Here is a 72089-nt window from a genome sequence, read left to right on the forward strand (position 1 = left end):
TGTACACTCTCTAACAGCAACATGGGGGTGATGATCAACCTTGATGGACTTGCTCATTCCACTGGTGCAACAATCAGGGACAATTTTGGGCTATCTGCGATGTGGAATACCATCTGTATTCAGAGAAAGAATTGTGGAGTTTGAACAAAGACCGAAGACTGTTACCTTTAATGTAAAAAAAAAAAAGGTATCTTATTATGTAATTTTGCTATCTCCTATACTTTATGTTTCTTCCTTAAGGATATGATTTCTTTGTCATCACATTCAACTGAAATCAGTGTATACCATGGAAACAATGTAAAGACTAACAGACTGCCTTCTGTGGTGGGTGGGAAGTTGGGGAAAATTGTAAAATTGTAAAATTCAAAATAAACAACTTTTAAAAAAGTTGAAATCATTTACATGAAATGATGCAAGTGAAGTGAGTAAAATCAGGGAAACATTGTATATAGTAACAGCAATATTGTATGGTGATCAATTATGAATAACTTAGCTGTTCTCAGAAATACAATGATCTAAGACAATTCCAAAGGATTTATGATGAAAAGTGCTATTCATCCGCAATGAAAGAACTTTTGGACTCTGAATGCAGATTGAAGCATATTTTTTAATCTATGTTTTGTTATTTTTACATTTTTTTGCCCCAGCTATCCCAAAACATTGAGTTCCAAATTTTCTCCCTTCTTCCTCCCCCGACCCCCCTGCCATTGAGCAAGCCAGTTACTTGATGTAGGTAAAAATGTGTAGCCATGAAATACATTGTTACAAATAGTTATGTTATAAAAGTAATCATAATCCATCCTAACCCCCCAATAAAAAGAGAAACTTCAAGAAGAATAAAATTGGGGGGAAAAAGCGTGTGCTTCAGTCTGTATTTAGATACCATCAGCTCTTTCTTTGGAATGGATAGCTTTTTTTTTTTAGTTTTTTTTTTTTTTTTTTTTGCAGGGCAAATGGGTTAAGTGGCTTGCCCAAGGCCACAAAGCTAGGCAATTATTAAGTGTCTGTGTGCGGATTTGAACCCAGGTACTCCTGACACCAGGGCCAGTGCTTTATCCACTATGCCACCTAGCTGCCCTGAAATGGATAGCTTCTTTACCATAAGTCTATGAAAGAAATTGTGAAGCATATTTTTTTCCTTTTTGGTTTTTGCAAGGCGATGAGATTAAGTGACTTGTCCAAGGTTACACAACTAGACAATTATTAAGTGTCTGAGGTTGAATTCAAACTTAGGTCCTCCTGACTCCAGAACCAGTGCTGTAACCATTGTGCCACCTAGCTGCCCCAAAGCATACTTTAAAATTTTATTTTTCTTGTTGTTTTGGCTGTGTTTTCTTTCATAACATGCCTAATATGTTCTGCATGACGGTACCTGTGTATTCTACCTTCTTAATGAGGGTGGGGAGAGAGAGAGAGAGAGAGAGATTGAGGAGGCAGATTTGGAACTCAAAATTTAAGAAAAATGTAAAAATTGTGTTTACATGCAATTAGCAGAAAATAAATTATTAATATTAAATATTAAACTAAAAAAGAAATAACATTTCTGAAATGTGACTGCTTCCCAATGCATTGGTTATTCTTCTCAGGTTTTTTTTTGTTAAAATCTCTGTAGTTGATAAGCATTTGATCTGTATTATTAATAAGTAACTGACAAATATTGAATAAAATGTGCCTGAAAACAGATTTATGGCTTTTCTTCACTAGGGATTCTTGAAGGACCAAGTTTGTGAGACATTGGATATCGTGGTTGGAATTTTGTTTGACCCCTGAAATCTCTTTGAAGATTATTTTCTAAAACCAAGTGAGGAGAATAGGGGTGAGTTCACTTTTACAGAGCATCTGAGACTTTAGCTTGATAATCTAAACTTGATGGAGATTTGATGGAGAAACTCTTAAACAGTTGGTGTGAGTGCAAATAATGAATCTGTGAAGTATTGAGATTTGAATTTTCAAATTTATAATCATATAAAACTTAGTTATAGGCTCCAGCCAAATGGGAATATGCAGTGTAAACACGAAAATGAAGAAGTAACCCTCAGTTGTGGTGGATTACAAAATCTTGCTAATTATTAGATAACAGTGTTTGAAATGAGGAGAGACAGTTTTCAGTTTTTCCATCTCCTGACTAGTCTCCATGCATAGAATTAATTTCCTTCATACTTTCATCTCATAGTATCCCTCTCTTCCTTCATGGTTTAAAAGTAATAGCAAGTTATATGTAATAGATTTGCAGTTTTATGTGCAATCATCTCTTTTAATTCTAATATGTAGTGGAAATACTTGTTTTATTTCATAAATTAAAAATAAAATATCATTTCATAAATTTATTTCATAAATTAAAAATAAATAAAATTTAAACAGATGTTGTTAAATCTCTACTTTGAATTTTCTTGATTCCTCCCACTCCATCATTAGTGTCCTTCCTTCCTATCTTATGTTTAATTACCTTGTATCTAGTCTCTTCATAATTATTCTTATATATATATATTCATTTGATTATTTATCTCTATAACAAACACCTATCTATCTATCTATCTATCTATCATCTATCAATCCTGTTTAACCTACTTGTCTTATTATCCATCCATCCATTCAATCCATTTATCTGTCTATCTATCAATCTATCATCTATCATCTGTCTGTGTGCCTGTCTGTCTGTTTACCTGTCTGTCTGCCCTATCTATCTATCTATCTATCTATCTATCTATCTATCTATCTATCTATCTATCTATCAGTTCATCCATCTCTCTCTCTCTCTCTCTCTCTCTCTCTCTCTCTCTCTCTCTCTCTCTCTCATCTAATTAAGATTGCCTTTTTATTTAGGCCAGATTAGAAAATCACCAGCTCTTTATGGTCTCATCTCACCTTTGATTGTCATGGAAGGTTAGACAGGCTTCTCCTCCCCGACTTAGGCTGTTCAGCCTTCCTCAGACATTTTTGATATCCAACCCTTCCTCCTGGAGACTCACTGTATTAGTTCTGGCCTTAGTACTGATAGCCAATGAATTTTAAACCTTCTGCAACTCAGAACTCTGAGGTTCAAGAGACTCAGGCTTTCTAGTAAGGAATATAGATGAGTATTCTCATGACACTCTCTCTTCCTCCCTCCACTCTGTGACAAACATGATCATATGTGCATGTGTTCACACACGTACAGTTATACCTACACATCCTTGTCTCTCCCATTAGAGAGTAGGGATCATTTAATTCTTTTTGCATGTATCCTCAGCACTTGGCATAGTTTTCAACACTCAGGATTATTCCTCCTAAATCCTCCTTTGCTTTGCTGCTGAGGGCATCACTATCTTTCCGGTCCTTTAGGCTCCCAATCCATACATTGTCCTGGACTCCTTACTTGCTCTACTCTTTTCCCTCCCCCATGCAATATGGTACCAAGATTTATTTTGTCACCTTTGTAGCATGTCTCAGATACATTCCATCATCTTCTTTGACACAGTCACCTCCATGGTGGCTCTGTTGAAGACCCTTATCATCTCATCTAATGTCTGTTCAGTCCTTCTGTGAAACTTAGTCAGTCATGAGCTCTTACAATTAGTATCAGTAGTGGAATGATTGCACAGAGCAAGTATGGGCAGTATGTTTAGCTAAGGACGGGGCATTATTCTTTCTCTTTCTCCTCCTGTACTTCTCCCTCTACCTCTTTCTTTCATATTTTTTTCTTCTCTCCTCTTTTAGATGGAATAGTGGATAGAGTATTGACCTTGGACTTAGGGAAGTTAGAGTTCAGACATTAATTAACTGTAGGATCCTGGGCAGGTCCTGTAACCTAGCTCTTCCTCAGTTTTCTTAACTATAAAATGAGAATAATAATAGTACTCACTTCTCAGTGTTGTGAGTCTCAAATGAGATTGTATTTGTGAATCACATACCATAATGTCTGGAACATTGCTCTTCTCATTGTCTCTTACACACACACACACACACACACACACACACACACACACACACACAAACTCATTCTCACACACACCTGCTTTTTTCTGACCTCTTGTGACAGTAAAGCTTATTGTAGTTTTGTTATTGCAAAGAAGGGAAAAATGATGGTTCAGGTCTTATACTAGACTAGTCCATATTTTGGAATTGTCTGATGCAATATGAATCTTTCCCCCATGATTCCCTGGGAACCAGAGAAAATCCCCTTCGATACTGACCACCAGCTTGAGCTGACAACTCTAATAGCCTTGTATGGAAATGCAGCTAATTGAAAAACTGATGAATTGAGTTGGTTCTTTTCAACTATACTTGGGGTGTTTGAAAAAGAAGACTCCACATCCACATCAAAGACCCTGAATGGTCGGTCACATGCAACCTCTTGGATCCCACTGCTATTCACCTCAGAAAATGAAGGCACTTAGGAGAAGGTATCTGGATAGAGGTGGTATTTTCTGGATAGATGGCATTCTCTTCTGAATTACAGCACCCATTGGCTATGTATCAGTAACTCAGTAGGAACCAAAGATAACAAATCTCTGCCTATCTTCTGGGAGCTTACATTATTCTATGGAGAAGCAACCTACACTTAGGTAAGTAAATGCACAGAATATATAAATGAATGTAAAGAAATTTGGAGAAGGAGGGATAATTAGCCAAGGTTGAGGTGGGGGGAGGACTGGAAAGACCTGCTGGAGGAAATGGTGCAAAACTCATGGTCAGAAGGAGGCATCTGAGTGGGGAGGGGTTCCCTGAGGAGGCAGGAAACCACAGTAGCTGAGAGGGGAAGAGAGTAAAGTAGGGCCAGAGGCTCAGACCCGTATAATCTTGGCAAAGAGAAGATCTTCAGTCATGAAAAGAGAGGACTAAGTCTTTTAGAGTAGGAGAGGGAGACAAGGCAGAGACAGTTCTGGGCTTCATGCAGGGATAGCCGTGAACCTGGAGACCATCTCCAGAGTCTGCACTTGGGCTCCATACAGGAAGACACAGCTCAGGAGGGGAAGGCAGAGATTCCTGGGAGGGACAGAGGTGTTCACACCTAGTGGATGGCACAGTCTGATGGAGATCCTCTCAGAAATTCCTCATGGTGGGGGCAGCCCCTGGAAAGGGCTCCTGATCACAGGTGAGACACTGGCTTTGCTGGGGAGGTAGGGAAGGAAATGAGTGGGAACAAGACAAAGACTGTGGAGGATCTGGAGGCATTTGTTCCAGAAACAGTCTCTGCAGAGCCAGCTAATGGGAGTTTTCTCTTAATCAGAAACAGAAGACTAAGCAGCATAGTCCATGCCCTGAGACCCAGGATATTATCCAGTCCTGGAGCTGACTCCTGAGAGGCAAAGGGAAAGACAAGGAGGCAGAAGAGACTTGACTTGAGATTCCAACTCTGATATTTATTATGACCATGGACAAGTTTTTCATTATTTGAGCCTCCTTTTTCTATCCTGCCAAAAAGACCAAATCCTACTTACATTATCCCTAAAAAGATTGCAAATCATGTGCTCTTTAAGTTTTAAAAGAGTTCATGGAATAGTGGAAAAAGTTTAGATTTTTGAGTGATATGATCAGAAGTGTAAACATGTTTCTGCTTTCTACCAACTTAGGCATGCCAGATAACTCCCTTTGATCCCTTTTCTTCACCTGCAAACTTGAAAATCCTGGGCTTAAGGATCTATAGCTCTGAATCCTGTGATCTCTGATCTAAACTTTAACCTCAGCAACACCCATTTATACTCTGGTTATTCCCTCAGTATCCTGTCCACCATGATACAGTGTTAGGCAACTTCTGAATCTGAGTTTATATTATTTTACTGAGAAAACTCAGATTCTGTAGAGATGAGGACAGAGATTTACAATATACTCCACTGAAATGTGACACATTGAACACTTAGCAGACAAGTCAGACTTAGTAGCCTCAATCTATTCTTTCAGAATCATCTTCATCCTTGATGGAAGACATGCTGACCTGTTCTTCCTTCCTTCCTTCTTAGCTGCTTTCCTCAGCACCTGGATCCAGTCAGAGTCTACTCAATCTCCTGAAATGAAAGTGGAGCCTAGTCCACCCTATGGGACAGTGGGGGGCAACATCACCTTATCCATCTTGGGTGTCTCAAAAGAACCTGGAAGTTACACTTGGTTTAGAAAGACGATAACTGAGTCTAACAGGATTGTGACTTACAATGTTCAGACAAGGCAGCAGACACCAGCCAGTGGTCGAGAGACTGTGTTCCCTAATGGCTCTCTGGTCATCACGAACCTCACCCTCGATGATAGTGGTGAATACATAGTAGAGATGTTTTATATAAATGGTGATTGGAAAAACTATCAATTATCCCATCTAAAGGTACATTTCCAAGTATATGGTAAGTTCTCCCCTCCCTGGGACCACCATTTATTAAGACCTTTCCTCTAATATTCTTCATGGTGGGGGATGAGAGGCCTCCATAGGAGAGTAGGGAGAATCAGATATATATGCCCCAAGGAGAGAAGGACTGGAAGGCAATAGATTCCAAACCAAGATCTGCCTGAGGATAGATCATAGAGGTGATGGGGTAGGGACCTATCCTCCTCTATCTGCCCTGGGAATCAAATGTGGGAATGAGACAAGAGGCATGTGCCCTTCTGATAATGAATAGCAGAGAATCTAAAGGGCTCTTTCTTCTTCCTGAAGAGTTCACAAGATATCAGGTTGGCTGTTTTCTGGGAGTGGGGGGAAGGGGCAAATGACAGCCCTCAGGAATAGCTTCAGAGAACTACTCCGGGGTCCAGTGCAGGTTAGACTGAGGTGGGTGAACAAGAGCCACTATGCCTTACAGTAAGAATCCTTGCTTGCCATTTGACCATCAAAGTCTTTAGTCCCCAGGGAGAGATGGGTTGATACCAGAGCCCTTTTAAGAGTTCTGAGAAGCCAGGCAGGAAGGGAGAGAGAAGGGATATGGATGATCCAATAAACATTCCCTGTGTACTAACAAAATTTTCACTGATCATTCTTTCATATTTTCTTGGGAACAAAGAAGCCACCCCAGTAATGAAACATCCAGAGAGATGGGGATTTGGGACCTGCATTGGTTCCATTAAAAAATTCTGGGGCAGTCAAGGATCATGGAATTTTTGATGCATGAAAAGGATGTATAGGATCATAGATTTTCAGAGATGAAAGGAATCTTAGAAGGGATCCATTCCAACGTTCTCCTTATAGATATGTTATGAGTGGGGTCCAGAGAAGTTTAGTCACCTGTCAGAAGCCACACAGGGAGTGAGTAGCAGTGATGTAATTGAACTGAACTGAGCTAAATCCTTCCAATCTAACACCCCAGACTAGTACTTGGTGTATGGTATATGGTCAACTCTCCTTGGACAGGCTAAGGGATCTCTAAACCCATTCTGCCCAGGTAAACAAGTGATCTAATCTAGGATACATCAAGGACATCCCCATGGGAAAGGAGCAGAGTGACTGTCTGGGGACTAGGACTAGAGTGATCCAGGCTCCTCCTTAGGCTCCTGATGTCTTTAGGGAGGGGAAACTGAGCTAGGTGGGGGCTTTGAGGGGAGAACTGGAGTGTAGCTACAAGATGATAGAGTATAGACCAACTCCATCTTACAGGGGGATGTCTTAGTGACTCAAACTTTGCTTTCAGGCTCAACTGAAGGAGGAACAAACAGAGATCAACAGATGATGCAATAAGTGGAAATTGCAAAGAGGTTCATTTAGTCTCCAAATAAGGACAATTTTCATCTCTTGAAAGAAAGTTGTCTGTTGGGGGGCCGGAGGTAGTGAAAACATTCAAGGAAAATCTAGATCAGTTATTGGGAAAGTTAAGGAGAGGATGTATAATCAGATCTGGGTCATATAAGATGATGTCTGAGACACAGGACCATAGAAACTTGGAATCTGAAGAGATCTGAGAGGCCTACTGAGCTCCCTTTGAATCTGGGATTCTTCTAGATAGGATGTTAAAGCTAAGCATGTGGGCAGACTTGGGGCAGTAACTAAAGGTTGTAGATTACTCCCTCATTCTGTCTCCTATACCCTTATATTAGAAAGAATCCTGAGTCTTCTGTGATTAGGGTGGGGACACAGGGACAAGTTTTGCTTGAAGAAAGTCTTGTTGGGCATCCCAGGTCATCACTTCTGCCTGCATAAGCACTCAGTGGTCCCCTTCTGAGCATAAGAGATGGCAAAAGATACTCAGTATTGGAGGTAGCAATGGGGAAGGAGACTCAGGTCTTCTGACTTTTTAATTGAACCATTAAGAAAGCAGATCTTTAGAACTGAGGCTAAACAACTTCCTCCACACATGATTCTTAGGCTGTTATTTTTCAGTTCTTTCAGTTTTGTTCAACTGTTTGTGACACATTTTGGGATTTCCCTGGCAAAGACACTGGAGTTATTTGCCATTTCTTTCTCCAGCTCATTTTACAGATGAGGAAACTGAGGCAAACAGGATTAAATTATTTTCCCAGGGTCACAGAGCTAGTGTCTTGGCCAGATTTGAACTCAGAAATATGAGTCCTTTGGATCTTTTTGAGAGTGCCATTAGCTGTCCTTCTTGTTACCAGAGGATTCAAACATTTCCTCAACAGAAACTGAACTGGTCAAGTATCTGACCTCCAGTCTCTGATACTTGAAATGAGGAAAGATCCAGACTGGGAATCAAGAGGGTCTCAAAGGAAATCTGGGTTCTGACATTTATCTGTGATTGGGGGCAAGTTGTTACTACTGGAAGCCCCAGTTGTCTCACTTTTAGAGTGGGAATATTATTCTTTGACCCACCTCAGAACAACCTTGTACTCATTCAGCGGATGAGTTATCTACTACACAGAATGTGAACTTCTTCAGTAGGATGGAGAAATGGTTTTATTTATGTCCCCACAACTGAGTCTTGACCCATAACTGGGATGAGGGAAGCACATTAGGGTGCAAGAGAAGGGGAAGCTACTCACACCCCATGGTCTCCTTCAGTTTGACCAATTCAACCAGTTATTAAGAGTCAGAGAAATGTCAAAGATGCTTCCACAGAAGAAAGTGAATTTGAATTCAAACTTTTTTTTAATATTAAAGATTTAATTTGCGTTTTACAATTTTCCCCTAATCTTACTTCCCTTCCTCACCCCCAACCCCCAGAGAAAGCAATCTTCCAGGCTTTACATTGTTTCCATGGTATACACTGATCCAAATTGAGTGTGATGAGAGAGAAATCATGTCCTTAAGGAAGAAACATAAAGGCTAAGAGATAACAAGATCAGACAATAAGATATCTGTTTTTTTCTAAATTAAAGGAAATAGTCCTTGGTCTTTGTTCAAACTCCACAGTTGTTTTTCTAGATACAGATGGTATTCTCAATAGCAGAGAGCCCCAAAATTGTCCAATTGTTGCACTGATGGAATGAGCAAGTCCACCAAGGTTGATCATCGCCCCCATGTTGCTGTTAGGGTGTACAGTGTTTTTCTGGTTCTGCCCATCTCACTCAGCATCAGTTCAAGAAAATCCTTCTAGGATTCTCTGAATTCCCATCCCTCCTGGTTTTTAATAGAACAATAGTGTTCCATGACATACATATACCACAGTTTGGTAAGCCATTCTCCAAATGAAGGACATTTACTTGATTTCCAATTCTTTGCCATCACAAACAGGGCTGCTATGAATATTTTTGTGCAAGTGATGTTTTTACCCTTTTTCATCATCACTTCAGGGTATGGACCCAGTAGTGGTATTGCTGGATCAAAGGGAATGCTCTTTTTTTTTTGCCCTTTGGGCATAGTTCCAAATTTCTCTTCAGAAAGGTTGGATGAATTCACAGTTCCACCAACAGTTTAATAGTGTCCCAGATTTCCCACAACCCTTCCAACAATGATCATTATCCTTTCTGGTCATATTGGCCAGTCTGAGAGGTGTGAGGTGATACTTCAGAGAAGCTTTAATTTGCAATTCTCTAATAATTAACGATTTAGAGCATTTTTTCATATGGCTATGAATTGCTTTGATCTCCTCATCTGTAAATTGCATTTGAATATCCTTTCACCGTTTGTCAAGTGGGGAATGGCTTTTTTTTTAAAAATATGACTCAGTTCTCTGTATTTTTTAGAAATGAGTCCTTTGTGAGAAGTACTAGTTGTAAAAACTGTTTCCCAATTTACTACATTTCTTTTGATCTTGGTTACAGTGGTTTTGTCTGTGCAAAAGCTTTTTAATTTAATGTAATCAAAATCATCTAGTTTGTTTTTGGTGATGTTCTCCATCTCTTCCTTAGTCATAAACTGTTCCCCTTTCCATAGATCTGACAGGTAAACTAGTCCTTGATCTTCTAATTTGCTGATAGTATTGTTTTTTATGTCTAAATCCTGTAACCATTGGTAATGGGTGTGAGGTGTTGGTCTAATCTAAGTTTCTTCCATACTAACTTCCAATTTTCTCAGCAGTTTTTTTTTTTATCAACATCAGACTATCATCAACAAAGAGAGAGTTTTTATCTATTTGGACTCTTTGCGTTTATCAAACAGCAGATCACTATAATCATTTCCTGCTAATGCACCTAGTCTATTTCACTTGTCCACCACTCTATTTCTTGATACTGCTAATTATTCTAAGGAACAGTCCATTTATTTCTACACTCTCTAGTGTTTTTAGTAGGAATGGGTGCTGTATTTTGTCAAAAGCTTTTTCAGCATCTATTGATATGATCATATAATTTCTGATAGGTTTGTTCTTGATATAATTGAGTATACTAACAGTTTTCCTAACATTGAACCAAGCCTGCATTCCTGGGATGAATCCTACTTGGTCGAAATGTATTATCCCAGTGATAACTTGTAATTGTTTTGCTAAGATTTTATTTAAGATTTTTGCATCTATATGCATCAGGGACATAGGTCTATAATTTTCTTTCTCTGTTTTAACTCTTCCTGGTTTAGGTATCAGCATCATATTGGTTTCATAGAAAGAGTTAGGCAGAGTTCCATCTTCCCCTATTTTTTCCAAAGAGTTTATATAGATTTGGAACCAATTGTTCCTTAAATGTTTGGTAGAATTCACTTGTAAATCCATCAGGCCCTGGAGATTTTTTCTTAAGGAGTTTAATGATGGCTTGTTGAATTTCTTTTTCTGAGATAGGGTTCTTTAGGTATTTAATTTCCTCTTCATTTAACCTGGGCAATTTATATTTTTGTTATTCATCCATTTCACTTAGATTGTCAGATTTATTGGGATAGAGTTGGGCAAAATAATTTTGAATTATTACTTCAATTTCCTCCTCATTGGTGGTGAGTTCACCTTTTTTCTTTTATGATACTAGCAGTTTGGTGTTCTTTTTTCTTTTTTTTTAAATCAAATTGACCAGAGGTTTATCCATTTTATTGGTTTTTTTCATAAAACCAACTTTTGGTTTTATTTATTAATTCAATAGATTTTTGCTTTTGCTTTTATTAATTTCTCCTTTAATTTTTAGAATTTCTAATTTGGTATTAAATTGAAGATTTTTAATTTGTTCTTTCTCTAATTTTTTTAGTTGCATATTTAGTTCATTGATTTCCCCTTTCTCTAATTTATTCATGTAAACATTTAATGATATAATATATCCCCTGACAGCCACTTTGAGTGAATCCCATAGGTTTTGGTATGTTGTGTCATTATTGTCATTATCTAGGATAAAATGATTAATTCTTTCTATAATTTGCTTTTTGATCCACTCATTCTTTAAAATGAGGTTATTCAATTTCCAATTGGTTCTGGGTCTATATCTCTCTGGCCCAATATTGAATATGACTTTTATTGCATTGTGATCTGAGAAAGATGTATTCACTATTTCTACCTTTATGCAGTTGATCATTAGGTTTTTATGCCCTAGTACATGGCCATTTTTTGTATAAGTGCTATGTATTGCAGAGAAAAGGTATATTCCTTTCTATCCCCATTCAATTTCCTCCATAAGTCTATAGTATCTAGTTTTTCTAACAATCTATTTACCTCCTTAACTTCTTTCTTGTTTATTTTATGATTCGATTTATCTAGATCTGAGAGTGGGAGGTTGAGGTCTCCCACTAGTAGAGTTTTGCTGTCTATTTCTTCCTGTAGTTCTTTCAGCTTCTCCTCTAAGAATTTGGATGCTATCCCATTGGATGCATATATATATATATATATATATACACACACACATATATATGTATATGGTATTGAAATCTCTTTGTTGTCTATGGTGCCTTTTAGGAGAATATAGTTTCCTTCCTTTGCTCATTAAATGCTATCTATTTTTGCAGCTGCTTTGTCTGAGGTAAGGATTGCTACCCCTGCTTTTTTCACTTCAGCTGAAGCAAAATCTATTTTGCTCCAACATTTTACCTTTACTCTATATGTATCTCTCTACTTCAAATGAGTTTCTTGTAAGCAGCATATTGTAGGATTCTGGTTTTTATTCCTCTCTGCTATTTGCTTATGTTTTAAGGGAGCATTCAGCCCATTCACATTCAAAGTTATAATTACTAATTCTTTATTGGCCTCCATGCTATCTTCCCTCTGTTTGTATTTTTCTTCTTCCCCCCCTTATCTGTATTCCCCAGTATTTTGTTTCTGAATACCACCCCCTTCAGTGTGCTTGCCCTCCTATATCCAATCCCCTTTCTTTCCCCTTTCCTTTTTTCCCTTTCCCTTTCCCTTCCTTTTGTTAGTTCCTCTTTTTGTTCTCCATCCCCCCTCCCCCTTTCCCCTTTTAATACTTGAGAGGTTAGGTGTTTTTTTAAGTTAACTGAGTATGTATGTAAATTAACTTTAAGCCTAGTCTGATGAGAAGAAGATTCAGGTGTTTCTCATCTTCTCCTTTCTTCCCTTCTATTACCATAGGTATTTTGTACCTCTTAGTGTAAGGAGATTTACCCCATTCAATCCCCTCCCTCCTCCCATCTCCTTCATGTTCCTCTTTTTAAGGAGGTGATGTTTTTATATCATTCTATCTGAGTCATATAAAATTCTGAGTATCCATCACTTCTGGCTAAGTATATTTTATCTAATAGAGTTAAAATTCTTGAATGTTATTAGAGTCTTTCTCCCAAGTAGGGCTAGGCAGTTTCATTGCATTGGATAGCAGTCTCATGGATAAGTCATGAGTGTCCATCACTTCTGGCTAAGTATATTCTCTCTGTTAGAGTTACAATTCTCAAGAGTTATGTGAATATTTTCCCATGCTGGGATATAGCCAGTTTCAACTTATTGGATAGCAGTTTTTTTCTTTATCCCTCCCCCTTTTTTTACCTTTTCTTGTGTCTCTTGAACCTCCTGTTTGATGTCCAAATTTTCTATTTAATCCTGGTATTTTCATCAGGAATTTTTGGAATTCTTCCATTTCATTAAATGTCCATCTTTTCCCCTGAAAAAGAAGGCTTAGCTTTGTGGGATAGTGGATTCTTGGCTGTATTCCAAGCTCCCTTGCTCTTTGGAATATCTCATTCCAGGTCCTTCAGTCCCTTAATATTGATGCAGCCAGGTCATGTGTAATACTTACTGTGGCTCCTTGGTATTTAAATTGTTTTTTTCTGCTTGCTTGCAGGATTTTCTCTTTTATCTGATAGTTTTGGAATTTGGCCATAGCATTCCTTGGTGTTTTCATTTTAGGATCTCTTTCTGGAGGGGATCTATGTATTCTTTCAATAACTACTTTGCCCTCTGTTTCCATGATATCAGGGCATTTTTCCATCACTAAATCCTGTAATATTAAGTCCAGGCTTTTTTTTTTTTTTTCTCTTCAGTGTTTTCAGGAAGTCCAATAATTCTCAGGTTGCCCCTCCTTGATCTATTCTCAAGGTCAGTGGTTTTGCTGATGAGGTATTTTACATTTTCTTCTATTTTTTCTATTTTTTGATTTTGTTTAACAGGCTATTGTTGTCTCATGACGTCATTATTTTCTGCAGACTCCATTCTTTTTTTTTAGAGGGGAATTTTCTTTATTTACCTTTTGCAACTCCTTTTCCAATTGGTCAATTCTACTTTTGAAAGAGCTTTCCATTTGACCAATTGAGGATTTGAGAGAATTATTCTCATTTTCTATTTGCCCAATTGAGGATCTGAGAGATTTAATCTCATTTTGTTTTTGTCCAATTGTATTTTGCAATCATTTCTTTTCTTGTTGCAAGGTGTTAATTGACTCTCTCAAATTTTCCAATTGATTTTTAAACTCCTTCCTTATTTCTTCAAGGAAGTCTTTCTATGCTGGAGACAAGATCATATTCTCCTCAGAGGTTCTAGGTCTCTCTGAATTAGGGTCTTTTCCTTCCAAGAATGACCTTTCTTCATTTTGTTAAGACCTTGAGTTGGGGAGGGGATGGTTCACAGAGGTTTATTGTTGGGATCCCTAGAGGCTTTACTCACTGAGTGCAATATCTCCAGTTGGCCAGTAGGGGGTACTAGAGGATTTGCTCACTGAATACAATTTCTCCACTGTCTAGTAGGAGGTGCTGGTTGATTTTTCTGGAGTGTTTGTGACCTTGATTGAGGCCTTCTCCCTTATCCCAGGAACGTGGAAAACAAATCCTGAGGTAGATGTTCTTTCTCCTGGCTTTTCTTTTTGGGTTTGGATTAAATTTCTGTTAAGAGGTTTGTTTCATATCATAGATGGGGAAAGATCAGGAGACTTTAGAACTGCGCCTGTCTTCTCTCTGCCATCTTGGCCAGAAGTCCTGAATTCAATCTTTAAGGATAGGCTAGGAGAAGGGGGGGGGAGAGAGAGAGAGAGAGAGAGAGAGAGAGAGAGAGAGAGAGAGAGAGAGAGAAGGATAGAGGAGGAAGAAGAAGAAGGAGGAGGAGGAGAAGGAGAAGAAGGTGAAGAAGAAGGAGGAGAAGAAGAAGAAGAAGGAGGAGAAGAAGGAGAGGGAGGAGGAGGGGAGAAAGAGGAGGAGGAGAAGAAGAAAAAGGAGGAGGAGGGAGAGGAGTAGGAGGAAGTGGAGGAAGAGGAAGAGGAGGAGAGAGATAGAGGAAGAGGTGGAGGAAGGGCAAAAGGAAGGGGTGGTGTGAAAATAGTGTTTGGACAATAATCCAATTTGGATGGAATGAAAAATATAGAAAAGAAAGGATGTGAAATAACACTGGAAAGCAAAATTGGAGCTAGATTATGAAGGGTCTTGGAAACCAGACTCAGGAGTTTCTACATTATTCCATTTGAAATGGGGAGCCACTGGAGATCTTTTAGGAGGGAAGGATCATGGTCACAATGGTATGTGTAAAGGATGGACTGGAGAAATGAGAGAGAGTCAAATCAGGAACACTGAGCAGCAGGCTATTGCCATTGTCAAGGGAGAGGAGCTGAGGTGTCATAAGTAGAAGTTGCAAATGGGGTGGTGGTAGTAGATGTGAGAGCTATTGCACAGGTAGAATTAACACAACCAAAAGAGTCACATGGGAAAATTTTAGAGCCACTGGTTGGAGGTAAGGGTGGATTCACTCTCTTTTATGAAGCCATCCTTGAGACTTCCTTGGACATTTAATAAATGTTGGTTGAGTTGAGTTAAATGGAAAGAACCAGGGGTGGCTAGGTGGCACAGTGGATAGAGCACTGGCCCTGGAGTCAGGAATACCTGAGTTCAAATCTGGCCTCAGACACTTAATAATCACCTAGCTGTGTGACCTTGGGCAAGCCACTTAATGCCATTGCCTAGCAAAAACCTAAAAAAAAAAAGAAATGGAAAGAGCCAAATGAAGAGTCTAAGGGATATGAATGGCTTCTATTTCTATGGCATTCCAAGGTGCTTTTCTCCCAAGAGCTTGAGAGACAGGCAATTAATAAATTGACAAGAAGTTATTATAGGAATAAAGAAAACAAGGCAAAAAGCATGAATAAATGTTTGTTTCCTCTAACACACCAGGTACCAAATATTATCTCATTTGAGAATCAAAACAATCATGGGAGATAGGGGCTAGTTGTTATGGTCCCCATTTTATAGGTGAGGAAACTGAGGCAATCAGTGGTTAAGTGACTTGTCTAGGGTCACATAACTATAAACAGAAACAGAAAAAGTATGGAGTGGGAGGAACAGTTGGGAGTTAGAGGGAAAGATAATGAGTTCAGCTTCAGCAGGCCCACAGAATATGATGTGTTGATTCTATATCCAGAAATTCCAGGTTGTTTGCCAGGCATCTCACAATCTGATCTTTCCTGCCAAGGGATCTCTGATATATATATACATATATATACATATATACATATATATATGTATATATATATATATATATATATATATATATATATATATATATGGAACACAGGTAATGTTTGCTTTCTGCCTTGATTTATTTCATTTAGTTCTCTCACTCTTGCCCCCCAAAGCCCTGAGGGATACTTTTCTCTTTTTTACAACAGATTCAAATTCCAGAAGAAGAGTCATCACTGGCATTGTGATTGGAGTCCTGACTGGGGTGACTCTAATCGGGGCTTTCATCTATTTCCTGTTCATCAGGAAGACTGGAGGGTAGGATGGAGTTTTCCTTGAGCCTGGCTCCCTGTAATTAGGGAGAAATTAGGACCGTCCACTATTCCCTGGTCCAACTGTTTCCCTCCCCTAGCTTTTGAAACTTGCTTCAACAGTTCATTTCACACCAATCAGGGAGGTCTTTGAAAGGAGGTTAGGAGAGTTTTTTCTTTATATTGCGGCCCTGTTTCCATTCTTCACTAATGGGTTTTCTTCTTGCATGCAGCTGAATCCACTTCTTTGTAACTACTGCCCATTTCCCCTTATTCTGCCTTCTACAACTGAGAAGAAGAAGTCTAATTTTGAATTATACAGGGTAGTATCACTCCTTTCCCATAGCTCTTGAACCCTTTGAATGTAATAATAATAATGACTAATATTTATAATAATAACTAATAAGTGTTACAGTTATGACAATCCTCACAATAATCCTGGGATATAGATGTATTATTATTATCCTCAAATTGCAAATGAGGAAACTGAAGTGAAGTGATTTGCCCAGGATCACATGGCTAGTAGGTGTCTTGAGGCTGGATTTGAATTTAGATCTTTCTGGCTCCAGTACCAGCACTCTATCCACTGTATCACCTAGCTGACCTTCCTGGAACTTAATTCCCCAGACTAGGTGACCCAAGGGGGAAGACTGCTCATATTTCTCCTTTCTTGTTTTTTTTTTCCAGAGCTTCACAAGGGATTCTGGGAGATCCAGGTTTAGATAAGAGAACTCATCCAACTCAGAAACATTGTGAGTATGACTCCTGAAAGACCATGTAATATAATAGAACAAACTGAGGAGTCTGGGGGTATGGATCTGACTCTGCCATTGACTCACTTGATCATCTTGGGCTCCCTGTTCCATTCCAGTTCTCAATTTCCTCACCATCAGATACATTCCTCATTTCTTGACCTGTACAGTCTCACAGATCTTTCCCAACACCAAGAGCTCTTGTTACCAGTTCTCTAGGGCCAATATGTCAGAGTTGGCCCGATTGAATTCCACTTTTGTTTTTTTTAAGGGAAAACTTCCTTGACAGCTGATAGTTTCACATTTCTGTTTGTTAAATCTTTGATGATTAAGAGTTTCAAAGATCTTTTGGTCTTCTCATCATGATGATTGATTTACATTGGTCAAGCTTTCTTAGGATTTGATGACCCTTTGTGGTAAGGTATATTCCTGTATTCAATTCCCATGTATTATTCACAACATTTACTTTAAATAGGTCAGGGTATAGCTGCCATTATTCCTCACCTTCTCTTTTAGGTAGAATAGTAGGTAGAGTACCAGAGTTGAAATCAGGAAGACCTGAGTTTGAATCAGACACTATCTGTGTCACCCTGGAGATGTCATTCAACTTCATCTCTAAAATGGAAATTATCATAGCATCTATTTCCCAGGGTTCTTATGAGGATCAAATTGCTTCTAGTTTTACAAATGATTCTTATCTGAAAAATGAGTAGTTTTTTAATTTCTTATTTGTTCATTCTGTCCTTCACAAGCCAATTCTTTTTTTTTCTTGCAAGGCAAATGGGGTTAAGTGGCTTGCCCAAGGCCACACAGCTAGGTAATTATTAAGTATCTGAGACCAGATTTGAACCCAGGTACTCCTGACTTCAGGGCCGGTGCTTTATCCACTACACCACCTAGCTGCCCCAAGCCAATTCTTAATGTTGTGAGGATTCAAAGAAAAATGTGACAGTCTGTATGTTCCAGTATCTTTCAGTCTAATAAGAGAGATGAGACATGCATACACAAAATTACTGCAGTAACTCTTTTTTCCTCACAACTATTTGACAACCTCAACTGCATGGGATAAAATAATAATGTTAATATTTAGATAGTCCTTTAAAGTGGAAGCGAGTATTCTATTAATAGTTCCAAATTTCAAGATTAACAAAATGATGCTCAAAAAGGTAAGTAGGGTGATGGGTCCAAAATATCGTAAAGATGTTAGTCCCATTCCTTTATTTGTGGCTTTACTTAACAGTTTTTCTTTGTTAAAATAAATGACCTGTGAGTATGGTGAAAACAAGGGGCAGCAATAAAACTTGGTAGGAGAGGGTTAAATGACTTCTCTAAGATAATGTAGTTAGTCTCTGTACCATCTCTCAAATCTAGGTTTTCTGGCACTAGGTTCAGAATTTTAGGATCCCTTATAGAAGGGATTTATAGCACAACTGGAAATTCAGAAGAAAGCAAAAAGGATATTTGATAAGCTAAAAGAGACCTCTAAATTCATGTATTAAAAGATATGTAATTCTAATTTATCTATTGTTTCAGGTTTCCCAATTTATAGATAACTAAAAGGAATGGAAAGACTGGGGAAGAGACTTAAGACTCTATAAGAAAAGGCAGTTCAAAATTAAAAGGAGAAAAAAGAAAAACTACAAAAAGGAGACCAAAGAACTAAAAAAAAACAGTATTCTATGACCAGTTCTATAAACTCAAATGGTTTTATACATTTCAGAAAGAAAAGTCATAGGGTATCACTATATTATAGAATATAATTAATGCTTGAAATTGCTTTGGACCGAGTAAAAGTTAAATTGTATTGTGTCAATCGATTTAAAGGTGTAAGAGAGTTGTATAATTTCTGAAAGATTTCCAGTGAAAGAGTCAAAAATTTCAGAAGTGTTGACAATCTTTAGTTATCCAAAAAAATCACTCATGAATTAACAAGGACCATTAAACAAGACCTACCATATGTAATAGTTAAAAAGGCAATCAACAAATATTTATTAAATGATTACTATATGTTAAGAACTATGTTGGGTGTTGTGTTGGAGATACAAAAATAAAAATCAATTTCTTCCCTCAAAGAGTTTATATTCCGTAAGGGAAACAAATGTGGAAATAAATTTGTAGAAAATACATTACTGTGAGGAAATGTATTGTGTATATATGCATGTATAGGTCAATGTGTGTGTTTATTTCTATATGATCTGCCTGATGTATATATGTATATATATATTATATATAAAAATATATTTATATATATTCCCATATATATATAAATACTGTCCTCTCTCCCCAACATATTCCATAGTTCTTGTATGTGAGATTTTAACAGTATAGGGGACATTGAAGAAATTCCTCTACAAATTAGACTGGTTATCTTCACTGCAGTCTTTGAATATTGCTTGCCACTACTGAGAGGTAAGCTTTTCTCACAGCGACAAAACCAGTAAGATCTAAGGGCAAAATTTGAAGCTAATCTTATTGGTTCCAAGGTCACATTGTTATCCACAATCCCATCATGTTTTTCATAAATAAATATAAACAAAATAAATATCACGCATTTTTTTTTGGATCAGGGAGAGGAGGAGTCACTTGTAGCCGAGGAAATCAAGAAAGTTCTCTTTTAAAGATGATATTTCAGCTCAGCTTTGAATGAAATTAAAGAACCTGGACATGGTGTGTACACTCTCATTTCCTAGACTAGGTGACTCAAGCAATTTAAAAAAAATTATTTATTTTCCCAGCTACATGCAATGCTAATTTTCAACAACTGTTTTTTTGGTGAGATTTTGAGTTTTATATTGTCCTCTCTCCCTCCCTCCCCTTCCCCCTCTGAAAAATGGGTATTATAATAGTATCCACTTTGGGATTCTTGGTTTTTTAAAAAAAATTAGCAGGGCAATGTGATTAAGTGACTTGCCCAAGGTCACACAGCTAAGTAAGAATTAAGTGTCTGAGTTCAGATTTAAACTTAGATCCTCCTGACTCCAGAGCCAGTGCTCTATCCACTGTGCCCCTTAGTTGTCCCTGGGATTCTTGTGAAGATCAAATCAATTCATATTTGCAAAATGCTCTGCAAGTCTGAAAGTACTTGTCTAAATGTTAGTTAATATTTATTCTACTTTGGTAATGATTTTCCACTTAAGAAGTAGGTGGAACAGTCCTCAGGCAGATTTTTTAGAAATAATTCCTACATTGGTTATTGACCATTTCTTTTCTATTAGAAGAAATACAATTTTTCTGGAAGATATTTGGTTCTTTCTTGTCATGTCACTGTCATTTTTCTAGAACAGTGTATTGTCTGGCCTTGCCAAGGCTGCCTCAGATGAGGTTTGAAATCCAAAAAATCTAGATGCTTTTTTTTTAGGTTTCTGCAAGCCAAATGAGGTTAAGTGGCTTGCCCAAGACCACACAGCTAGGTAATTATTAAGTGTCTAAGGCCAGATTTGAACTCAGCTATTCCTGACTCCAGGGCCAGTGCTCTATCCACTGTGCCACCTAGCTGCCCAAATCTAGATCCTTTTTAGGAATGAATTAATTAAATGTTTCATCAAATGCGAATGATGTTATAAATATCCAAATGACCCTTGGCAGAAAAAAGATTTTCCCACCACTATTCTAGAAGAAAATGTATATGTGTGAGGTTTCTGCAGAGTCTGCAAGTCTGTAGATTCTCTTGTCTCTTACCCCATGAGGCATGTTTTCCTACCCCACACTCATCCCACTTTGCACTGAAGTTGCCAAATGGGAAGATATATGTTTCTTTCCAATGGAGAGTCTTACTGAGATCTTGCTAGGATATATCTCTATTTCTTTCAAACAGACAGTGGAACATAGAACCTCATGATCTCCCTGGTGGTTTCTTTGAAGATCTCATCATGAGTCCTACACTAGGGGGTGACCAAGTACTTTCCCAGGCAATGATTTTTTTTTTAAACGACTTGGGATGAAATCTCTTCTACAGCTTCTTTATTTAATAATAGTCAATCATACTTTATCCTCACAACAACCCTGGAAGGGAGGTGCTATTATTGTTCCAATTTTACAGATAAAGTAATGGAGACAGACTGTGGTTAAGAGGCTTGCCCAGGGTCACATAACTAGAAGGTTTCTGAGAATAGATTTAAATTTAGGTGTTTCTGTTTTCAAGCCCAGTACTTTGTGTTCTTTGGAGTCATCTACCTACTTTTACTTGCCTTTCCAAGAAAATTCCATGAATCATCAATCTACAATTATTCCTTCCACACTGTGACTTTCCTCATCATGAATTTGATCATGTCAACATAAGAAATTAAATGGAAAACTTTTGGAAGTTTTGAGGTAGCTGCAGATGACACACAAAGATCTTCAAATGACACAGAATCTCAGAAATTCAGAGAATATGTGTATCATATATTATCAATTTATAATAAGGCACTGTAAACACCCATAATAGGATAAACAAATAGAGACTTCTTCTCTGTTAAGGAGTGAAATCCAAAAATTTTTATGAGTATTTTCTGCATCAGGGGTCCCCACACCTCTGATTCCTGGGACATGGAAGGAGTGATTGCATTTAGTTCTAATTTCTTCTCTTCTATTTTCATTGATGTAAGGTATGACATATATAGTAAGAACATCAAGATTTACACTATTTAATTTCTTTCAATTGTTCCAACAATTGGAATTCCAATTCTGTTGAGCTTCCAATAGTTTTCAACTTAATTCAATAATCATTCATTGATCTAGTCATTGGATTAGGATCGCACATTTAGAGGACCAACACTTAAGCTAGATAAGCATTCTAAAAAGTGTATGACTCTGGGGAGTCCCTGTACCTTTTTGCTACTGTTACAGTTTTACAACTTCATTATTTCACTTTAAAAATATGAAAGATGTTTTAAATTTATTTAGGAAATAGACTTGTTCTTTTTAGACTAGTGATACAATTAATAACTAGTGCTATAATCTCTCTTTTTATCTCAAATACATATTTGACATAAAGCTATCAAATTGGGGCAGCTAGGTGGCGCAGTGGATAGAGCACCGGCCATGGAGTCAGGAGTACCTGAGTTCAAATCTGACCTCAGACACTTAATAATTGCCTAGCTGTGTGACCTTGGGCAAGTCATTTAACCCCATTGCCTTGCAACCCCCCCCCCTAAAAACAGATATCAAATTGATACAGTGCTAAGCCTGCCCCATTTCTCTGGGTCTCTTTTGACTTTGTTTCCATTCTCTTCCATGTATTTTAAAAAATTAAATTAAATTTTTTTGTTGTATTTTAAGTTTCAAATTGTCTTCCTCCTTCTTTCCTGCCTTGCACTGGAAAAGGTCACCATTTTACACAGACACAAATTTTTGTATATGTGTATTTGTGTAATTAAATGGCACAATGGATAAAGTACTGGAATTGGAGTTAGGAAGACCTGAATTCAAATTTGGCCTCAGAAATGTGCAAGCTGTGTGACATTGGGCATATCACTTAACCTTGTTTACCTCAATTTACTCATCTGTAAAATGAGCAGGAGAAAGTACCAACTATTCCAGTCACTTTTCCAAGAAAACCCCAAATAGAGTCACAAAAAGTTGACTATGAATGAAATAAATGAGCAACGTATATACATATGTTTGCATTTGTATTTTTTTTTGATGTATCTATGGGGGATTACAAAGGGGAGAGTTCCTTGCCTTCTATACTCCCCTCAAGGAGAGTCAATTTCTTATAGAATTCAGGTTCAGGAAATACCAAGAAAACCAATTGTGTTGGTTTCTCTCTCTCTCTCTCTCTCTCTCTCTCTCTCTCTCTCTCTCTCTCTCTCTCTCTCTAGGCCAGATTCGGGAAAATATTTACTGGCTACAAGATTCAACTCCTTCTACACAGGTAGGGATAGAGAATCTCTTTCTATTATCAGCACTGGGGTTTTTTGCGTGCCTAGAATAAAGAAGGTGGGAAGGAAGACTTTCACCACAATTGGAGATATTCCTAGGCTCTGAACCTTATGCACTTTGATGGGTTTTCAAAGATTGGATGGGAAAATTTCCAAAGAGGGCTATTGATGAAAGAGAGGTAGGCCCAAGATTATGTCCCATGAGATTATTTGGAAAGATCTGATCCTGGTCAATATGGAGAAGAGAAAGGATTTAGAGGGGAAGATGGTCATGATCTTCCAGGGTTTTGAGTACAGCTAGAAGCAGTGAGAGGAAGGTACAGATAGAAGAGATTAGATTACATTAGATGTTAACAGAAACTTATTAACATAGAATGGGCTGTAGTGAGAGGTGGAATTCTTCATTCAAAGATAAAATTATGGGAGACCCCTTATCAGAGATGCGGGAAAGTGGATTTTGAGTCTTTTGTGTTTTGGAATAGTTGACTTTTTAGATCCCCCTAAAGTCTGAGATTTTGGGTATCTCTAGAAATCCTTAGGGTTCTGACATTCCATGTTCTAAGGTCATTTCAAATCCTTAGGAATTCTAGGTTCTAATATCCTTTTTTTAAATTCCCAAATAAGTATTTATTTCCATTAGACTAGTAAAATCAGAAAGCATTGGATATTTGTATTGTAGAATGTAGCATTCCAATTACTTCTCAATTCCAATCCCCAAGGCAAAACATCACTTTAAGATTGGGGTTCCATCTTTACTTGATTAATTCTTCCACATGGCAGGAAGGAAGAGTGACTGAGAAGTTCAGTATTTTTAAATTATCTCCAATTTGAGTGAAAGAGAATACTTGGTTTGACTCCCCAATGGATTACCACGTTGGGATTGAGGAGAATTGAAAGAATATCCAGATAAACTCATGGTTGTTGCTGCTTAGGTGAACACTGACTCTAGGTTCTCAGAGTTCTATACCTTAGGATCTTAGCCTAAACAATGAACAAGTATTTGATAAATGTCTACTGTAGGTGGCACAGTAGATAGAGCACTGGCCCTGGAGTCAGGAGCACCTGAGCTCAAATCTGGCCTCAGACACTTAATAATTGCCTAGCTGTGTGGCCTTGGGCAAACCACTTAACCCCATTTGCCTTGCAAAAACCAAAAAAATATGATATTAATTATATCTGTGAAAGCATGCAAAATATATTTCCATATTAATCATGTTGTCTCCCTCCCCAAAAAGGCAAGAAAAATAATGTGAAAAGAGTATCCTTTGTTCTGCATTCAGCCTTTATCATTTCTTTCTCTGTAGATGGATAGCATTTTTTTCATCAGAAGGTCTTCTGAATTTTCTTTATTGTATTGATCAGAAAAGATAATTGATACATAGGAGATCAGTATACAATTTTGCTGTTTCTGTACACAGTGCTATACTGGTTCTGCTCATTTCAGATTTTATAAGCTCACACAAGTCCAGGTTTTTCTGCAAGCATCTTGCTCATCATTTCTTATAGCATGATCATATTCAATCACAATTATATATCAGAACTTGCTCAACCATTCCTCATTTGATGGGCATCCTTTCACTTTCCAGATATTTTGTCACCATAAAAAGAGCTGGTATAAATATTTTTGTACAATGAGATAATTTCCCCTTTACTTTGGGAGATAGACTGATTGGTGGTATTGCCAGAGCAGTTAGACGGAGCAATAGATAGAGTGCCACATCTGGAATCAGACTTGAGTTCAAATTTAACCTCAGAAATGCACTAACTATATGATGCTGGGTAAATCACTTAACCCTATTTACTTCAGGTTCTTCCTCTATTAAATGAATTAAGAAATAAAAAAATTCAATATCTTTGCCAAGGATATCCCTAAAAGGATCACAAAGAAGCACACAAGTGAAAATGACTAAACAACAAGGGGCATTGCTGTGTCAAGAGTATACACAGTTTTATAATCCTGTGGGCATAGTTCCAAAGTACTTTCTGAGTGGTTGGATCAATTCGTGATTTCACCAGCACTGCCTTAGTGTTCCTATTTTTTTCCATATCCCCTTCTACATTTGTCATTTTCCTTCTTGTAATGTTTGTAAGTTTAATACATGTGGGGTGGTATCTCAGAGTTGTTTTAATTTGCATTTCTCTAATAGTGATTTGGAGCATTTTATGATTATAGATAGTTCTGATTTCTTCATATGAAAATTTCCTGTTCATATCCTTTGACTATTTATTAATTTGTGAAATGACTCATAGTTTCATAAATTTGACTCAGTAAAACATTTTTCCAGTTTCCTGCTTTCCTTGTAATCTTGACTGCATTGATTTTATTTGTGCAAAACCCTTGTAATGTAATCAACATTAACCATTTTAAATCTTGTAATGTTTTCTATCTCTTGTTTGGTCAAATATTCTTCCCTTATCCATAGATTTGACAAGTAAATATTTCCATGCTCCCCTAATTTGCTCATGATATCAGTCTTTATGTTTAAATGATGAACCTGTTTAGATCATATATTGGTATATAATGTTAAATATTCATCTATATCAAACTTCTTTCTAATTTTCCTAGCAATTTTTATCAAAGAGAAATGTTTGGGGAGTTCTGCTGAGTTCCTGCTTCTTCTCCACCATCTTCCTAATATCCTTTTGAACTTGGATATCCAAAAGACGCTGACTAGTTTTCTCTCTCTGCAGGTCCTGGGCTCCACACCCACCTCCTCTGCAGCTACTCCTGAAACTATCTACCAGGTATATTCAGAAGGGAGGGGGAAGGTCTCATTATTTGTCCAAGGGAAAGGCAAAAATGTTGATTGGGGATGATTTTTTGGTTGGTGATGGAGTCCAGGAATAGGACAGAGATGGAGGAAATGAGTTAAAGGATGTGGCTGAAAGGAGCCCTTTTCAGATTTCACCTCTTCTGTTTCCATCTCCAGGCACTGGATATTACCAAAGTAGATATTTATGATAGCTTGGAAGGCATAAGAAAGCCTCAAACTAAGGAAGGTGGAAGGAGTCCCTAGAGATGATGTCACAACCTGACTGACTAAGGTGAGATTCACAGGCAGCTTTCAGGGGAGGAATTAGAGAAGGGACAGGTGAAAGGGGTCAGGTTTGAGACTTTCAAGGGACCAAGGGTATTCGTACCTTACAATAAAAAAAAGAAACTTGGGATGTATATAGTTGTACTAGTTGGAAGTCTTACTTATTGAGTGGATTTTACATAAGGAATCTGTATTCTGTGAATTGGACTGCTGCAATAGCCTATTATTTTCCCATCTTCTTTCTCTTCTCATCATTTCCTAGGAAAAGTCAAGTCTGAACAATTCCATCCTTGTTTTTACTGAGCTAAAAGGGAGATGACTATCAGGCCCCTTCCAACTGGGCAATTCTAGGAACTTAAAAGACTATGTATAACTTTGAGGAATCTCTTCTGGTTCCAGGAGGTTGAAGTCCTGGGCCTCTCCGTATTCTATCGAGGACTCTTACTTTGGATCCTGGTGTTTTGGACTGGGTTCAGCCCTGAGAGAGCCTGGTCTCTAATGAAGTTGGGAAGCCTTTTCTCACACTTCTTTGGTTTACATAATTCCAGCTCTCAAGAAATAAATTTATTCATAGATTAGCTTATGGATCATATATAGTTTATCCCTAAAGGCGTGAGGAGAAGAAGGGTACTCAATTTTATAAGATGACTCAGGTATGGGACAAATATAAATTTTTCAACATATGAAAGAAAAGCTAAATACAAAAGACTCATGAAACACATTAACAGAACATCTTAAAGCAAGAGTCATCACTGTTACATACACAGCCTGCAGTTGAAGGATGATATTTCAACCTCATCATAACATAAAGCAGTCTATAAGATGGATGGCCATGCATTTTGAATTTTTTCTAGGTTCTACATTTTCCAAACATTTTTTGGTAGATGTCTGCTGTAAAAGAGTCAATTTTGGACCATGGTCTTGTCCATATACACTCCGGCCAAGCTATCCAGGACTCAGGATGAGAAGATCAATGCTCTTGTAAACAAAAATTATTTAGGAAAGGACTTTTTAATTTGTTTAAAAAACCTGTTTTGAAAACTAGAAAGCATTTCAGCAGAAATTGGGCCTAGACTAACAACTTAGAATGTCTTTTCACAATAAACTCTAAATGGATACACAAAATTAATATTAAAGATCCTACTATAAAAAATTAGAAGTTAATTATAAGGGCAGCTAGATTGTGCAGTGGTTAGAGCACCAACCCTGGAGTCAGGAGTACCTGAGTTCAAATCCAGCCTCAGACACTTAATAATTACCTAGCTGTGTGGCCTTGAGTAAGCCACTTAACCCCATTGTCTTGCAAAAAACTAAAAAAAAAAACAGAATTTAATCATAGCTAAGGGCAGAAGATGCATTCTTAACAAAACAAAGGATGTAGGCAATTATAAAAATAAAATAAATATATTTAATTACATAAAATTGAAGTTTAAGCTTACACAGTTAGGTGCACAGAGGATCAAGTGTCGGCACTGGAGGGCAAGAAGGTATGAGTTAAAATCTAGCCTCAGACATTTCTAGCTGTGCAATTCTGGACAAGTCACTTAATTTGTTTCCCTTAGTTTCCTCAGCAATAAAATGGGAATACAAAAGCACCTGCTTTACAATCCAGGATGGTTGTGAGGCTCAAATAAGATAATTATTGTAAAACACAGAACAATGCCTGGTACATTATCAGTGTTACATAAATGTGAGTTATTGGTGTTTGTAGAGTACTTTACAAATCTTAAAATGCCATATAAATACTAGCTATTATGCATAGATCAAATGAATGTAACTATCATCAGAAAGGAAATAATTGAATGGGAAAAAATCTTTGAATCAAATTTCATTGATAAGGATTTGGTAACCAAGAAATGTAAATAATTAACATATATATGGCATTATATATGTACACACATACAAATATACTTATATAGATATATATTAGTATACATTTATATATATATATATATATATATGCCATTCCTCATTAGATAAATGTTCAAAGGATATTAACAAACAATTCTCAAAAGAAGAATTGCAAAGAATTGGCAATCAAATGGAAGAACGCTCCAAATCAATGTAAACCAAACAACCAAACAACAGATTTCATCTCAAACCTGTAAACTGGGAAAGATAATAAAAGAGAAGTTAATTTTGGAGGAGCTTTTGGAAAATAAGCACACTGATGCTTTCTTGGTGTAGCTATGAATTGGTGAAACATTTTGGAAAGCAATTTGGAATTATGCACAGAAAAAGTGGTTAAAATGTCCATACCATTTGATTTAGAGATTCCATTATCAAATTTATATCCTAAGGAGGTCATTGATAAGAATAAAATTCCTGCCTACCAAAATACTTCCAGTAGCATTTTTTTTGTGTAAATAAAGTTGATGGGAGAATGATATCCCAATGTCATACATAATCTTAATGGAATATGACTGTCTTGTAAGAAATGATGAGTATATGGTGACTACAGAGAAGTGTGGGCAGATCCACATAAGCTGATGTAGAATGAAGTTCAGAAGAGTCAAGAAAATAATCTATGCAAGGACTACAAAAATGTAAATGCAAAGAATAACCATGAAATGCCAAGAAATAAAAACTGAATGATAAAAATTATAAAGATCAATCAAAACCAAAAGGAAGAGAGTTGAGGCCACCTTTGAAGTATCCCTTTGCAGAAGTGACAGTACCCAGATGCTGCACATTTTCAAATTTTTTTGGCTATATCTATCACATTTTGTCAAAATCTTTACTTTTGCCATTTTTTGTTTTTAAAAATGCTATTTGTAATATGGAACTTTCTAAGAGCGTGTATGTGTGGTGGGAAGAAACTATATAGAAAAGTGTAAAGAAACTATACAGAGACTTTGTAAAGAAACAAAAGATCAATAAAAACATTACTATTATTATTTTTATTATAATCATTTTTATTAACGTTAGGAAGGTTATGGAATCAATAGGGTCCTCTTCTTTTTTGTTGCTCAAATTTTCCTTCTCTTGAAGACTTCTCCTCCAGCCATGTGTCCTCCTCCTCATAGAAAAATATCCCCTCAAGTGACCATTACCCTTCTTTCTTCCCTGTGTCTCTCTTTGGGGAGGGGAAGTGTTGGGGTGATCATTTCTCTAGTTTCTCTCCCCTGTCTTAAGTAGAATTTTGGTCATGTCCTTGCTGTGCTCAAAATTTTTCACTTTTTCTCTAGTTTCTCCTTCCCTCCCTCCTGGTCCAGACTCCATATCCATTTTCCCGAGTTGACCCAGAATCAACCAGAATTTTGAGTTGAGACTTAGGCCCTGACCAGGACAGGCTCTCCAACTGGCTCCTGAGATTACAACACTTCTTTTTGCCTCAGCCTCCTATCTCTGGATCCTGCACAGAGGAAGCCAAAATGAATTTACTTCAATCAATCAATCATTCAGTAATTAAGGACCTACTATGATCTAGGCACTATACCTAACTTCCAGATGAGTTCAATTTAATACATTTCAAGCCATTTCCATCTGAATTATCCACTCTATGTGAAATATGGCACTAGTCTTTGGAGATTCAAAGCTAAATGACATATACCTTTTTCTCATGAGACTTGTAATCTAATAGAGAGATAAGTCTATAAATGAGTATGAGACAATTAGAGTGAGATGAATACCAAAACCAGGTCATAAGCTAAGAAAAATGTGAAGAAGGATAAATCATGCTCACACTCTTACCTGGGGGTTCATGAAAAGATTTCACTTGATAGAGTATTTAAGGGAGAAATCTTAAGAAACTGAGATTGGTGGGAGAAGGGGGGGGAAAGTCTGGAAGAGAGTGAGCAAAATCTCAGAGACAGAGATGGGAGAGGATAGGGCATTGTCATGAATGAAATTAAGGTGAATGGCACAAAATTCTGAGCACATTCAATTTATTGTTAAGGCTACCAATTACCAATTAAAGGGGTCTTTTAATTCCTCAGTCAGTCAGAAGACCACAAGGAAACCATACAGTTTTAGGAATTATAAAAAGACATGAAATAGGAAATATCACAGTTGAAAAATGATATGATTGGTTACCAAGTCTGAAGTATTAAAGTTGACAAAAGCAATATGATTGACTGGACATTTGGGGATAGCAACAGCCCTTCCATCTTGCTGTAAGGAAAGGTTGTTTGATAAAGTTCATCAGCTTCTTAGTTGAACAGAGACAACAGATTTCTTAGTTCTTACATGCATTCTATAAGATTTGTTGGCAATACAATATCTTCCTTAATTGTTCATGGGTATGGAAGGCCATATAGAAATAATGTATTTCTTTGAGATAAAGGAATTTTAAGGGACAACTGCATTTTAAACCAACTTGTAGGAAAACCCGATTTCTGGTCTCATGAACTTCTGAATTTAATTCAGAGACAAAGAAACACAATCCATGGTGTTAGAGAAAAGGATCAATTACAGAATGGCATGAGATATAGAGAATCCATATTTGATTTTTCTGAACATGGAGAAAAAATCAGTGTAACAACCTCTTATAAGATTGGATAGTCACAAACCCTTGGGATTTGTAGTTCTTCACAGTTTGAGAAGGGAAAAAAATCTAATGTCAGGAAGTGGGCAAACATTTTCTTGCAGGAGGGTGGGGCAGGGGGACTGTTGGGATTCTCAAGGAGAACCAGGAGAGGAGAAAGGGGAGGGAGAGATCGTTCCTTGGCAGTAATGATACATGGACAGTAGCTAGTGCTGAATAATATCTGCCCTTCTTCAAGACCATGAGAGATGATAACCTCCATCTAAAGGGACATGATGGTAAGTAAGTGTGTGACTGCATTTTTTTTTAATTACTGGGCTATGCACCAGGAACATGGGTACTGAGAGAGACAAGCCAACTAAGAGGGATGAGCAGTCTTTACTCCACCTCTTTCTATGTACACTTAATAATGTGTATATTTTATTCTGCCAAAGAATACATATGTTGAATTTAATGATATTTTTCATAAGCACCTGGGGTCAACTCCATCCTTGTACTGCCTGTGTCTTATGGTGCTTCTGGTTATGTTATAAGTACATAATGGGGGTTGAGAGAGAGAGAGAGAGAGAGAGAGAGAGAGAGAGAGAGAGAGAGAGCGAGAGCATTTTCCTGTCTATTGTCAAAAAATTTCACTCTCTAGACAGAGGCATAAAAATGTCATTTCATAATTACCCTTATAAGTATGACTATGAATGCATGCCTTATTTTTATAAACATGCCATATTGATATGAGCCAATGTTTACATAGACATTTACAATAAAGTTCACATTTCTTTCTGAGGCAAAAAAAAATTTGTCCTTTTGTTTGTGGAAGGCCAAACCCAAGCACCCTGTTGGTTCAGGTGTGATGTTCGGATGAAATGAGGCACTTGAAAGGCATTGAACAGTGACAAAAGAAAGTTTGCTTAGATCTAATAGGGGAAGGATACAATGGTATTTTGTTTCTAGCTGAACCTACCTCATCTCTCAAAAATAATAATTAAGAAAATACATAATATAAATTTAATATAATATAGAATACTTTAAGATACAATATAATACAATACAATATAATGTATTAATATACTATGATATAATATTATATATTCTAACAATAATATATTATGCCATATTAAACTATAAATTTAGCTATATCTTTGTTATATTAATATTATTGCCATAGAATATTTTAAAATAATGTTGACACATAATATTAATACTGATGATAATGATAATGATCACAATCATAATGCTTGATAGAAAATGATACTTGATAACTTGAAAAAAGTGAATTTGTACTGCATCAAAGAGTACAAAATGCAAATCAATATACAAATCCACAATGAATTATCTGTAGCTAAAGGAACAGTAATTTCTCCTACAATAATTTCTCATAATCTATTTTGAGGCTAGGGTGACTGAATTTTCTTTTGACCTATGGATCTTTCTATAGTTCTTTCTAAATGGGCTAGCTCCTTATTAGTCTCTTAACACTCATCGGGGGTTGGGGCGACAAGATGATTGATGTGTTAGACAGAAGATCTGCCTCATAATTGAAGACTCCTCTCTTGTCTGAACTAGGATTGCCCACAGTACTGGGCAATATTGTTGAATTTCTCCATGTGCCTAAGGTGTGCTTTTTTTTTTTTTTTCAGAACTGAGGGCCATTTGCTGATCTGTTGCTCATTTTCTTCTTGGTTACCAAGAAGGTATCAAGTGTGTAGCTTGTGGGGCAGCTAGGGAATGCATTGGATAGAGTATCGGCCCTGAGTCAGGAAGACCTGAGTTCAAACCCAACTTCAGATACTTAATAATTATCTATTTGTGTAACCTTGGGCAAGTCACTCAACCCCATTGCCTTGCAAAAACATCATCAACAACAAAAGAGTTTAGCTTGTTTCACTTTTTGTAAAAGATACTTTTACTTTACCTAACTTATCTTCTTTTTTTTGGCTGAGATATTCCATGAATAATTTTTTCAATCTGGTTTTCAAGTTCCTACAATATCTTTGAATACCAAAGTTTCCCCTCAAAACTGAATTATAGTGGTTTCAGTTCTTTTTTTATAAGGTTTTTTTTTGCAAGGCAATGGGGTTAAGTGGCTTGCCCAAGGCCACACAGCTAGGTAATTATTAAGTGTCTGAGGCTGGATTTGAACCCAGGTACTCTTGACTCCAGGGCCGGTGCTCTATCCACTGTGTCACCTAGCCACCCTGGTTTCAGTTCTTGAAAACAATCTGGGCTTCCTGCTGTAACTTGGTTCATTCTGATTCCATGAGAATCAAGAAGTGCTTTTCTTCTTAGATAAGCTGGACATTTTTGAGATCATCTAACTCATATTTGCAACAGAAAACAACCTGACCTCATTCTGATGGAGTATTTGTCTATGAAATGGTCTTGATCTAATGATGAGGTGATTCTTTCTGATTTGGAGCATGATTATTGTCCTTATCTTTATCATTCAGTAATGATTCATTAAAATTTAGTTTCTCACATTCCAATTTTGCTTTCCTTTTCTGACTGCTCAATCTTTTGAAAACCAAAGCTTAGGAGTTATGATGTTTCTTTGCTGCCAGAGAACCCTTAATACATATTTGTTGACTGACATTAGTTCAAAGCAAGATTAAAATTCAATAAGCTTAACTAAAACAAACAAAAATATTGACAAATTTTTAAAAATTACATGGTTAAATTTCCCCCATGCACACAAGGGGGCATTCTCTCACAGATTCTTTCAACACTGATGGGGGGGGGGGAGGGAACATACATGACCAGGAGTTTATGTGGGAGATCTTTGAGTCCCAACTGCCTTGCTCCTACTACCTCAAGCACAGTCCAGGATCACCTATGGGACTCTAGAAGTGTGTATATCTGGGAGAGGAAACAGTTCCCTGATCCATTAATCTAGAAGACTTAGATGGGATGTCTTGTTTGAACAGCATCTTTGAATACAGGAACTTTGGAGTCATGTGTTGCAGTATCATTAAGGAGAAATTTATGATTTGTCCCTCTATCTTCTTCCTTCTTCTCTGTGAGGCTTAGCCTGGGTCCCTGTATATCCCCTGATCTCCAGGGAAACTATGCTCAATGGTGTAAATTCTGGGACTTTCTGGTTGTCTTCACTTTTGTTATTCTTGTGACTATTCTATAAATTGGACTCCTTGTTCTGTTCCCTTCACTCTGCATCACATAATAAAATTACCTCCACATCTTTCATAATATCAAAATGTCTTCTGGTAAAATAAAATTCAATGATATTTGTCCATCACCATTTATTAATTCATATCCCTCTGAATGAGGTTGCTTCCAATTCTTTGTTACTACAAAAAATACTGCTATGAATTTCATCTTCTTATGGCTTCTTTCTTTTTGTCTTTGACCTCTTTGGGATATCTGCTTGATAGTAGAGCACGTCAACTCACACTCCTATTCATTATTTAATGTTCTCCCAAAACAGTCGTAACCATCCTTTCTCAGAAATTAAGCTGAAGGACTTCTAGCTGTTTCTCATGAGTTCCTATCATTTCATTCCCCATTTGCAAGAAAGGCAATTATTAATAACACATGCATTTATTGGGAAGAAGTAGTAAAAATGATTGGTACCAAACATGGATTGAAAACACAAAAAATTCTGGTGTGTTCTATAAATGTATCTGAAAATGAGTTGGTAGTGAGCTATATATCTGAGGATAACTTGCTAAGGGTCCCACCCAGCTCCTGACCCTGGAAATTCTTTTTTCCTTCTGTTAAGTTTTCAATGAGTAGTGTTCACCTTGAGTTCTAAGAGTCAATGTCATTAATTGTCTTTGTTAGCATTTCTTTCTTTCATGAACAGTTATTGCTTTTGTCTTTCAGTGAATGACTTTCTCCATCTACTTTTTGGGTTTCTATTGCCTTTAGCCACTTCTGTGTCTGATGGACAGACACTGATGATTTGGTCCATCCTTGAGATCATATTATCTAGAATCAGTGATTCCTGGTTTTAAGGAAGTTCAGGTCCAAGTCTAGGTCCAAGAAGTCCAAGACCATGGAGTCTATGGCACTTAGGACAATGGAGATTTGATGGATCATCTACATCTGAGTTCAGGAGGAATAAATGGAGAAATTTTAAAGGAACATTTTCATGAATAAAAGATCTAAAGATTCATGAAGATATTGAGAACACTGAAACACTTGAAGAGCAACAGAGTACGTAATCAAACTCATTCCACAGGTGTCTCGGTTTCTAACCACCTCAGACACACACATCCCTGACGGCTTTCACTCCTCTCAGTCTCATTTGGGGCATCTGACTGCTCTTACACCCCTTCAAGCCTTTCCTCTCCTCAAATCCAGCTTCTCTCTCTCTCTCTCTCTCTCTCTCTCTCTCTCTCTCTCTCTCTCTCTCTCTCTCCCCCCCCCCCTTCTCCTGGTTAGTTTTTCCCATTGACTCAGATGTTTCCATTTTCTCCTCTGAGAGATGCTTTTGAACTGTCTTTAATAAAGGGAAATGGAAGGGTTCTCACAGCATCTCTAGGGGCTTCCTCTTCTTCCTCAGGGGCTTCCTCTTCTTCCTCAGCCTTGAGAGTTCTCCCCAGGAATGATCTTGTCATAAATATTCACTTTGGTGATGTCCAATGCCTGGACATAGAGAGAAGAGATGTCACCATTGTTCCAGAATAGAGAATAGGCTTAAAAGGCTTTTACCCTCTCCAAACTCTGTCTACACTTCACTCCATCCTGACCTTGCTCCTGTTCCCTGTGCCATCAGCAAGATTATCCACAAACTGCATTTTGATCTCCTCCTTGGTTCCTGAGTGAGCCCTGGCCTCTCACATACCTGATAGGCATTTTCAGTTTGGACTTCAGGAGAAGTAGAAGAGGATCCCAGACTCTGTGGAGGCAAAAACAACAGCAATTAAAACATCCCAACTAGGGGTGGCTAGGTGGCGTAGTGGATAAAGCACCGGCCCTGGAGTCAGGAGTACCTGGGTTCAAATCCAGTCTCAGACACTTAATAATGACCTAGCTGTGTGGCCTTGGGCAAGACACTTAACCCCATTTGCCTTGCAAAAACCTAAAAAAAAACCCAACCCCCCCCCAAACCCCACATCCCAACTAATTGCTTTCCAGACTTGGAATATAATACAGGATAGTGAATGCTTGACCTAAAAGGAAAGTTATGACCTGGCAAATCAGAAGGGGTGTTTGAGATCTTATAATGAAGGATCCCCTGATTTAGAAGAGACCTCAGTGTGACCGACACTCTAAGAATAATTTCTGTGAATAAGGGGCGTCTAGTCTTTCTTGGAGACTCAGTATGGAGGAGCCTATCATATTCTAGGTAACCTACTCCACCTGCATCCAAGTTTCTCTAGTACCTACTGTGTCTCATAAATCCTGGAAAGACGTCTGTTTTTCCTGCATGGAAATTCACTTATAAAAATAACTGTCTGTCCCTAATGATGTTTGACTCAGCAACTGCCCAGCACCTAAAGGCTTTAGCTATGAGTTGCTTCCTTTCTGGAATACTCATCATCAAGTGTCCTGATTGATACACATGAGAAATTCTCCAAGACTTTACCGTTTCACTCCTAGGTCTCCCAACCTTGGCATCTTGCCCCAACCTTTCTCTCCTCCTTTACTGTTCTGGAGTTATAATCAAATCAATTCTGGCTTGTTGTGGACAATGAACAATTATATATATATATATATATATATATATATATATATATATATATGTATATACATTTATATGGATTGAAGAATCCTTCACTTAAACAATCTCAAGATCTGTCCAAGATTTTCCTTCCCATTCCCTGATAGACATATCAATGTTCTGGAACTGATTGAAGTAGACATTCTTTCCCTACCTGTGCTGACAGAGCTGAGCCTTTTAGGAAAGCAGTGTTTTCATATTGAGTGGTGCCTTCACCTGGAGGGAGAGAAATTGAGATGGAATATTTCCTTAGTGTATCCTGAGCCTGAATTCCACAAGGGACTGATTCTTCTTCCTTCCCACCCCTTCTCATTCAGCCAGCAGATGATGAGGACACAGGAGAATTCCTGCCTCCCTATCTCACCCCCAGGGAGTTACTTAGTAAGCATTCATTTAGTGCCTATTTTGTGGCAGGCAGTCTGTTAAACAATGAACATTCAAAGAAAAACAGAAGACAATCCTTATATTCATGATTACAGTCTAAAAAATGAGCCACTGTGCAAGCTGTGTACAAACAAACTTTATACAGTTCAAATTGGAGAGATAATTAACAGAAGGAAGGTATTTATATTAAGGAGAATCAGAAAATATTTCTTTCAGAAGGTGGTTTATTAGATGTATCTCAAAGAAAGTGAAGAAATCAGGAAGTGAAAAGAATGAGTACAACCTTCCAGTACAACCTGAGAAAATTTCCAGTGAAAAAATTCAAAATCCTCTTCAATCTGAGTCTCTGGGATCTGATAGTCTAATATTTCACATATGGGATGTGCACTTAGATTTGTTAAGACTTCAAGGTTTTTGGTTATAAGAGTGTCATACAGATGGATTCTTATTCTAGATGGGGTCCTATTTTATCTCCTCCCCTTATCTTTCAATTTATCTTGACTGAGGGAAGAGAGAAATTCCCAGAGACTATAAGCTCAGTGAACTCAAGAAATGTGTCATTTTGATCAGAATACATTTTTTTGGTAACTCAACAATTCTAGGAGGTGACCAGAGGTGACAATGATGGTACCACTGTGATGACAACTCTGGAAGATTTCTTTTTGAAGCTGTTTGTTTCTCTAAATTTGGAAAGGGTCACCTTCAGAACATTGGTTATTTGATGAATTCTTTGACAATGGCAGCCCATGATGAAGGTAACATAGCACACAATGACTAATCTTGTGCTTAAAAGGCAGTTTGCTTTTGGACAGCGACTTCAAAGTACAGATATCGAGATAGAAGGAACTACAGGGGCCAGTGGCTACTTCAGCTTGTTCTCCCTCCCTCTCCCTCTCTCTCTCTCTCTCTCTGTATACGTATACAAAAATTGTGAAATATGAATATTTATCTTGATTACATAAAGGAAGTGAGTAGAGTAGGAAACAAAGAGAATGGAGAGTGTTTAGAGTTGCCATCCTAATGCCCTGTATAAATCACAACATAGGTCTTAGTCCTCTAAATATTAGGCTTTGAGCTTGTCTAAAAAGTGTATTTGTTTATAAATACTGTTGAAAATAAATCAAATGGAAGACCCTCTTTAGAGTTGACTGGGTATGGGCCTTCATGTCCTACCTATGATAGAAAACCAAAGGGAGTTGGCTCTCATTAGAAGGCTAACTCCTTGGTTCTCCTTGAAATAAAGAAAGGAGACTGTGGTTGCAGTCATATCTCCCTAGGCCAAGATTCAGTTCTGGTTTTATTGGATGGTACTTTAATTTACCACGTCTGGGTGCTGAATGGTTTTTCTCTGACAGGTAGTGTTTGCTAGCCCTTAAGAAAGAACAAGACCGTTGGGGACTGACATTCAGAAGCAAAATTAAAGATTTCCTCCAGCTTGTCCACTGGAGCAGATTCAAGGTTTGTCTTTCGATATTCCTGGTTGTCATGCCTTATCCCCTTATCCCCTAAAACCTCCATTCTTCTCCTATTCAACTTGTCTTTGCAGTCTGGACCTGACTCAGTGGCCTTTTTCTTCATTTAGTTTCTTATTATGTTGTGAGTAGTAACCTTTTCCCTTTTATCTCTGCAATTTTTCCTTTCTTCTCTTTTCTACCTTCTTGGACCTTAGTGCCTTTGTTCTAAGATCTAAAAAGAATGGTTAGATCTGGTCTCCACAACACTGTGAAATGAGCATCTATTTCAAAGTGGCAATCAAGTATGAGGTGTGGGATTGAATGAAAGCCTAGGGGAGATAATACCCAATGGAAATAATGTTGAAAAGTTGGAGTTTGGGAAAGGGAGGTAGAGCAAGTCCAAAAGAGGGTAAAGGGTTCAGAAGACTATGTTGATATCTCTTCTCCCTTTAAAGTCAGACAAAAACAGAGGAAACCAAAGGAAACATTATTTTACCTTCTAGTCCTTCTGAAGATCAGGAAACAGATGATGCCCCCAATGAGAATCACTCCAGTTAGGACTCCAATCACAACTCCCCTCCAGTTGGGGAAATCATTTATTTTTGCTGTGGGCCAAGAAAAGGAAAAGAACCATGAGTGTTTTGGAGTGGTTTCCAAGATCAACAGGCTAGGTCTTGTACATAATGCCTGACATGCTATAAATACTTAGAGGTTTGTTGTTCAATGATGCAGTCTTGGTCTTTGTTTCTCAGGACCTCAGAATATCCTTGGCAAGAACAAAGAGGAGGGTGTATGGTGAACATTTAGAAACAGCTGAGTTTTTGACAAGCTCATACAATTCTACATATCCAATTTCTGATCTCATGATTTAATCCACACATTATGCCCACTGTCCTTTGCTATTTATGTTGATGGCATCATCCACCAATTAGTCACTCAGGTTCATCCTGGAAAGCATCTTTGATTTCTCTCTTTCAAACCTCACATCTAACCCATTTCTTTTCTATTCTCCTTAATGTCTTGGTTGTTTATATTGATTCTACTTGGACAGTATCCCTCCTCTCAACTTCAATTCCAGATCCCCTCATCTCTTCTCAATTATGGTATTAGTTTTCTGACCAGTGTTCCTGCCTAGAATCTAATACTTCTTTAATTTAGCTCTATATCCCTATCCAAATGTAATATTCTGGAAAATCCTCCTGATGATGCGACTTTTCTTCTCAAAAAACATTTAAGGGCAATGCACAGAAATAGAAAAAGTTTTGAGTGTGGAATCTGAAGACCTAGATAAGAATTCTGGCTTATCACTTGCTCAATGAGAGCCAAGTTCTTTCACTTCCCTCAACATCATTCTTTCAAATTATAAAATAATTCCATATGGGATTGTTGATCTATCTGTACCACTCATTCCAGATCTAAATTCTGTGAGTTTACTTTGTGTCCCTCTTCACTATACTGGTCACATTCATGCTCTCATCATTTACCATCTGAATTTTTTTCAGTGATCTCCTTTTAGACTTTCCTGATTCTAGTCTTTTCTTCAATCTGTGTCCTTTATCTTTACAATTCGTTGTCTTTACAATCTTTACAATACATCTTTACAATAAATTGTCATCGATGATAATGATTATCATCTGCTAGAGTATGGACTCAGTTTTGCTCATGGAAATGGGATCACTTACTCTGGAGAACAGGAGAGATGACTGAACAGTTCTTGATAATACAATTCTTTAGAATTAAGTTATAATGTAGTTGATAATTTTCAATCTTTTCTCTCAAGATTTTTTATTAAATATATTTTATTGTATCATGATCAGTTTAAGTTGTAGTTAACATTTATCCTTTTTCTATTTATTTTGACATTTTTATGCCTTAATGCATGATTAATTTTTATAAAAGTGCCACACACAGGTGATATATATATATATATATATATATATACATACATACATATATACATATACATACATGTATATACATATACTATTAGTTTTTCCTTTAAGAGTTTAGATTTAGATATTATGTGCTGTGGTACAAATTTATTGTTATATGGGTACAATAATCCAGTGTCTCTGGTACATTTCAATATAGCTTGTCTTAGATCATGATTACTAATGTATTTTCTTCTTTTCTTCTTCTTCTTCTTCTTCTTCTTCTTCTTCTTCTTCTTCTTCTTCTTCCTCTTCTTCTCCTTCTTCTCCTTCTTTCTTCCATAGTTTTAGAACTTTGATTTATTATTTCTTGTTATCTATTTAGTTCATTCCAATTTCTCAGGGAATCTGTTACTTGGGTAACTTTTGCCCCTTGTGCACCAATTCGTCATTTTTCCTTTTAAGTCTTTTTTCCATATTTAAGAGAGAGAAGATCAAGTACTGGATGTGGATTCAATAAGGCTTGAGTTTAAATACAGCCTCAGATGGAGTGTTCCTGGAAAAGTTAATTAACCTCTGTTTGCTGCAATTTGTCATTTGTAAAATGGGGATATTAATACCTTTGACCTTCAAGAATTCTTCTGAGGATTGAATGAAACAATACTTTTAAAATGCTTTGTAAACCTTAAAGGTCTATGTGCTCCAAAATGCTAACCATTTGTAAGGTAATTTTAAACTCTTAGAAACTAAAGTTTTATTTCTTCTAGAAATCTAGTTGACACCATGTCCAAGCTATATTTTCAAATTTGAAATTTTGTTAGTAGATAATTTGGAGCAACTTTCCCCCAAGGGTTTCTATTTTGAGTATTCCAATCTCAATAACATTTAAAAAAAATTTAGTATTTTTAATTTTTTCAATTTTCTAGTCTTACTTTTCTAACTGGCACTTTGTTATTAGACTCAGTCTCTGTACACATCTGGAAGGATTATCTGGGCCTTATTTAGTCTTGGTTTGTAATTCTCTTATTTTTTGCAGCTGCTTTCTCTGGGTATTCAATGTGATGGTTCTTTAAGGAAATGAGGAGTGGCTCAGGATGCTAACTTTCAGGGTTTCCAAGGCAATCTTATTTAAAGTGTATTCTGATTGCTATTCTCCTTGTCTCAGTTGAGGAAGCTCTTGCATTAGGTTGTCTTAGCAACATCACTGCAGAAGTCCCTATTGGTGTTCCAGTAGATGGCTGCTACCCATAGGTAGGTCCTGTCAACTAGTTAAAACATTGTTGGTGTGGAATAATAGTCTTCCCCTTATTCTGAGCTCTCTACCCTGGTTACTCAGCTGCAGACTCCAAACTCTGATAGAGGATGAAATTCCAATTTCTTATTCACTTTAAACTTGCTCTGGTTCTTGCTCTGTTTTCAGACCACAAAGCAGGCTATTGATCTCTCTTGTTGCCTCTTTTCCAGGGTCAGGCTTATCTCTGATGAATACCTGACCACTCCCCACCCCCAGTACATCACCTAGGACCCTCATTTAGCCTCTAGTCTTCCTGTCACCTTCCTGGTTAGTTTAAGGGCCCAGACTTTGGTGTTTGTAATTATGATAAACTGGACAGGAAAAATGTCTCCCTAGGTTTTTTCCCCTTGGTCTTTTGCAAGATCTTTGTTAGAAACATTGTGATGGAGAACTGGATCAGAGATCTTCTTTCTTTTACTTTTCTCTATATCTCAATAACAGAACTTTCTATAAAAGCATTTGTATAATGACTTCTGTCCACTGGCTTTAGATTGGAGCTGAGGAATTCAGGGATGAAAAGGAACTTTTGATTCTACCTATCAGAAATGCAGTCAACATGTGATGATAGTCACATTAAGCAAAGTTCTGACCTTGAATGTCAGATTGAAACTTTCTTACTGATGAATGACATACCAAGCAGATTTGTGGGATCATCTCTTCTTCAATGTGAATTAGGCTGCAGGGACTGCCTTTTACAAGCTAAGTAACTTTAAACTTTCTTATGCTGGCATTTGAGTCTTTTCACAAGTTGTCAGCAGTCCTCTCTAACACTTCTCCTGGTTATGTAGTATCTGCTCAATCTGCATAGTTCTACATTCTGCACTCAGATAAACATCTCTGAGCATTGTCTCAGGTTATTTCTATATAGAAATAGGAAATTTTCTCCTAAAATCTATTAATTTCCTGCCTCATCCTTTAAAACAAAATAAAAGTTATGGCTGTTCTATGAAACCTTATTTGATTTTTTTTCTCACCTCCAAACTGGAATGGTCTTCCCCTATCTCTCCAGGTTTCCTACAGAACTTCATTTTGTAGCCATAATCTAAGAATGCATATCAAGTGTCCATTGATAACATGTATTTGGGGTCTGAGTGTTCTATTAATCTGTTAGGTCCCTGAAAATAGGAATGACATCATAGCTAAACTGTGTCTGGCACAGTGCTCTGCAGGTCTACACCTACATGTGTTTGCAATGACCAATGAACGTGTATTGGACATGACAGTTTCCAAGATTATTAGATGTGACAAGGAGACTTGTCTCCATTTCTACCAAGGTAAAAGTGACAGTAAATGGACTGATATTCATTACGTCTTATCACATTGCCTAGAATCAGGTTCCTTCTTTACTTGTCCTTTCCAAATTCATCATGAAAACTGCTCTTCTTAATGGTCCAGAGGACCTCCTCCTGGTATCCTACCTTTGGGCAACTCCAGAATCTTATTCTCTAAAACGAGAGAGAGACCACTTACCAACTACCTTGATTATGATATCCTTAGAGAATGATGTTTGTCAGGTCATTCTTTGTCAAACATGCATATGTTTCTGAATCTTCCCAAGATACATTTTTGATGATGAAGGTATTACTGAACAAATCAGGAATTATGGTAGCATTGACTTACCATCTATACTGGGCAGCTGGGTAAGATTCAATGAGACACCAGTAACTTTAGCTTACCTTTGATTCTGTTTTGCAAGTCAATGGGGCTAAGTGACTTGCCCAAGGCCACGCAGTTAGGTAATTATTAAGTGTCTGAGGCTGGATTTGAACTCAGGTACTCCTGACTCCAGGGACAGTGCTCTATCCACTGTGCAACCTAGCCACCCCTCACCTTTGATTTTGATTTCAGTTGCCTCTCCTTCAGGGCTCAGAGGAAACATAGTATTTAGTCCAGCTGTGTAAACAGAGAGATGAGATATGAGTCATTGTTGGGGAGAGGATTGGAGAGAAATGATATTCAGAGTCAATTACAGGATGAGGGAGTCACTTCTTTTGTGTTTGATTGGATCCCAGATTTCACAATGATAGGACCTAGCATCCTCCCTCTTCCCACTCTTTATGGAGAGGATCTAGTTATTCTCACACAAATTCATCCTTTCATTGAATGAAAGGGGCTGGTCTTTGAAGAACCATGAAATGTCATCCAATCATGTTCTGTGTTATATGTGAAGACCAAAGTGCCATTCTCTATGATGTTGATCCTTTGTTGGCTGTGATGTTAGGTTTGGTAGTTTTTCTGTAGAGAAAGTTGTGAGAGTGACTGACCTGTTGTTTCACTAGCTCATGTCTTCATGTTGATAAGTATTTCAGAAGAATGGTTTCCTTTGAATTCCTATGGATTTTATTTTCTATATTTAAAAGCATTGTTTTGAGAAGGGGTCTGACCGTCCCAGTGATATTTGGAACAAAATAATGTGACCCTTGAATGTCAGATTCAAACTTACTGACTAATGACCAAGCAGATATATGTGATCATCTCTTTTTCAATGCTAATGAGGCTTCAGGGACTCCCTTTTACTCACTAAATAACTTTTAGATCTCCTAACTTGGTATTTATGACTTTTCACAAGATGACAGTATAGTCATCTATAAATATTTCTCTTGGCCACATAATATCCCTTCAGCCTGCATCTGTATTCAGACACATACTGTCCTTTTTTCACCACTGAATATTGCCTCAGTTTATTTCTATATACAAATGGCATTTTTTCCCTTTGACCTGTTAAACTCCTTGCCCTATCCTTTGAAACAAAATGCAATTGATAGCTCTTCTATGAAACTTGACCTGATCTCTGCCCACCTCCAAATTGGAGTGGTCTTCTACCACATCTGGAGGTCTCCTACAGAAGTATATTTTGTAGCCATAGTCTAAGAATATATATCATATAATATTGTCCTTTGGTAACCTATGTTTGGGGTCAAATCTTTCTCTTTGACTGTATAGACCCTGAAAATAGGAATGGCATCATATCCAAACTGTGTCTGACTCAGTGCTCTGCAGAATATCTATACCTAAATGTGTGTCCAATGATGAATGAACTTGTATTGGACATGACAATTTCCAAGATTATTAGAGGAAACAAGGAGATTTATTTCCATTTCTACCAAGAAACAAATGGTAGTCTGATTCATTATAAGTTTGATCACCTTACCTAGAAATGGGTTCCTTCTTTACATGCCTTCTTTCAATTCACATGAAAAAGTGCTTTTCTTGATGGTCCAGAGGACCTCCTCCTGGCATCCTACTTTGGGCAACTCCAAAAACTTATTCTCTAAAACAAGAGAGAGACCACTTACCAACCACCTTGATTGTGATGTCCTTAGAGACTGATAAATTGGTTATGTCATTCTTTTGATTTTACAGTTCAGGAAACTGAGGCACACAGTGATTAAGTGACTTGTTCAGGGTCCCAGAGCTAATATGAGTCTGAGGCAAGATTTCATATCTCCTCTTTCTAAATCAAGGTTCTATACTTCCTTATCTACTGAGGTTTTTCTGAGACTCCCACCAATCATATCATTTTAATTCAGAGGTCCTAAACCTGGAATCTATGAACTTTTTTTAAAAAAGGTGTTGCTAAGTGTATTTCAGTAGAATTGTTTCCTTTGAATTCCTATGGATTTTATTTTTCTGCAGTAAAAAGCATCCTTCTGAGAAAGGGTCACTGGGCTATACCAGCCTGTCCTTCTCAGAGCTCTCTGGAAGAGAAGAATGTGAAGCAACCCTTGTTCTCATTATTCTCTGTATATTAATTACCCTCTTCATTTATATAGCTGCTCTCTAATAGTCATCTTAGTGCACACTTTATGATTCTGGGTCTTGTTTCAATTACATTGTTGTAATTGTCCTTCTTTCTCGAAGACCATGATATCAAGGAGGTGATGCCATGACATGCTTGTGAATGAGATTTGAGTGAGATGGTGCTGTGTTAAGTCACCAGCCTCACTTTCTCCTCCAGAATCATTGGGGTCCAGTGGCCAGATAGGAATCAGGAAGACTGGAAATGACCCTGGATGTGGAACTATCAGGGCTAAGTGATTTTCCAAAGGCCACACTGTTAATAAATGTAGTTTCTCTTGCCAGATTGAAACTCAACTTCTCTTGATTCCAGGGCAAGAGTTCTAAACCTAGCTTCTCCTGCTCCTAAAGCCATTGAAAAGCCCAGTTGTTTCACCTCCCTTTGGTGACTTACTTCCTTTGGTTCTCAGTTTCTCCAATTTATAAAATGAGATAGCTGAAGTAGCTGACTTTTGTTTTTGCACTAATAAAACTGGTGCTGCCAAAATTAGAAGGAAAGCAGAAAGTTAGGAAACAATCTTCACAACTAGGAGTTGTGAAGTCTCATTTCTAAAATATATAGAGAATTGCATCAAATTTGTAAGGTCACAAGTCATTCCCCAATTGATAAATGGTCAAAGGATATGAACAGACAGTTCAAATGAAGAAATTAAACCTTTATATAATCATATGAAAAAAAACACTCCAAATCATTAGGGATTAGAGAAATGCAAATTAAAAGAACAATGAAGTATCATCTCACAACTATCAGATTGGTCAAGATGAGAAAAAGGGAAAATGATCGGTGTTGGAAAGGTTGTGAGAGGATTGGGACATTGATGTATTGCTGGTGGAATTGTGAACAGATCCAACCGTTCTGGAGAGCAATATGGAACTATGCCCAAAAAGGCAATAAAAATGCTCATACCCTATGATCCAACAATTCCAATTCTAGGTCTATATTAAGAAAAACTTATAAAAATGGGAAAAGTCCTACATATTCCAAATTATTCACAGCAGCTCTTTTTGTAGTAGCAAAGAATTGGAAATTGAGGGGTTGCCCATCAGGTGGGGAATGGCCGAACAAGTTATGGTCCATGAATACCATGGAACACTATTGTTCTATAAGAAACCATAAATGGTCAGACTCTGAGAAGCATGGAATGACATATAAGATCTGATGCTGAGTGAAGGAAGTAGAACCAAGAGAACAATATACATCAACAACAACATTGTGAGATGAACAAACTTAATGGAAGCAGCTCCTCTCAGCAGTTCAGAGAGCTTGGACAACTGTATTAGATCGATTATGGACTATGTTATCCCCATCCAGGGGAAGGAAAACAAAACAAAACATACACAATTCTTCAGAATCTGATGAATAATTTATAAAAAAATTAACTCTTATGTACCTCATTCCCTTAATCCTAATTCCTCATACTGAAAATAACTAATACTAATCTGTAAATATGTTTATCAAAATATATATGCACAATGTTAACCTGACTGCTGCTGAGGGAACCTGGTGGTGGAAAGGGATGTGGGAAGGAAATTTTGTAACTTAAAAATATGCATGTGCATATGGATGAAAACAAATGAATGAATGAATGAATGAATAAAAGCAGCGAAAGAAAGAAAGAAAAGGAAAATCTGAGGCCAGAGATGATCTTTCTATGACCTTAATGCAGCATGTCAGTGTGATTGAATATACATTTGTACATGAGTCATCTGTAAACATGAGTGAGATATAATATCTCCCTAGAAACTACTGTTCACAGAGCATGTGTGGATTGCCATGGGAACTACCAGAACAGGGAACTAAGGCAGAGGTGAGATGTCAGATCAGTCACCTGATACTAAGGCCATTTTTCCCTTATCAAGTTCCTTGTCTATCACTAGGTTCTCTTGATTCCCTCTTTCTTCCTTGGTTCAACTGGGAATCCTGAAGGTTGCACTTCCTTCCCACTTCCTTCTCCTCTCTTTCCTCAAGATATCCCTTAAATAGGGGGTGGCTAGGTGGTGGCTAGGTGGTGTAGTGGATAAAGCACTGGCCCTGGAGTCAGGAGTACCTGGGTTCAAATCCGGTCTCAGACACTTAATAATGACCTAGCTGTGTGGCCTTGGGCAAGCCACTTAACCCAGTTTGCCTTGCAAAAACCTAAAAAAAAATATCCCTTAAATAGGACCTTTCCTGATGCCATCATCTATAGGATTCTTGCCAGGTCACAATCTCCTTCCATATCATTTTCTTCGTTTTCAAAAATATAGCATCTCTATTACAAGGTCATGAGAATCAAATGAAATATGATATCCAGGGACCTGTTCCCCCAACTGCAAAGCATTCCTTGTTGGAAGATCTGCCTCATTTGGAACCCTAAGTGATTTCTTTGCTGCTTATATTGCATAGAATTTTTCTTCTCCAGTTACAACCTTAACAGGAGCTGGAAACTTTAGTCTGTCCCTTCAGACAAGTTTCTTGACTTTTCCTCTAGAAAATGGAGACGATAAGGCTATCCTCGCTCTGGGCTCCCTCTCTTAGCACTGAGAGCCTCAGGATAAACAGACTTCCAGATACTGTCATGCAATGTGAAAGCTAGGCTTCTCATTCTTGGGGAGTTGGCACTTTGGATTTGAGCTCTGCTGTATCCATCTGGCTAGGGAGTGTTAGTGACTGTCCCTACCCCTAGGAATGCTCCCCCTGCCTCATGGACTCTTAAGTATCTTGGGCCAGATGAATATCAGGAATAGATTTTCTGTCACAGACACAATTGGAGGGGGTGAGGTGCCTTACAGAATACTCAGTGGCCTCTCCTAGTTTCACAGCATTACTTGAGAAAGCTGGGAGGAAGAAGGAAATTAACTCCCCAAATACTGACTTTCCCCTTCCAGCTGCCATTATCTCCCAAGAACTACAGGACTCACAACCTCTCTAAAGGAATTTATCTAGACTTTAGGGCTTGGACACTATATGAGAAAATGAGTCAGTGTCATTCCAGTATCCTTGTTGGTCCTTTTTGCCCTTAGACTTTCTGGAGTTAGTTCGGACCCTCTTAGGGGCTTTAAGTATAGCCTACCACCTTTTTGGCATTTCAGTCTTAGGATCAAAGCTAGCATTGTAGAGAATCCTTGGTTAAATGGCAGGTAGAGCTACTCTTGGTATACTACCTTGATTCTGCCTCACCTGGACCCCTAGATGTTTCCTGGAGCTAATTTCCCCTACTATGTTTCTGTTTGTCTTGTTCTGAATTTTTCCTGTTCCCTTGGGAAGGAACTTAGGAAAGAGTTCTGACCCTGTGGTTACTTGGTCCATGGGAAGGGTTGCACTTACCATACACTGCTGTTGTTATCATCAATCCTCTAGAATCAACAATTTGTACAATATAGTCATTAGTGTCACTGATGGTAAGGTTAGGGATGAGGAGGAAGTCATTAGGGAGCACATCTGTTGGTGTCTGCACTCCAGTATGAACAGTGTAGAAAAAAAAATTGAATTTATTACATCCAGTTAATCTGGCATGAATTTTACCAGGAGGGAGTGGATTCGCAATCATCAGTGGGAGCATGCAGCCAGGATCAACTGCCTACTTCATGACCCTAGTTTGAGATCTCCTCTAACTCTTGGTTTCTGGAACTCTACAGAACTGACTCTTGTGTTTTTCACCTGTAAGAAATCAGAGCCCATCCTCACTAATGATTACCCTTTTCAGCTTCCAGAGTGAGAGCAGATCCCAGTCTAGTGCAGGCCTCAGTACAGATGTGGTCCTAGAAAGCCAGGAGCAGGTCAGGGGAGCCACTTGGCAGGAGTCACTCGACTTTTCCTTTTATAAAATTAAACCTATGGATGGTAAGGTGAAAACCAAGTTAGCAGCTTTTAAGAAGATACAAAAAAATACTGATAATACATTTAATTTCTTGTTTGGATCAAATGGAAAAGGTAAATGAGAAGAAAAATGTCTTAAAAAACAGATATGACCAGATGGAAAGGGATATAGAAAAGTTCTCTGGAGTGAATAATTTCTTAAATTGGTAGAATGGAGCTAAGGGAAGCTGATGACTTTGTAACAAACCATGTAACAATATGAGAAACTAAAAGAAAATGTGAAATATCTTATTGGAAAAACAAATGACCTGGAAAACAGAACCAGGAGAGATAATTTAAAAATTATTAGACTACCTGAAAGTCATGCCCCCCAAAAAGAACCTAGACACCATATTTCATGAAATTCTCCAGGAAAAACTGCTCTGATCACCTAGAGAAGCAGAAGGTAAAGGAATTCACCAATCACCTCCTGAAAGAGATCCCAAGTCAAGTAGAAAATAGTGCAAGTAATCAGAAACATTTAAATATCATAGAGCTACAGTCAGGATAATACAATATTTAACAGCTTCTATTATTAAGAGCCTGTAGGGTTTGAAATATGATATTCTGGAAGGCAAAAGATCTTGGATTATAACCAAAAATTAACTACCCTGCAAAAGTGAACATATTCTTTTTGGAGGAAAGATGAACATTCAATGAAATAGAGGACTTTCAAACTTTCCTGATGAAACAATCAGGGCTGAATAGAAAGTTTGCTCTTCAAGTACAGACCTCAGATGAAGTATGGAGAGGGCATATGGGAAGGGCAAATTATGAGGGATTTAATGATGTTGAACCGCTTGTATTCCTGCAAAGGAAGATGATACTGACAACTCATATGAAGCTTTTCATTTATTGGGGCACTTAGATGGAGCATATATAGACAAAGCACAAGAGGGAGTTGAATTTGAAGGTATAATATATTAAAAATATGTAGTTAATGGATGAGAAAGGAATGCACTGGAAGAAACGGAAAAGAAAGGTAGACTAGAATATGTTATTTCATAGAAAATAGGCAAGTAAAAGCTTTTGCAGTGGAATGGAAAAGGGGGAAAATGAAGGAAAATGAATGAGCCTTACTCTCATTGGAAGTAACTCAAAGGGGTGGCTAGGTGGCTCAGTGGATAGAGCACTGGCCCTGGAGTCAGAAGTACCTGAGTTCAAATCTGGCCTCAGATACTTAATAATTACTTAGCTGTGTGGCCTTGGGCAAGTCACTTAACCCCATTTGCCTTGCAAAAAAAAACTAAAAAAAAAAGGAAGTAACTCAAAGATAGAATAACATACACACTCAATTGGGTTATATCCTAGAGGAAAACAGGAGAGGAAAGGGATAGGAGAAAGACAGGGGGAAGGGGTGTGTCAGTGATAGAAGAGAGGGAAGATTGTGGGAGAGGGTATTCAGATACAATACACTTTTGAGGAGGGACAAGGTGAAGAGAGGGAGGGAGGGAGGGAGGGAGGGAGGGAGGGAGAGAGAGAGAGAGAGAGAGACAGAGAGAGAGAGACAGAGAGAGAGAGACAGAGAGAGAGAATAGCATAAATGGGAGTGGGGAGGAATTGAATAGAGGGGAATACAGTCAGCAATAGTAACTATGGGGATGAATTTTGAAGCAATTTCTCTGATGGACCTATGATAAAGAATGCTGTCCTTTCCAAAGACAGAGCTGATGGTTTCTGAATACAGACTGAAGCATACATTTTTTTCTCACTTTATTTTTCTTGAGGTTTCTCTTTCTTTGGGGGAAGGAGTATTATGTTTACTTTTAAAGGATGTTTTTTGGCTACACAGTTTAATCTCTACCAAGTAACTTGCTTTCTCAATGAGAGGAGTGGGGTGGGAGGAAGGGAGAGAATATGGAATTCACAGTTTTTGAAGTAATTGAAACTTGCTCCTGCGTGTAGCTGGGGGAAAATTAAAAAAAAATCCAAGTCTAGCACTTTGCACTGGGCTACCTAATTGCCCAATTCATTTGTTAACTGATGTTAGTAGAATGAGCTAATGGAGCAGCCAAGGAGTATGAAGATTCCCATCTCCATTCTACTTGAAGGGTCTTTTCTTAGGAGCAACCAGAGAAAAAAGAAATGCTGGGAGTAGTATACCCCTATTTTAGGATGAGGCTAGGCTGAGTCATAGAGCCGAGGTGCCTCACCACCTGAGTTCACACGGTAAATGTTTGAGCTGGATTAGGAATCCAGATCTCCTGACCCCACCTTTAGAGTTCTCTCTTCTTCCTTTGGTCTCACTACTCTAGCAGAAGTTGGAAACCATGGGAACCAAGCTCCCCTTGTGTCTGGTAGCCAATTGTTTGCTGCTTCCAAGCCTGAGAAGACTCTGCAGGGGAACTGAGGGGAACACAACCAAGTTCCGTGTCTACCTATCATTGGGTAATCTTGGGCCCCTTCTTCCCAGATTCTTCAGAGAGTTCAGTGGGCTGAGCCTTCTTCTGTAGTTCCAACTGCTAGAGGGTTCTTCCTCCCCTTCATAAAGCCTCTCCCTTCTTTCCAATTGACCCTTAAATGGGATAATTCCCAGGAGACCTTTCCTGATGCCATCATCTGCTAGTTTCTTCCCTGCCTAGTGACCTTCTATTTAATTAGAGTAAGCCAAGAGGCCTGGGTGCTAGTTCTGCCTCAGATACAAACCAGCTGCTTAGTATTGGGCACATACAGTGCCTAGGAGAACTCTATATGGACATGATTTGCTGATATCTGTGGAGGTGTTGCCTCCCTTCAGAAGTGCGTTTAATCAGAAAATTGTCATTCTTGTACTCATTCCTGTTCTCACATTCATTCCATATATATGTTTCGATGTTTCCTCAAAAATATCTATGATCCTTGAAGTTAGTGACTCTTTTTTGATGGGGGGGTTCAGTTTGTTTGCCTATAGTAGATCCCTAATAAATGCCATGGAACAAAAGATGGAAGATTCCCAGATCCTTCCTCCTATTATATCCTCTGTCCGGGAGTTGAGGGATAGAAAGACAAACAGGGATGATCAGCAGGGTCCTCACCTAACACACTGGCTCCTGCTTCTGACCCTGTTGTCTTTGAATGTAGCCTGCTTCAGACAGATATGTAAGACTATTTCTAGAATGCCCATCATGAAAGTGCTGGATATTCTGAGCTGTCACCCCTCTGCAAGAGACCACACAATCTCAGAGCTAGAAACTCCCCCTGCCCCAAAAGGCCTCTGGGATTCTTGACATCTTCTCCCTTCTCCCTTCCGGACTTGATGAGGGATCCCTGGGTAGGGTCATCTGGTTTGGAGTTGAAGATTCCCAGGGCTGGGGAGGTCACTCTCTCCTGAGATAACCCTCTGTGCTAGGAAGCAGCTGGAGGGTACAGTGGACAGAATGTTAGGCATGGGAGTCAGGAAGGCCTGAATTTGAATTTTGTCCCAGCTATGGACTAGCTGTGTGACTGGCCAAATCTCTAAGTCTCTCTCAGTCTCATTTTCTTCTTGACAAAAATAGAGTACCTACATCACAGGTCTTGGTGAGAATTAAATGAAATATGATACACAGAGAGCATTTCACACACCCTCAGACACTATATGAATTGTAGCTTTATTGCCCAATTTGAAAGCTCTCCATGTTGGGAGAGCTACCCCTGTGTGGAACCCCAGATGAACTCTTTGCTCCCCATATAGAATTTAATTTGTCACCTCATTCAGCTGCATTCTCAGCAGAAGCTGGGACCCTCTATCCCTTCAGACAAACCTGGGCTTCACCTTCTTGGCCTTTCCTAAAGGTATTTTACCTCTGTGCTCCCTCTTCCAGCACTGGGAGCCTCAGGATGAACCAGGGTCCAGATCAACTGGGGCACAAGGCAGCCAGGCTTCTGGCTCTTGGGGAATGGGCATTTTGGACTGGAGCTCTACTGGTCCCAATTGGCCCATGAATATTCAAAATGGTCCCCATCCCAAAGAAGCTCCCCCTGCTTTATGGGCTCCTAAATATCTTGGGATAGGTGAACTTCAGGGACAGGTTGCCTGTCTCAGGCTTACCTAGAGGGGATCAAATGCCGTCTTTTCACTTTCATGCCATCCCTTCACTTTCACAGAATGTCCCATCTGCCTAGAGCAGGGATGAGGAACCTTTTTCTTCCCCAAGAGCCATTTAGCTATTTATCACATCATTTTCCTGCTCTATTTGGTCAGACATTTGATTCACCCCTAAAAAGCACCTACATTTATTGAATTTTGAGTCCTGTCTGCAGATCAAATGATTTCGTAGACCTTATATGGTCTGTAGCTCTGTTGTTCTTGCTCCTGATCTGGGCCTCAGAAGCTGGGAACCTCTGAGCTCTCCTGGGCTCTCTGTGACCCATAATACGGTTAGTCTGGGTTTGGGGGTTATCACCCCCTTGATCTACTCTATGTAGGGGTACATCATGTTCTGGATTCTTCCTGCATCCTGGGTGAGGAACTTAGGGTGTCCTCTCTCCCCATACAGAGGGAATTTGGGAGAAACTGTCTGGTTCAGGGGAAGGGTAGTGCTTACCATACACTGATAAATGTCCAGATGCTTGTCTTGACAGGCCCACTGAATCAACAATCTTAACTGCGTAGTTTTCAGTGTCATTGAGGGCGAGGTTGGGGATGAGCATGGAGCCATTAGAGAACACCTTCGCCCGGATATCGGCTGGGCTCTGAGTTGCAGAAGGAACATGGTAGAAATCAATCTTGTTCGGGTCCTCTAATGAATTTCTGTACCAAGTATATGTGAAAACTTGCCCTGAGAGCCCATGTATGTCCAAGATGACATCACTGCCCACTGCTCCATAGGGTGGGTTTGGCACAATGGTGATGGGAGCACCTTGAGCAGATGCTGACTGGATCCAGTAGCTGAGGATGGAGGCTGAGGGGGAAGGAAGGAGGCAGAGGTCAGCAGGGTCCCCTGCCCTCTTGAGAGTCCCAGTTCCCTAAGCTGTATTCAAGGTAAGGGTCGGGGCTGCTGAGTCTGCTCTGGGTCTGCTGGGGATTCACTGAGGTTTGTGTGAAGAGCATTCATTCAGAAGGAACCTGCCAGTGTGGAAGACCAGATACTGAAGGGATAAATGAATCAATAAAATGTTGTGGTTGAGGACAGAAATCAGATGTTAGACCTTTGGATGGAAACTTTGAGATAGCTGAGAGAAATACCCTCAACTTACAGATGAGGCAATTCAGACTCACATAACCTTACAGGCATGATCAGTATTAAATAAGAAATAGCAGAGGCACCATTTGAACCCAAATCTTCTGGCCCAAACCTAGGGAAGGAAACAACCCTGGGAGAAGCATGGTGCTCCAGGTAAACAAGCTTAGAGGGGCCCATGGTCACAGCCAGTAAACCTCAGAGCTGGGCTCCCTGCCCCATTCTCCTCTGACTGTAAAGTCTCCTTTAGCCTCTTCAGAGGCTGCTCAGCTCCAGGGCTGGATGATTCTCAGGGGATGTGGCCAGATGACCGTGAGCTGCCCCAGCTCAGGGAAGACTCCTCTTGGCTGGTCTGCACTGATTGTCTCTGGAACAGACCCCTGCGACTGCTTTCTCCTTTTGCTCTCCACCTGGGCTAAGACACCCCAAGTTTCCTCTTCTCTCCCCAAGGCCCCAGCAGAGCAGGTGTTTCACCTGTGATCAGGAGCCTCTTCCAGGGGCTGCCCCCACAGTGAGTTGCTTCTGAGGGATTCTCCATAAGTCTGTGCTGCTCACTGTATGTGACAATCTCTTTGCAGTCCCAGGAATCCTGACCTTCCCTGTACAGAGCCCAAGGACAGACTCTGGAGCTGTCCCTGCAGGTTTCCAGTCTCAGGTGGTCCCTCTTTGCAGCCCAATCCTGCCTCTGCTCTGAATTCTTCTTCCCCAGAAGACAGAGGTCTCTTCAGAGCTGGAGCTTTTATATCAGATCAGATCACATGGGTCCCATAGAGCAGGGACTTGGCCTCTGACTTTTTCCTCCCTCCCCTTTCTTCCTCTTTCTTCCCTTCCAGTTGCTGTGGCTTCCTGCCTCTCCCAGGGAGTCCCTCCCCTACCCAAATCCCCATCACTGTCCATGGACAAGGGCTTCTGTCCTACTGTCCAGTTATGACACCTGATCCCTCCCTTGTTTTTCTCCTCTCCTCCTCCACCCCCTTCCCAGAGTGTTCTGGCTTTTTTCTCAGGTATTGTATTTTGGCTTCTGGGAGGGTCCAATAGAATTAGGAGTAAGAGTAGTAGATGATGGAGTAGATTAATGGATTTGTTGGCTCACCAATGAACCCTGACCTATAGTGAGAGCAGACAGCAGGCTTCTCTCTTTCTCCACATCCCTCCCCCACTTCCAGAAATACTCCCTTCCCAATTCACTCCCACCCACATTTGGTGATTAAGTTGAGAAATGACTGAGTCTGGAGTCAAGAAGATGGGAATTCAAGTCTAGCCTTAGACACTTAGGCAAATTACTTAAATTCTATTTGCCTCAGTTTCCTCAACTGTACAACGAGAATGATAATATTGGCACTATCTTCCAGATTTGTCAAGAGAATCAATGAAGACATTATTTGTGAGTATTTAGGACAGTAAAGGAAGACAACTAGAAAGCTTTGGGAGGAAGGAGTGGTTAGGGCTCAGGAGCTGGAGCCAAGATGGCAGGAATGGAACTGATTCAGAAGTATATAGAATGGGGGTAGTCAGGAAACTCAAGGGCCCTGTGATTATATTTGTCAGTCAGCAAACTTACATGTGGGTGCCTAAAGTACCAGGCCAAACCCTAGGGTTCAATTATAGGTAAAAGTTCCTGCTCTCTCCCAAAATATTCATAGTAGCTCTCTGTAGTGACAAAGAATTGGAAATTGAGGGGATTCCTGTTAATTGGAGAATGGACAAATAAGTCACGGTACATGAATACTATGGAAAATTATTGTTCTATAAAAAATAGTTGGACTCTAGAGAAGCATAGAATGAGTTATAGCATCTGGTGCTGAATAAAGCAGCAGAACCAAGAGAACAATGTACACATGAACAACATTGTGAGATGATCAACCTTGATGGAATAAGCTCCTTTCAGCAGTCCAGAGAGCTAGGATAACTGTAGACTGGCTATGGACAATATTATCCCAATCCAGAGCAAGAAAAACATAAAACAAAACCAAATACCCTTCAACATCTAATTAATACTTTAAAAAATTACCTCTTATGCATCTCTTTCCCTTAATCCTAATTCCTCATACTGAAAATGACTAATCCATAAACATGTTTATCAAAAATATGTATGTACAGTGTTAACCTGACTGTTTGCTACTGTGGGGAGGGGGGGTGGGAAGGGAGAGTGGGAGAAAATTTTGTAACTTAAATATATATATATATGTATATATATGATACCATGTATATATATACATATGGTATCATATGTGCTTCAGGTCAGGGGTTATGAAGGGTTAACACAGAAATAGCTATGTGCCTTAACAAGCAAGATGTACTTCAGAGCTTAGATAAGGGAGTAGCTATTATGTCTGAGCTAACAAGATGTACTCCAAGGTTCAGATAAGAAAGCACATTCTGAGAAAATACCTTCTGCACTGTTGTCAAAACATTCTGCACTCTGGTTTCTCAAAACGCTGTTTGGTTCTCAAAACATTCACCTAAGACAAACACAAGGAAATGCATGTGAAAAAGTGCTTGCTAAAACGCTTATGCAAGTGGTTATGTAAATGAAGAGTATAAAAGTATGTATCTTGTGATCAATAAACAAACTAGTTTATGCATCACATTGGTGTCTGTCTGCATTCCTCTCCTAGCGGACTCAACATATACACACACACACACACACACACACACACACACACACACACACACACACACCTATGGATAAATGTTAAAAAAAATAAAATAGATGAATTAAAAAAAAAACCAAAAAAGAAAGTTCCTGCTCTCCCATGTAATGAAGGAGACATCATGTAGTTCCTGCAGTGTTACTGGACATTAATTGAGAGCCAGGTTGAAGAGATGTTACATGAACACTTAGATGTCATGAAAGCCTACAATGCTTAATGTTGTGAAAACAATCTCTTGACTTTATTGTTGAATATCCAGAATTTTATAACAAAACTTATCTTGGACATGACAAGTCAGATGAAACCCGGCTGCATAGCTTCCCTGATAAAATTTGCAATATTTATCCTTGAAGTCTGTAGACTTCTTTATCAGAAAGTTTCCCACACACCTCTAGCTCTGCAGATGTTTAGGTCTAGATTCATTGGTAAGCCAACTGTTGTGTCATATGTGTTCCAGGCTAAGAGCTGTGAAGGGTTAACACAGAAATAGTTATGTGCTTTAACAAGCAAGATGTGCTTCAGAGCTTAGACAAGGGAGTAGCTGCATGTGTGAGCTAGGAGGTACATTCCCAGGCCCAGATAGATAGCGCATTCTGAGATAATTACCTTCTGCACTTTGTTTATCAAATCACTGTTTGGTTCTCAAAACAATCTTCTCTCTATTTAGCAGAACACTGTTTAGTTCTCAAAACAATCACCTAAGACATACACAAGGTATGCATGTGAAAAAATGCTTGCTAAATGCTTATGTAATTGGTTATGTAAATGTAGAGTATAAAAGTATGTATCCTGTGATCAATAAACGAACCAGCTTATGCATCATATTGATGTCGGCCTGGGTTCCCTCCTCCGGACTCGACAGCCAACAAATCCGTTAATGAGCAAGAACACATGTTTGACTTTGGTTACATTAGTTCCAGGGACATCTGCATCCTCATTCCTTCAGAAGCTGGTTCTCAATAATTCCCCCTTCTCAGAATTATGGTGAAGATTTAAGAGCTGTATTTGGGTACCCAAATGTTGTCCTAGAGAAAAGGACATTTGAGACAAATGAGAATAAAACATAATATCAATAATAATGCAAAAAAACCAGGAAGCATGCTCACTAATAGGTTCATAAAATGAAAAAGATCAAACCTATTAACATAATTAAACAAACTATCAATATCTGAATCCATTTCCATTCCAGGTGCCAATGCAATGTCATTAACAATTTTATGCTATTGATTTATAGTCATAGTTATAGAATCATTATACCATATTCCATTCAAATAATTTTTCATATTACCCCAAGGAATAAGTGAAGTATCATATTTTAAAGGAGTAATACAAATAGAAGAAAATCTATAATCACATTGCAATTGTAAACTCATCTCTATTGCATCCACATGACCCCCACTACAAGGTTTGTAATGCATTAATCAAGTGATAAAGAGCTTCATTAATTCTCTCCTGAGCCTTTAATGCTCTAGTGACATTTTCTGACAATTCTAGATAATATTTTGCTTTTATTTTTTCTTTATTTATCACTTGCATGGATATAGTTGTGGATGTAGCAGCTGTACTAGCTGCTATAACACTTAATATTCCAAACACAATGCAACTCACTCATCTCTTTTGCCTAATTCTTTAAATACCTTTTCTAAAAACTCATCAGCAGGAGACATATACCAGTCTTCTACCTTAGTGCATATTACTGAAAATTTTGGTTGTTTTATCATAAAAACATCATCATTCATCACTTCTTCACCTACATATGCTCGAATAATGCAATTGTAATAGTTAAAATTATACCCCTCTTTTTTATCTAGTAATATTGACATTTTTGGAAGATCCTATCATGAAAGCCATATTTGGTCCTATGCATGCAGTCACAGACAATTTCTTTCCTGCATAAGATATTTTGCTCAACGTCATATTCCACTGTATAAATCTTATCTCATCGATTGCTGCCATAGCCTTCCATATCTCTGAATTAGCTAACCCTATTTCTGGAGTTATTATTGGCTTAATATAGCCTGTAATACCCCATGAAATAATTCTACCATTAAAATTCCACACTTGTAACAAAATAGAATGATCATGAATTCCTCTATATGGAGTTTGACAGGCAACCCTGGGTGGAAAAGGTTCACATTTAACATCCTAAGCCTGTAAATTTAAACAAGGAGGTTCTGTGGGAAATCTTTTTCTACCTTCAGTACTTTCTACAAATGGAACTCCTAACATTTCTAAGGTCCTAAATGCTACCATACTATAAATATTTGGATGAGTTGAATGATTAGTTTTACTTAATTTAATATATGGTTCAACAGTACACTTTTTTACAAAAACATATAGATGTCATACTATTTAAGACAGAAAAATTATACCTAACTTCTCTTTTCAGCATCTCTTTGGATATTTCCAATAGTAACTTTTCTATGTCCCAAATAATTTGCAGCTTCCCCTATCAACACAACTTCAGCCATATTTCCTCCCCAGAGTATAGTAGTTACCCATGGAGGGTTTTGAACATAAATCCAATGTTCAGTTCTTTATACAGTCCCCAAATGGTTCATGAGTAATGTAAGCATCATAAATTGTCCTGTAAGTCCATGTTGTGCTCTCCTTTTGCGTGGCCTGTCCTTCCTTCTCCTCTTGTCCTTTCTATTTCAATTTCTTAAGTGTAAGTTATTAATTTTCTGCATTACCTGATTCATCTGATTTGCACAATCTGATGCTCTAGTCTGGTATCCAGACAGTTTTTCCATCTGTAGACAAATTAGAAGCATACCCTCGACCCCAGGATAGTAAGTGATCATGCCCTTTCCATTATATCCAACATTTGGGTCCTTCCACATGACATGCCCTTCTGTTCATGTTGCATATCTTTTTTTTTTTAAGGTTTTTGCTAGGCAATGAGATTAAGTGGCTTGCCCAAGGCCACACAGCTAGGTAATTATTAAGTGTCTGAGGCCGGATTTGAACTCAGGTATTCCCGATTCCAGAGCTGGTGCTCTGCCTCCTGCACCACCTAGCCGCTCCTGCATGTTCTTCTTAAAAAATCTTTCAGAAGGCGTTAATCATTTATCATTCAATGTTAAAATAATAATGATATATAAGGCAATATTTATTCTCTTCTTAGTTTTCCTATTGTCCCTATATATTCCCCCTTCTGCACTTCCAGAAGTCTCTTAAAATCTTTCTGTTTCCTATCTACTAAAGCTTGACCAGTGAGGTAATTGGGAATGCCTATAATATGTTTTATATAGGCGGAATTGTTTAAATGCCATAGAAGTATATCCAGGGCCATAATCTGTTTTTATGAATTTTGGTATATCTTCAATAGAATCCTTTACTCCCTAAAAATTTGCAATATAAAGAAAACCCACTATGCTCTCACACTAGAGGGTCCCCTAAACACTACACAAAGACAACAAGGTGTCAGATGAACCACACCCACTCAGGCTGGAAAACAAAAACAAACACCACCAAAAATGACAAATCTCCAAGAAATCAGAGGAAAAATCCATAGAAAATTTTCTTTTTCACAAAACATTCTTTCCATTCAAAGGTTTTAATATTTAACACTTCTTGATTTTAGCTGGTATAACTTTTCAGAAGGCAAAGAGTCACTCAAAAATCCCTCAGCCTAATTGGAATATCCCTTGCTCCCCTTTAGCTTAGAGTAAACCAAATAACTTATTTTTAAGGGGACAGTCCAAAAGCTTTTGTGATGAGGGTCTTCTGTTTATAAATCCTCAGTTGTCCTATTATTTTCTGTAATAATATATTTTAGAATGGACCTGATTCTCTGGTCTTTTTGGAATTTACTTCCTCAATGCTTTCTCAATGTCAAATTTCAAAAGAAGTCTCAAAAGAGATTGTTTATTTAACACATACCTTTCTCATTTGTGAATACTCAGTCTCTTTTTTCTGTTTCTATAACACTTTCTCCTGGATATCTGCTGGTCTCTGCACTTTAGTATGAGTGATGTAGCTAGCAATCAAATTGTCCACTGTCTTTCTGTACCATGTATAACTGTGAAGTCCCAAATGGTCAAGGTGATGCTGCTGCCCACCGTGCCATAGGGTGGCTTTGGTACGCTCTGATGGGAGTTTCTTGAGCAGGTTGGCTGGTTGCAGCAGATGAAGATGTATGCTGAGAGGAGATGAAGGAGGCAGATGTCATCAGGGTCCTCCCACTGTCTGAGTCCCAAATCTCTGAGCTGTCCCCAAAGTATAGTTGTAGACTGCCCCCATTGGTTTCTGTGGATCACAAGAAGTGACCACCTGTCTCCATGCCAGGAATCCCTTCCTTCTCCTCCTGAGTGGTTTGTTCTCTGTACAGATCTCACAGAATCTGTTGGGAGTTCATTGGGGTACATTTAATGGGGATTCAATAACCTGTATATCAGTATGCCAGTCCCAGTCTTTGCAGAGGATCTGAGAGTTTGGTCAATAAGGCATTTTAGTTTTCTCCATGGACTTAATTCAGAAAGAAGCTGCTGTGTGGAAGACAAGACACTGAAGGGAAAAATGAATCAATAAAGTATTGCAATTGGAGATAGAAATCAGATCTTAGACCTGGAAAGAACTTTAGAGATCACTAAGTAAAACTCTCTCAAATCACAGATGAGGAAACTGACCAAAATAATGTAATCTAGGACAAATATTAAATGATAAATAGCAGAGACAGCATCTGATCCTAGGTCTTTTAACCCCAAAGTTAGGGAGGGCATGTCCCACATATCTCTGGGTACATTTTAAGCTGACAGAGTTTAGCTCTCAAGCAGCACTGGCAGGAAGGTGGTATTCAATTAAACAAGACCTAAGAGATGTTAGTGAACCATCCATGGTCACAGATCTCCCAAACTCAGAGCTGGGATTCACACCCAGGTTTCCTCTGACTGTAAAATTCCCCTTAACCTTTTCAGAGATTGCTCGGCTCTGGGGATGGATGTTGCCCTGAGTCTCAGTGAGTTTGGACTGATGGTCCTGAGCTGTCCCTCTACTTTTTAAAAAATTTTATTTATTTATTTTTTTATTGAAGGCAATAGGGTTAAGTGACTTGCCCAAGGTCACATAGCTAGGTGATTATTCAATGTCTGAGACTGGATTTGCACTCAGGTCCTCTTCACTCTGGGCCTGCTGCCCTATCCACTGTGCCACCTAGCTGCCCCTTCCCTTCTACTTCTTGCAACCCTGGACAAGTCTGCATAACCTGTCTCTGGTGCACATCCTCTGGGACCAGTCACCTTCCATATTGTTCTATTGATCCACTTTGTCTAGGCTAGACTGCCCCTGGCTCCCTCTCCTCTGGACTCCAGAAGAAGTGTCATTTCACCTATGATCAGAATCCCCTTCCATGGAATGACCTTACTTTGGGGAAGTTCTGGGGGTTTCTCCATCAGTTTGTGTGGTCCACAAGATGTGACCACCTCTCCCTATCCCAGGAATCTCTTCATTTTCCTCCTGAGCCTCTGTACAGAGCCCAAGTGTGGACATTGGAGGTGTTGCTATTGAACACAGCTGTCCCTCTACTCAGCCCAGTTCTTTCTCTGTTCTGTCTCTTTCTCCTTCCCTAGAATCTCTCTCTTCAAGGTGGGAGTTTGTTTCTCAACCTGGATCATATGAAACACACAAAGCAAGGACTTGGCCTCTGACTTTCTCTTCGCTTGCCTCTTCTTCTATTTTTCCCTCCCCCATCCCTCCAGCTTCTGTGGTTTCCTGTGTTTCTGAGGGAGGCCCTCTCACGATCAGATCCTTCCCATTCTCTATGGTGAAGTACTTTGTTCTCAAGGGAAACTGGAGTTACCAAATATTGCGTACTGTTGAATTCTATTTCCACCTAATGTTCTTCCTCATTTCTCTTCCTCATCTCTCTCCCAGAATTGAACTATTTATACCCCTAAATGAATTCAGAGAATGGTGAGCAGAGTCCATGTGTATGGATCTCTATTGTGCGTCTCTAGGACCCAGTTTGCTTTACATTCCCTCTTTGATCAAGACCTGGGGAGAGTACTTTGAGCTTTTCTCAAATGTTTCACTTCAAGTGTTACTGGAGAAAGGATAAAGTGGATGATACAGATAGAGTTGCCTTTGTAAAATGAAATAGAAAAGGAAATGGAAGAGACCTTGGAGATCCCCAAATCAAAAGCATTCAGTTGGCATAAAGGTAAATTGTGGTATAAATAAGTCAATTGACCTTACTGATATTAATGGTAAATAGCAGATTTTCTGACACTATACCCATAGAAGGCCTTTCTCACTACATCTTATGAGCTGATTGTTTGGTTATTGTCCTTTATTCTCAATGAGGACCAAATTGACATCACTTTGTTAGAGTCAAATTACAGTGTATCCAATTGTGATAAATCAGACCAATTCTAGATTGGAATTCTCTGCCACAAGTCAGGCATGATAAGGTGGATTCTCTAAATTTGCACATCTTGTATTTCTTTTGAGACACTTTGCTCCTAGAGTATGGCATCTTCTCTGATGAGGGTGAGCTGTGTTAGAAGATCCTGTGCCAGTGTCTCCTATGTCATGCAATCAATTCCAGAGTTGTTAAGAAAGACCTTGAGATATCATTATGACTTCTTGTAACCACCATGTGAGCACATGCCTTGTATGAGTTTTTCATAAAACAAATTTTTAGGTAAATGCATGTTTGGCATTCAAACACCATAGCCAGACCTTGAGAGAAGTACTCTTTGCAGTTTTTGGAATGTTTAGTAGTTCAGTTTAGGAATATATTATCCTGCTAGTTGATCTTCACCATCTTTTTAATACAATTGAAATGGGAGTGTCTTTAAGATTGATTGAGTTATGCTCCCAAACAGCTCCAGGAAGGAGATCCTGCTCCAGACAAATACAAACCCACAGAGGAAAGTGAACTGTTCATGGCAATAGAGCTAGTAAAGATCAGGACTGAGATCCAAGTCCAACTCTCTTCTGATGCAAAAAGTCCCTTTGTAGCTTCCAGGAATGCTCAATTAGGGGTTGAACATGGATCTCAGTCTCAGGGCTCTGGACTAATGGCCCTGAGCTGCTATTTTCACCTCTGACAAAGACTGAGAGGTTTCCCTGACTATATTTGGGACATAGGCCCCTGGGACTGATCGATTTTCTCCTGTCCTTGGTCAGTGTTTATTTTTGGGCCAGAATTCCCAAATCTTCTCCTCCTCCTATTTTCCCCCAGTAGATCTGGTGACTCACCTGTGACCAGGAGTTCCTTGCAGAGGTTGTCTTCACTATAGGAAGAGCTGAGGGACTCTACATCATTCTATGCTATCCACTGAAGCACTGGGTGATCATTTCTCACCTTGCCAGGAATTTTTGCCTTCATGGTCTGCATATTTTTCCCACATAGAATCCAAGTACATATACTGGAGCTGTTCCTGCTGATGATCAGGTTCAGGACTGTGGAGTTTCTCCTTTTCTTAGGGTTTTTGGCTTTCTTTTTTCTGGAGTGGAGCTCTAATCTAAGCAAGGATCACTGGGGACATGCCCACAGGGCAAGGACTTTATCTCCACTTTCTCCACCCTCCTCTCCTCTTCATTTTTCTCCCTTCCCACCTTCTGTAGTTTTTTGCCTCCCAGTTCTCCTAGGGGGAGGCTTACCTCCAGTCCACAAATCCATTTATGTGATAGAGGACTGTCCACTCAAAAGCATGTATCCTCAGGAAAAGGGACAGATAGCAATTAGTCCCAGGGCCCATCTAAGTGACAGAAACAGGCATTATGGAGTGCTTTAAGTTTGGTAAGATATGGAAGACCCCAAGGTCATCCACTCTATTACAGGTTATTGCATTTATAACTTTTATCTTGTCCCTAATGTTTGGTAAAATATTGAAGACCCAGGGTCACCACTGCATCATAGGCCATTGCCTCTTTTACTTTTCCCTGGACTTTGATGACTAATGAAGAGATATTGAGGATAAAGATTTTCTGTAACCTTCTTTCAATTTAATCCAATTTACATTCAACTCAAGTCATCACCATGTAATTTCATTGGTTTTCTTAAAAAATGAAGAACAAAAATATTATTTCTTCCTATTTCCTCTTTCCCTTGCACAGATTACTCCCACAGTCCTTCCTTCTCTCTTCATGGGAAAAAATGATTTCTTTTCCCAAGTGGATGGGAGGACACTCAGTAGTAGCCATTGGCCCCATGTAATGCTACCTGTCTCCATCTCCCAGACTAGGAAAGTTCTGTCTGTATGCCAGAATAAGGACAGCTCTTGTGTGCATGTGGGTGTGGAGTCTAAGCCAGGATCCCTATGCATGCTTGGATCCTTGACGTGAGCTTTTTTGGGGAAAAAGACTACTGAACTCCCCTCCATTATCAAGGTAAGCAGTGCTGATATTCAGGCATTTTAACTTAATTCTGGGACCAGAAAGCTGGGGTACAGGAAAAGGGGATGAAACAGATTAAAGTATTCTTCCCTGTACTGTCACCAAATAATTTTGTTCATCAGGAAAGATGATCTTAAGATTTTGTCAGCTCGGCTTCAACAATATATGAACTAAGAATTACTAGAAGGCTTGGTTTCAAAGAGGCAGAGAAACAAGATGCAAAGCTAACATTTATTAGATTATTGAAACAGCAAGGAAGTTCCAGAAAACCATCTTCTTCTGCTCATTGGCTACCCTAAAGCCTTGGAGTGTAGATCACAACATCATGTGCCAAGTCCTCAAAGGGATGGTGTGGACCAAATCATCTCATTTGTCTTTTGAGGAAATTGTATGCAGGTCAAGAAGCAACAGTTAGAACTGGACAGAACAACAGGTTTGTTTCAGATGGCAAAAGGAATTTGGCAAAGTTGTATGTTGTCACCTTATATATTTAATTTACATGTGGAGAATATCATGCAGAATGCCAGATTGGGTCAATAAGAGGCCAGGTTGATGGGATAAATATTAACAATCTCAGATATGCTGATAATATTACTCAGACAGTGAAGAAGAATAAAGAAATCCTTTTATGAGGACTTAACATAAAGACAAAAATACTTAGACCACAGCAACTGGTTTCAACACTTTCTGGCAAATAGAGAAAGAAGAAATAGAAGTAGTGTCAGTTTAAATAATCTTGGACTCAAAGATCATTATGAAGGGTGACCATAGCCATTAAATTAAAAGACACTTGCTATGGTAAATCTGGACAGCATACTAAAAAGCATATGAACAAAGGTTTATATAGTCAAAATTATGAGTTGTTTTTTTTTTTGAGCAGCAATGTATGGCTGTAAGAGTTGAACTGTAAGGGAAGCTGAGTCTTATAGATCTCATGCGTTTGAATTATAGTACTAGAGAGGATTTTTGAGTGTCCCTTGGAGGATAAAGAGATTAAAGCTATCAATACTTAATGAAATGAACTCAAGTCATTCACTGGAAAGTCAAATCCTGAAGCTGAAGCTGAAGCTTTAATAGTTTGGCCATAGAATTATTGGAAAAAATCTTTGAGAAAGATTGTAAGTAAAAGAAAAAGTGGATGGCAGAGAATGAGATGAATGGATAGTGTCATGGCAGATTTTGAGCGATTGTGGAGGATAGAAAAGCCTGTTGTGCAATGGTCCATGGGGTCACAAAGATATGAACATAAGTGAGTAACAACCATATCAGAAATGATTCAGTTCTATATCCTTATTAGACAGTGGAAGAAAGCAGATTAATGTTATTGATCTACCCTGGGTCATTCAGGGAATAAACAGAAAAGTTGGGATTCAAATGCATGTTTTCTGATCCCAAATGTAGTGCTTATCTTCCTCTATCTCAGTAATAGCCCAAGTTCCATTATGGGACTCTAGAAATATGTCTGTCTGAGAGAGGACATACCTCCCTTCTATATCTAAATAGAATACATCAATGGGGTCTCCTGAAGGGACAGAACCTTTGGATATGACTTTGGGGTCATGTGTTGCAGTGTCATTAAGGGGAAATTTATGATGAGACCCTTTCTTTCCTCTTCCCTTTGCTCTGTGAGTCTAAGCCAGGATCCCTATGTATTCCTTGATCTTTCTGGGAAACTGAGGTCTATTTCCAAAGGGGTGAGAGATATATCTTAACAGCCATCTTTTGAAGCAGTAATTGGTCACTCAATGGGTAAAGTTCCGAGACTTTCTGGATGTCTTTACCTCTGTCTTGAGACCACTCTTTAAATTGATCTCCTTGTTCTGTTCTTTTCAGTCCCATGAATTGATATAATTTTCTGATTCCATTAGGTTCACATATCTCATGACACAAAAAATTCCATGGTATTTGTACATCACAGTTAATTAAACCATGTCCCACTGGATGAATGCCAGTTTGTTTCCAATGCTTTTCCACAACAAAAACTATTCCTATAAACATTCGTGTACTTTATAGTTTTTTTCTGACCTTGACCCCTTTTAAGATACCTGCCTGATAGTGCAGCAGCTCCCTTTCATGGTTTGGAGTGCTGAGAAGGCAGATAATGATTATTTTCCTTCGGGGTAATGCTTCTGGACTTTGAGCACTGTTTCTCATTAGCTTCTACAACTTTGCTTGTCATTAGCAATCAAATCGAAAAACAATTATTGCTAACAAACGTGTTTAGTGAGAAGGAATTAGTAAGAAAAATTGGTACTCTCAAAAAACCAAAAGTTTTCAGCACATGCTCCTCTAAATTGATATTCCCTGTAATGAGGTGGGGCAAACTTAAAATAGATGCTAGTGAGATACCTTAGAACAAGGTAGCTATGATGGATCAATAGGAATAAATGTGGAAGTTTCCAAAAGAACTTTTACCTGGCTAAAGGAGCTTAAGAAGACAGAAAAATGTGGGAACATTGAAAATCTTGAAGTACTTGGGAAACAACAGAGTATGTACAGTACTAATTCCATTGGCTTCTAACCAGTTCAGGCACACACAACCATGACTTCTTTTATTCTTTTTTTTTTTAAAGGATGCCTTTTTTTTTTTTTTTTTTTTTACAAAATTTTGATTACATACCAATATGGTTAAGTTAGCATTTACACTTTTACATTTAGGATAGTTTTGAGTAATGTGCATATATAATGTATGCCACACCCAGTGAAAAACCAGGGCTGAGGAAAACACAGTTAAGAATTTAAGAATATACTGTAGTTAAAAAAAAGTGGAGCACCTGGGATTACTTCTTCCACCCACAACACCCTGTGTCTGTCTCATACAATACAAATCCATTCTTCCACTTGTTTTGTTTTGTTTTTCCAAAACCACCTGATAAAGGGATGTGCTGAATTCTGAAGTGTGCTTCTCATCACGACTGCTTCGTTTTGCCCTTCTGACTTCCACAGCACGAGATTATAGGAGGAAACTCATTCTCATCATCAAGACACACTGGTCCCGTTGCAAATTCATGTTCTGGTATAACTTCTCCTCGAAGTGCCCCTCCATCCTAGGAATAACCTGGAACTGTTGAGGACAAAGATGTGGTGCCTGGTCTAGCTACTGTTACTGCATAAGACTGAGGTAATGAAGGCCTGAGGTCATTTTCTTTATTTTTTTCTGTTTTACCTGAGTCAAGCAAGCTGTGGGTCTTGATTAAGATACACTCTCCTCCATCCTGAGGGTCCAAATTATATATATAAAGCCGTCCATCAGATGATATGACTAATAGTCTTGGCAACTTCTGAATAGTAGAGAAGGTACAGATGTTCTTCTGACCAGAGAAATCAAATGCACAGTGGCAAAGGCTCTGTCCTGGTTCATCATATCTGATACTTGAGAAGGGACGTAGTTGGTAGCAGCCATGAACATCTTTCCCATGTAACCAGTCCAGGTTGAGGGCTCTTCTGGACTACTGGAAGTAAGGCTGTCCAGTTTGAAGATGTGCACTGTTTCTGTGTTGCTGGATGCGCAGAGGAATTGTGAGTCCATGCTTGAAAACTAGAGAGTTGATATTCACATACCTCTTCATTCCTCTCCTAAACTCAAAAAGCTTTTGTCCTTCAGGGACAGAAAACACCCTGATGACTGTGCCTTTCTCAGAAGCACTGGCCAGCTTGGATCCCACAGAATTGAAGGTGATGGCAGCAAGTGGACCATCATGGGCAGGAATTGTGCACACTGTTTTCAGAGTATTTCCATCATAAAGTACAATCTCCCCAGTAGTCAAGCTTCCAGGGCAGGCAAGGTAAGAATTGGAATGATTAATAGATAGGGCACACAAACCTGTTGGGTTTATAGGTATATCCAGGATAGTCTTCAATAGCTTCATATCTTTAATGTTGTGAATATAAATGGATTCCTCCAGGCACACCAGCAGCCTCTGTCGGTTCAGCCTGATGGATAGGATGTTGCTAGAATAGCTGTAGTTACAGATTTCTGTACCCTTTTTGAAATGATACACATTCATCTGCCGTGGTTTAGTGTGACTAACCACCACAACCAAGCTACTAGAGAAGAGGCGTTCTACGATGTACACATCTGGTATTTCACTGCTTTCATGGACTTGGTCCAGTTGTTCCACAGAACTCAAGGAAAATAACCTATACCCAGTTTTGGTTCCAATTGCTAGGGATGTGCGATCCTGGTTGAAAGAGAAGCAGCTGAGCCCGGCTTTGGCCTCCGCCCCGCCCGGGGGGGGGGGGGGGGGGGGCTTCGGCCGCCTCCTCCTCCATGGGGGGCGGGGGAGAGAGCTCTTTTATTCTTAGTTCTTTCTGAGAAGTCTGGGTCCCCCTGGGTCTCTAAAAGCTTGCTTTCTTCCCAAATTCTTTTACTTTCTCCTGGTTGGTTTTCTCCCCATAAACTCAGTTTTCTCCCCTTAGGGAATTCTTTGAAGTCTCCTTAATGGAGTAAAACAGATGGGCTGTTACAATATCCCTATGGTCATTTCCCTCTTCCTTGAGCTTGAGGGTTCTTCCTGGGAATGATCTGGTCATAAATATCCACACTTGTGATGTCCAAAGTCTGTGATTAGAGAGGAGATGTCACTGGTTTTCAAGAATCAAGCTTGTCACTAGGAGGACCCTTCCCTCTCCAAACCAGCTCACCACTTCCCTCCATCCTTGCCCTATTCCCTGACTCATGAACAAAATTTTCAACCTTAACCAACATTTTGATTTCTGCCATGGTCTCTGGGTGAGAACTGGTCCCTCCTTGTGCACATACCTGATAGGGATTCTCAGATGGGACTTTAGAAGTTGAGAAGCCCAGACCCTGTGGAGGGGGAAACAAGAGATAGTCAAAGTCTCCAAAAATCAGCCTTGGAAAAGAATTTAGGACAGTGAATATTTGATCTAGAAAGAATCTTATGATATATGGCAATCATAGGGAGTCTTGGAGATCTCATAGTCATGGGTCCCCTAAGGGAGCAGGGGCCTCAGAGAACAACTAGTATGACCTAAACCCTAACATCAACATCTTATGCAACTGTATGACAAATGATCATACAGCCTTTCTTGAAGATTCCGAGTGTGGAGGAGGTCACCCCGTCCCAGTTAGCCCATTGCACCTTTATCTATTCGACACGTGCTTATGTAGCACCCACTCTGTGTCAGACTTTGCACTATTGATCCTGGAAAGATTTATTTTTGGGGTAGCTAAGTGACAGTAGATAGAGCACCAGCAACTGAAGTTCAAGTCTGGCCTCATTCACTTAATAATTGTCTACCTGTGTGACCTTGGGCAAGTCACTTAACCCCATTGCCTAAAATAAATGAAAAAAAAAAGACTTTCATATCTGTAGCAAATGCTATTAAAAAAATTTTTTTCTTGAATGGTCTTTAGCCTTGAATTATTTTTTTCCCAGACTGCTGCTCATTAGCTGCCCCTGATTGTTCCTCAGAACAAGATCTCACAGGCTTGACTTTTTCACTCCTTAAACTTCCTACCTGTGCAGCCCCACTATAACCCTCCCTTTCATACTGCTCTCCACTTTTGGAAGCATAATCAAATCAACTCTCTCCTAACTTCTGATTCCATGTCCCAACCTGAAATATACCAAAGCAAAATGTCCCTATCTTATGACTAACTCTCAATAAGTGTAATCTCCCTCAAAATAAACACAATATCAATATAGGCCATGAGCATTTGTACATGTATTAGTAAATATTTTACTTATCAGAGTGATTGTCACACAGCACCAAATGTGATTTGAATAGGAATTGTTCCCTAAATGAATGATATTTTTTTCATTCATTGATTCATTTATACATGGGGTGAATGGGGAAGAATGAGACAGTGTTTTGTTCAAGGAATCAACACACTATTGGAGGAAACCCTAGGTAATCAGAAATCAAATATCCAACATGTAGAGAATGATGGTCACATGGGGGCAGAGCAGGCTCCTATTGGGGTTGGCACTTGAGCTGAAGTAGGCAGGTCAAGATTCCATGAGAGGCAGGTGAAGAGGTCACCTACTAGGCATGAGATATAGGTTGAACAGAGGTCCAGAGAGGGCATGTGAAAGATGGTGGCCTTTGAATAGTAGAGGAGTCAATAGGTTGAACCTTTGAATTCAGGAAGTTCAATAATGGATAATAAACCTGGAGACTCTGACCTAAGAGCCATTCAAGTAGTAGAGGGTAGTGGGTAAATACTTGACCCATATTTCTAATCTGGATTCTGACACAAACTGATCTTAAGATCCTGGGAAAGTTCCCCCAAGGTTTAAGAGTATATCACAAGTCATTTGACTAGATGTGAATTCCATTTAGTCACAGTTATGGAACTTGCAACTTTTTTATACTTATGATACTTATGTCACCCTCAGATTTGGCATGATGCCAGTTCTGTCAATACCCTTATAAATGTCCAGGCTTGTGGGTAGACCATGTAGCCTCAGGAGTATCAGACTAGAAATGATGCACAGATGAGTGGACAAGTGGATTTGGGAACTTGAGAAACTCATAAGCACACTTGGGAACCTGAGAGCAGATAGGCAGATTCATTTATATGTGGACTTGTTCCTTTGGTTGCTGAGCCAAAAGAAGTATCAATAAAATGTTACAAATCTCCCTTCCATGACAGACAACATTCCTTTGGCCTGAATTAAAGAACCTGCAGACAATATTAAAGAAAATCTCTAGATTCTGCCCTGTACTTGGCAGGATTTGTTTGAGACCAAAGCCTCCTGTTTTACACAAAGGCTGAACAGACTATAGGCTGCCTAACAATAGTAAGAATAGGAGTTTCTGACACCAATGAAATCAGCAACAAAATATAAATAAACAAAAAATAAGGGATGGATATAGTTTCTTTTTCCTGGCACAGGGAGTCACTGAGCCCTCTTGATTCAGGAAGGGATTTGGTCAGATCTGTGCCTTAGGTATATATTTACCAGCTGGGTGGAGGAGAGAGGAGACCCCGGAGCTTGGGACAACAATGAAGAAATTTTTGCAATTGTCTAGGTCTGAGGTGATGATTTTATTTTATTTTTTAGGTTTTTGCTAGGCAATGGGGTTAAGTGGCTTTGCCTGAGGCCAGATTTGAGCTCAGGTACTCCTGACTCCAGGGC

At 38.7% G+C, this 72089-nt stretch overlaps 2 protein-coding genes and 1 pseudogene across 12 annotated transcripts; 1 reads left to right on the forward strand and 2 right to left on the reverse strand.

Moving 5' to 3' along the window:
• The first annotated feature begins 4740 nt into the window (after window positions 1-4740).
• LOC141509642 (cell adhesion molecule CEACAM21-like) lies at window positions 4741-27933 on the forward strand. Of its 2 annotated transcripts, none has more exons than XM_074219331.1 (8): window positions 4741-5074; window positions 5881-6311; window positions 16288-16396; window positions 17077-17141; window positions 22943-22995; window positions 25694-25747; window positions 25933-26047; window positions 26303-27933. In XM_074219331.1, the coding sequence occupies exons 1-7, from the start codon at window positions 4998-5000 to the stop codon at window positions 26017-26019; spliced, it is 876 nt and encodes a 291-aa protein (XP_074075432.1). In that variant the 5' UTR covers window positions 4741-4997; the 3' UTR covers window positions 26020-26047; window positions 26303-27933. The 2 variants fall into 2 exon arrangements, with proteins under 2 accessions (XP_074075432.1, XP_074075433.1); XM_074219332.1 differs by having other exon boundaries at window positions 5940-6311.
• A 984-nt stretch (window positions 27934-28917) lies between these two features.
• On the reverse strand, window positions 28918-54708 carry LOC141509644 (cell adhesion molecule CEACAM3-like). 10 transcript variants are annotated; one of them, XR_012474676.1, is made up of 7 exons: window positions 54458-54708; window positions 53348-53704; window positions 43037-48818; window positions 38538-38646; window positions 36358-36419; window positions 35011-35378; window positions 28918-29395 (listed from the first exon to the last, which is right to left on the reverse strand). XR_012474676.1 is itself a non-coding variant. In XM_074219334.1 (3 exons), exons 1-3 carry the CDS (start codon window positions 54519-54521, stop codon window positions 48805-48807), a joined length of 435 nt encoding a protein of 144 aa, XP_074075435.1. In that variant the 5' UTR covers window positions 54522-54708; the 3' UTR covers window positions 40039-48804. The 10 variants fall into 10 exon arrangements, 1 of the variants encoding a protein (XP_074075435.1); XR_012474679.1 differs by lacking the exon at window positions 28918-29395 and having other exon boundaries at window positions 31832-35378; window positions 43037-44477; window positions 48682-48818; XR_012474680.1 differs by lacking the exon at window positions 28918-29395 and having other exon boundaries at window positions 31832-35378; window positions 43037-43099; window positions 44358-48818.
• A 12957-nt stretch (window positions 54709-67665) lies between these two features.
• Window positions 67666-69252, reverse strand: LOC141509641 (WD repeat domain phosphoinositide-interacting protein 1 pseudogene; annotated as a pseudogene).
• Between the last annotated feature and the right edge of the window lie 2837 nt (window positions 69253-72089).

The sequence above is a fragment of the Macrotis lagotis genome, chromosome 1 (assembly GCF_037893015.1).
Source record: "Macrotis lagotis isolate mMagLag1 chromosome 1, bilby.v1.9.chrom.fasta, whole genome shotgun sequence".
NCBI lineage: Eukaryota > Metazoa > Chordata > Mammalia > Peramelemorphia > Peramelidae > Macrotis > Macrotis lagotis.

Excerpts from the sequence above, each read along its gene's own strand:
- LOC141509644 (XM_074219334.1), bottom strand. The coding sequence starts at position 54,521 with ATGGAGAATCCCTCAGAAGCAACTCACTGTGGGGGCAGCCCCTGGAAG. Across the intron at positions 53,705-54,457 it reads GAAGAGGCTCCTGATCACAG|CCTCCATCCTCAGCTACTGG; the intron begins GTGAAACACCTG and ends CTTCCCCCTCAG.
- LOC141509642 (XM_074219331.1), top strand. The coding sequence starts at position 4,998 with ATGGCACAGTCTGATGGAGATCCTCTCAGAAATTCCTCATGGTGGGGG. Across the intron at positions 17,142-22,942 it reads TCATCCAACTCAGAAACATT|GCCAGATTCGGGAAAATATT; the intron begins GTGAGTATGACT and ends CTCTCTCTCTAG. Across the intron at positions 22,996-25,693 it reads ATTCAACTCCTTCTACACAG|GTCCTGGGCTCCACACCCAC; the intron begins GTAGGGATAGAG and ends CTCTCTCTGCAG.